This window comes from Notolabrus celidotus, chromosome 15 (assembly GCF_009762535.1).
Source record: "Notolabrus celidotus isolate fNotCel1 chromosome 15, fNotCel1.pri, whole genome shotgun sequence".
Taxonomy (NCBI): domain Eukaryota; kingdom Metazoa; phylum Chordata; class Actinopteri; order Labriformes; family Labridae; genus Notolabrus; species Notolabrus celidotus.
This window is the reverse complement of record NC_048286.1, coordinates 13,058,975-13,121,342: the sequence shown is the minus strand read 5'-3', so window position 1 is coordinate 13,121,342 and position 62,368 is coordinate 13,058,975. Positions and strand designations below refer to the sequence as shown.

Here is a 62,368-nt window from a genome sequence, read left to right as displayed (position 1 = left end):
GATTACCATAACACATAACAACATGGATGCATTGTAAGCCTATCAGGACAGCTCACGCACTTCAAGACGAAAATATTCCTCATCTGAAGAGTGCAATGAAACAGAACGATGCTCATTTTATTGCACTGCGGGTCCATGAGCTGAGCTGAGCCAGCCCACTGATCCCAAATGTGCAACCTAGAATTGATTGGGCTATTTTAGCAAAGATGCCCCACAGCGTGGTGTTTTGACTGTGAGATTCAGTTTTGTGACAGGCCACCACAAATTCAGACGTGATTTGGCAGCATCGTAGTGTCTGAGGGGATTATAAACATTTACAGGCACAAGTTGCATAATAGGATTTGTTTTTTGTACCTTATTAATTGATGTCATTTTCATCCTCACCTCTGGCTCCCCTCCCACCACTCTGAAGAAATTAAATGCTGAGGCTCACAGTCTCTCTCCCTCACTTTCACACACACACACACACACACACGCATACACACACACAGACATCATTATTCAATTTTTATGGCTCACTGGAATGTGCCTGATATCTCTCCGAGATCTGTGCCTTTGAACAAGCACAACACACGCAGGAAACACACCCACAGGAGAGAGCGAGAGAGGGAGAGAGGGAGTGGATGAAAAAAGGGATAAACAAGGCGTTTAGCTCAGCAGAAAGAGGGATACAAGCAGAAGGGGGAGGGATGGACGGAAGAGACAGCTAGTCAGATTAGCTAGCTGGAGCATTTCTCATAGGCTGAGCAGTGATGGGTGGGCAGCTGGTTGGCGTGCAGACAGCTGTGGATATTGTGGGCACCTCATGGCCCTCTGCTTCAGGATTGAGTCTGCCTGGCAGTGACCCTTACATGATGCTCGCTCTCACCTCTTGTCCTCTGTATGAGCTGACCTCTCGCTTTGTAGGACAAGAGGAGGCAGGGCCACAGTCCTGCACATGTACACTGACCGGCAGCCGCAAGACACAACAACTGACTAAGGTCACTAAAGGGGTTTCCATTGCAAAGAGTTGCACTGTTGTCCAGAGAGCCTCTGAGCAAGCAAACACAGGCACATTTTAACCTTAACCCTGCTGGAGCAATTAGAGCAAAGATTGCACGCTGATTCTACTTCATTTTAGCTGCCAAACAGGTGACAGTGCACATAAATGCAACCACTGTGGCTCACTTTAGTATCATTTTATTTTCTTGCTCCAATAAAAACAAACAATTTCGCAAATGTTAGTCACTTAATTGCCTCTTGTGAGATGCAGAATAATGGATGCACAGCCATATTGATTTTTAGAATGGGATTGGCGTGAGTAAGACATCTCAACAGGCAATACATTTTCAGAATTTAACAGCTTCTGTTGTGGTGCCCTTGAGCAATTCCGAAACAGTAAAATGCAATGAAGGAATTTCTTTGCTTGTAGATAGTCTTGTGGCATAAAGCGGATAATGGATGAGGGAAATGAGGATGTATTATAACAGATCAAATCAAACTGATGGAGACTGAGGTTGCTGATTGCAAAAAATTGAAAGTTTGGATACACAGCAAATCACAACTTCCTTGTTAAATGAGTCTGTGCTTGATTTTTTTGTTGTTGCAAAAACTGCCTGAATCGTGATGACAGACGAACTATCATACACATGTCCTGCTATCACACACAGCATGCAAACATGCTTAGATAATAAACCGTGTAGTTATAGAGCACGATGGCGAAGAAAGCAAGAAGTGGTAAAAAAAATACAGGAACTGTTAAATACAATTATTACACTAATTTAGTGAATGTTAACTTTTTGAAAGTTTGTCATATTATGTAGGTTTAATCAGATGACTCAAAAAAAGGCAGTCTTCTAAACACACCCACTTTGACTGTATTGTACACACTGTTCGTACACGTGAATCGTTATAGGTGACTCACTCAAGAAACTTGCAAAATCCACATATACAACATCCGTCCTCTCTGCACGTCAGTTCCAACTCCATGTCACATTTTCTTCACACTTTCCAAGAAAGGCAGGCGTCCAAAACAGATCTTAAAATAGCCCCAGTATGAAGGCCACAATCTCTCTTCTTCTTCCTCCTCTTCCACCCCGCAGGAATGGCTACAGAGGTATGGCTACCTTCCCCGCACAGAACCGGGAATGTCTGTCCTGCGCTCGGCCCAAACCATGCACTCAGCCATCGCCGCCATGCAGCGCATCTATGGCCTCAATGTCACAGGGACACTGGATGAGAGAACCAAGGAGTGAGTACACACATGAAAACACAAGCTGCGGTCGCACGAGACTGTTAATGAACACACTAATGCAAATTCTCTGCTCATTCATTTAAAATGCAGCAGGAATGGTTATCAATATTTCAATGAATTAGCACGAGACAGAAATAGAGATGCTCTTTTCACCCCCACCATCACCTCGCCTGACTCAACCTCAGGCGCAGGTTTTAACACTTCTCCTTCTTCTCATTTTGCATGATGATGCAGTGATATCACGCTGAGGTGAGAATAAATGTTTTGCCTACGTATTACTTGTTTTTTTGTACTTGTGTTAATCCGATGTGGTATGAATGAGAAACTCTTGAATTTCTTTTCAGCCCTCATTGGGATTTTTGATCTCACTCTTGTATTAGTGGCTGTAGTTTGGAGTAGTTTAGTTACAGTTTGTACAATTTTTGCTGCTCTGATTATATGTCACCTGTCAGGAAGAGAACTACTGAGTTCACTTCAGTGCTTCATGTTGTCTTGTGATGGTGTTTGCTTATAAATGTTTGTTCAGCAAACTTAATTCACATCTTTTCCACTCCTTTCTTTTCTTTTCTTTTCAAGTTGGATGCAAAAGCCTCGCTGTGGAGTTCCGGACAAATTTAAAAGTGCTTCAAGGACACGGAAGCGGAGATACGCACTGACAGGCCAGAGGTGGCAGCGTGTACACATCACCTACAGGTGAGAGATAGTGGAGGCAGTTGTCATAGCTACCATTGAGTTTTTCTTGGTTTGTTTTTTTTCCGGCGCTTATTGTGAAGTTCAGATGTGCCATTGTTAATTTTCACAGCTCTTCTCTGTCTCTCATCTCCTCTGGTATCACATGCTCTGTATTGTCATAGAGACCAAGGAAGTACGTCAAGTATGTGGGAGCACTCGCACAACTAAAGTCAGATTCACACATCCAAAGCAACACTTTCTGTACATACACCCATGTGTTGCTGTGAGTGTGTGTACTTCCAGTGTATAAATAGCATGCTTGCCGAATAGACAACAGGATCAGGCAGCTTCTCTTTTTTTAAACCCACTTCCATTTATTCTTTTCATAAAACAAAACAAACAATTTGAGCTGAGGAGCATGAAGATTGGAGGCTTTTCCCTCCCTCATTTAAAACTGTTTAAATTGTGCGTAATCTCAACAGAAATGTTCAAACTCTCATCTTATCTCGCCTGATTAAGCTCCAGCTTTTAATGGGTTCTGAGGAGGACTGATAAACGCGTCTCCAGCACAACTGCAAATTGACAGGTTACAGCAGTAATAGACGATAACGCTGTCAATTTATTCAAATCCTTCCTTCCTCCACGAATTTGAATTGATGAGCCACCTCTCCTAATGGAATGTCAATCAGTGCTGAGCCAGTGCTGCTGCTGCTGCTGACTGCACTTTATTCATGAAAATGAGTCGGGAGAGAGAGGGAGGGAGAAGATTTCCCATTCCTCTCTGCCTGTCAGGGACTGATAACGACTGCTGTGTTAAAAGTTCACTAAAAAGCTGCCGGGCTTGAAATAGTTGTGTCAAGTACAACTTTTCTTTTTACTGTCTCCTCATTTTGAAAATTTAAAATTATTCTCTTGAAATTAATGGAACAACGATGCAGTGTGTACTTTATTTGTGGTTCCCTTGTAGTTTAGTTTAGTTTAGTTTTATTCATCGTGCCATGCACCGGAAAGGTGCCCAGACCGTATGGACTTACAAGACACTGCAAAAACAAAACAAGATAAGGACAGCAACATAAGAAGATAAAGAAAAGAACAGTTACATTACTGCACATGCCCAGCAATGACCAAAAGTAAGTAAAAAACACAGTGTTACACTTCAGGCATTGGCAGTAACCACAACTAAATCAAACATAAAGTGTCCTCCTACGCTGCTGAACGGCATTTAACACAAACTGAGCAAACTGAAACACTTTGTGTGTAAACAGATACTGAAGTCTATCTTCGTCAGACATGGAAAACAAATCAGGATAATGTTATAACATTTTATGGAAAAGATGACATCTAAAATCATGACATGATGGACAATAGAACAAAAAGTGCATTTCATTTCACAACACTTTCTCCCCTCATCGGGGTACATAGTGGAACCCAGACTCCGTATGTCGCATGGTTCCCATCAAATCTCCCAGAAAACACTGCATAGCTCTGTTCTGAATTGCTTCACACTTGGATAGCTTACAAAAACTCCCCGTATGTTTTGTTCCCCAGCAGTTTCAAATATTGTCAACTCTTTCACCACTGTGAACTAGGGTTGCGCAATGAATTGCAATTTTATCATTGTTACAATTTCAGCATTTGCAATAAACACATAGCAAAAGTCTGAATGTATCAATAAAGTAGGACTGGGTCTAGTGAAGCTCAATCTAGCTATTAGCAAACCTCAGATTATTTGGTAACTGTAAAAATCAAACTTCAAGGGATATGATTATTGTGTACTCTTTAATATTTGTTTATTTATTGCACTTCATATTGTTATCGCAATATTGATCAATGTAAATGCATATTTTGTCCATACCCTGCAGGCCTCCTATGATCCCAGTATGTGAACAACGGCCTGCAGATTTCTTCTTATCTATACAGCCCTTGTTGTAATAAATTCTATCTTTCACTCACAGCATTAAAAACGTCACGCCAAAAGTGGGCGCCCGGGAGACCCATGATGCCATTCGGCGGGCATTTGACGTGTGGCAGGGTGTGACCCCCCTCCGCTTTGAGGCCGTTCCATACAGCGCCCTGGAGACTGGCAGGCGCGACGTGGACATCACCATCATCTTCGCTTCAGGATTTCACGGCGACAGCTCACCTTTCGATGGGGAGGGCGGGTTCCTCGCTCACGCCTATTTCCCAGGCCCGGGCATCGGAGGGGACACGCACTTTGATTCAGATGAGCCTTGGACCCTCGGGAACCCCAACCATGATGGTGAGTGAGAGAAAAAGTTGGTTTAAACTTAAATCTTTTCAGAGAGAAAGTGGTTGTTATAGGTAGGACAGAATGAAAAGAGCCTTCAACAAAAGAGAGAGAGGACAGCAAAAGCAAGAGAGGCTACAGCAAGAAAGTAGAAAGGAAATAACAACTGAAGAGATTATGATTATGGGGGAAAAAAAGCAAAGAATGGTTGTTAAATGCAGAGTTTTGGCAGGTAAGTAAACAAGTGTGGGCTGAGGAAGAAATGTAATAAAGATCAGTCATCAGGAGGGACAGATAAGGACTGATGGAAAGCATATATTGGAAATACAGATGGCTGGGCAGGAGGGCAGTATGACAGAGATGGTATCACAGAGTGTGAGGGCTGCAAAACCAAAACAAAGAATACAGAGACGTCTTTGATTGGGCTGTGCTCTGTGAAGACGCATCACCCCATCTGTCAGGATTTTGATGTTTTTTTCCTGCATAATAAGCTCTTCAGATGACAGGATAGAAAGCTCTGCTATTTTAAGACGTTTGTTGCTGGCACATGATTATGGCTACTCTGTTTGTTGTGAATTTGATGTATCTCAGTGGTATGCTTCAAGAGGGGTAACACAGAAATCTGACAACTGCCTAATGTATATCTATACCATTACAAAATGTAAGACTAATGTCAGGTTGTGTTATGTTACGTTACGTGACATTACCATACATAATTACAGTATCATCAGCATATTGAATGTAGTAAGGGCAACAGTGATGTTTTCTTTTTTAAATATGTTGGGTTGTGCCATGTAGCGCCATGCTCGATTTGTTGTTATTGGTATGTTTGCCATGTTGATTGTTGAGTAATTTTTTGGTTTAGCAGGCCAGGTATGGTTAACATAAGTCATTTTTCATCATAGAAGCACATTTTATGAGGGACTATATAATGGTACTGTGTGTAGTAGTGTGTCAGTAGTAGTGCTAAATAATATTAGCCTATTTCTGATAGAGGAAGTTAACAGACATTGTCTAAGCAGTTCTGTTGTAATCAAGCGGCAACCTCCGGTCTAAAAATATGAGTCCAATGCGGAAGTGATAAAAGCTGCAGTTCACCGAGGATCCGCTTGAGGCTGGCTCCAGAAGTACCGGAAGTCACATACACATGAATGGGGAAAAGACGATCTTTGCAGCATTAATAAACATGTTTACAGCCTGGTACAAAAGATGAGTGTAGTCTGAATAGCTAATTTCTAGATGTCCTCTCACTGTGAGGGGGGTGAATTTTTTTCTAATTCGGTAATTTAGAAGATATTGAGATTACTAGTCTTCCAATGAGAGGCACAGCTGCCTGCAGGAACACTGCAGCTGTTGGCTAGGAGGCTCAAAGCCCGCCTCTTTACGTCACACTGGCTCGACAGAAGCAATATGGCTGCCGCAGCCGATTGGTCTCAAAACAGCTCTTCAGAAACAGATGGGTGACGTCACGGATCCTACGTCCATATTTTTTACAGTCTATGGTTGTAATACATTATTTCATGTTGTTTCTGTGATATGCTTTACTAATCTGTTACATAACGTTAGGTTATTTTAGTCTGCATTACATTATACTGCATCGTGTTATGTTACATTACACTTCACTCTGTTAAATAACAGTATGCTATATAATGCAAAAGTGCATTATTTTACATTGTGTTACTTTAAGTAATGTAATGTTATGTTACATTACATTAGGCTATAGTATGTTATGCATTGTTGTGTGACATCATGTAATGTTGACTCATAATGTTAAGTCGCAATGTTAAGTTGTAATGTTACATCATGTTATGTTAAGTCATGTTAATTTCTGTTACGTTGTGGTCTATTAGGTCATGTCATGATAAGTCATCTTATGTTATGTCATGTGATGTCATGTAATGTGATGACATGTTCATTTCAGTTACGTTATTTTATGTCAAGTTTTGTTTAGTCATGTTATACTGCGACATTTTATCATAACTTACGTTACGTCAAACAATTTTACGTCATGTAATGTTCTGATAAGTCATGTTGTTTTATTTTATGTTACGTTACGTCATGTTATGTTTTGTGATGTTATTTTTATTTTATATTATGTCATGTGGTATAATGTTGCTAGTTTCTAGGTCAGCTAAAATGAGTTAGAGGGGGCTTTATTGTTATGTCATGGTGGATTGAAATATTCATTGTAGTCTTATGCAATATTATTTTTCGCTTTGTCATACTTGACTAGTGCGATTTATTTAGCTATCCTATGTTTAAGTATGGGTTCTATTGTTATGCTGTTTATTATATTTTGTCAGAGGTAATAGGTGGGTAGGATAGTACATGGATGGATGGATGGATGGATGGATGGATGGATGGATGGATGGATGGATGGATGGATGGATGGATGGATGGATGGATGGATAAATAGATAGATAGATAGATAGATAGATAGATGGATGGATGGATGGATGGATGGATGGATGGATGGATGGATAAATAGATAGATAGATAGATAGATAGATAGATAGATAGATAGATGGATGGATGGATGGATGGATGGATGGATGGATAGATGGATAGATAGATAGATAGATAGATAGATAGATAGATAGATAGATAGATAGATAGATAGATAGATAGATAGATGCTATAGCAGGCTATGACACCATCCTGTTATGTGATACCTTTACAAGCTTATCACCATCATAACAGGTACTCAGGTTTCTTAAAATGGGATGTGTTATGCTGTTATCATGTCATGTGGTGTTTGGTTTTGTTTTTTTGCATTTGTTGTGGTATTAAGGGCATATTAGGTTATTTTTTTTATTGCTATATTAGGTTGGTTAATAACGAGTTATGTTGTGTTGTGCAATTTCATATAATGTTATGCTATATCACAATATTTTGGATAATGTGATTGCCAATTCATTTAGGTCATGCTCTTATGGATCATATTATACACTTAACATGTGGACCAACAGCAGGCAGGGAGAAACAGCCCAGAGAGGGAGATAAGATGCCTTTTCTTAGCCCTCCATCCACACACACTCTCTAATTACCCTAGCTACAGGGCGCCAGGCTTGTCAGAGCACCACTAGGCTACTTTGCTAATACCCATTGTGCAGTACACTTAAATTTTATCCTCCCATTAGTGGAAGAGGAGGGAAACAGCTCACATTGTGTTTGTTCTGGGAAACTGCTTGCCACCCATCAGCTGCCCTCCCTCTTTCTCTCTCTCTCTCTTTTCTTTTGTTCTTAAACTCCAATGGTAATTGTCTCAGACTCCCAAGTCAAATTCGTGTTCACCCTTGCACAGTGTCCTACGGTTATCTGCATGGAGTGCTGCTGAGGCTGAAAAGCTCCTGTCTCTGTTCATGTGTCTGGAAAGCTGTGCAACCTTTAATGGGCTTTCACAGCAGTGTAATTGTAAATGTTGCATGTTGACATGTGCACTAATGGTAGTTGCGGCCTGTCTCCTGGGAGCCCTTATGGGATATTTTTTGGTTAGGTGGAAGAGGCTGGTTGTGTGAGATTAATGGGGGAGGGGGAGGTGTAACCTTTTAGCTGCTGGCTAAGGGTCAGTGGTTGTTCGTTGCAGCGCTCCTGGCAGGAGTGCATATCATGTTTTAAAGGGCAACAATCTCCCGGGGACAGCTTCAGTCACAAGCTGTACGTAAACGGTGTGCTTCTCTCTAAATCAGGTTGACACCACAAGCTGAGTGCTAACCACAGACAGTGCCTGTGACATTTTTCTTATCTCATTTATCTGTGTGTTTCAACATGCTACGACCCACAATGTTTTCACTGAATTCCAACATGTGCATGTGTTCAGGTGCATTGTATGAATGTGTGCTTGTATTTTCAGTGTTTTTTTTGCTCTGGGCATGGAACGTGAGTGTGTGTCCCTCTGCCTCCCTGTGAGCGGTGGTGCACATGTGGCTAATCTGCTCTTACTGAGAAAAAGAGGGAAAGTGGTCATGCTTTGCAATTTACCTCCAGTAATCTTTCCCTGCACTGTTGAACCGCATCAGCTCAGTGGAAGTTACTGCTGGACTGGAGGGCCTGGAGTAATGATTATTTCCATTGTTGATTAATCAACCAGTTATCTGTCAATTTGAAAGTGAATTGTCTGTGGGTAAAATGTCAGCAAACGATGACATTGTGAGGTCTGACAGGGCAATGCAATATCTTAAAAACGCTGACTTCTCTTTATCAGGGACATAAAGATAAGTGAATCAGATTCACTTGGAGAAGCAGTTGACATTTCTGCTTTCATAAACAACTTAAATGGTTCACAAATGATCAAAATAGTTCTTTATTGTGTAATCAAGAAAATGCCAGAGGACTAGTGAGTAGGCAGTTTTTATGTAATATGCTTACGAATGCTCCCACATATCTTATTGTCCAATCTCTTGGATTGATTCCTTTAACACATTTAAGATAGCCACTTCTCTTCTGTTGCTCTGTAGTGGCTGTATAGATACTGAAAAGTGTTTGATACCCTTATCAAATGTATTCGTTAGAGTTCATGATGTGTTTCCATGTTTTTTACAGGCAGTAAAGAGCACATCATATCCTTACATGTATTTTTCTCTACTTCAGACTCAGTATTTACACTCTGCTGGATATAGCAGTGTTTTTAATTTTACACTGTTTCCTCCCCCCTCTCCAGGTAATGACCTCTTCTTGGTTGCGGTGCACGAGCTTGGCCATGCCCTCGGCCTGGAACACTCTAACGACCCGACTGCTATTATGGCTCCTTTCTACCAATACATGGACACGGAGAACTTCAAACTACCTCACGATGACCTGCAGGGCATCCAGAAAATCTATGGTAACCCTTCAGAAAAATACTGCACTCTTTTGTTAGCTTGTCTTACAGAGTGGATATAGAAGTTGAACAAAAGTATTTTGTTAGCTTGCATTTTTTTTGCCAATGTTACCAACAGTATGTTTTTTGTTATTCCAAAACTTTGTTAAAGTTATGTAATAAAGCCCTAAAAATACTGGAGCTGTAACTTTGTTTCTAGTGTATATTACAAATGACAATGTAACAATGAGTAATGTTGGTTTAAATGCCAATAAACAGCATTTGTCTTGTCAGCTGTGAGAGAGGAGAGCAAACAGGTGTTTTAACAGCAAAGTGAGTCAGCTAACAGAGCTCCAAAGAGGCCGAAATCTGTGCCAAAACTGAAGACACATTGGTCAAAAAACTGTGAAGTTATGTAATATTTCACTGGGCAAAGTCCCAAATGTAGCTCAATCTGACAAACACTGAAAATCCACCGAACACACACACACACACACACACACACACACACACACACACACACACACACACACACACACACACACACACACACACACACACACACACACACACACACACACAGACACAAACACACACACAAAGAACAGTGCCACTAAAAGGAAGGGCAAGAGAAGAGGATAAAAAAGTTGCTGTCTTTTCAGGTCCACCGGATAGAGCTCCCCAGCCCACCAGGCCCCCACCCACAGCCCCTCCACCTCGCTTCCACCCTCCCTCAGACCCCCGTAAGAATGACCGCCAAGCCAGACCCCCTCGCCCTCCTCAGGGGGCCAAGCCTTCCAACCCAAACTCCAAACCTGACATCTGTGATGGAGGCTTCAACACCCTGGCCATCCTCCGACAGGAGCTCTTTGTGTTCAAGGTAGAGGAGATCATCAGCTTGAGCTGTTTTTTTAAGCTGTTGAGACAGGGAGCAGGAATGGTTTTGATAATGATGATTCTACCTTTGTCATCTCCACAGGACCAGTGGTTCTGGAGGGTACGAGACAACTCAGTAGTCCCTGGCTACCCAATGCAGATCAACTACTTCTGGAAAGGCTTGCCTCCCAAAATTGACGCTGTGTATGAGAACAGCGAAGGGAAGTTCGTCTTTTTCAAAGGTATTAAATCCAACAGTATTTGCCATTTTGGAACATTTTTCAGACTTTTTTAAAGAGTACCTTTGGGAGTTTCTGACCACTGGTGCTATAGAGCAATGCTTGAATGAGTGAATTAATGTTTTTTTGCCCACAGAAACACTGAAAAGTAGAGGTTGACAAAAGACTAATTTATGTCACTTTTTTCTAGCTATTTTGTTGATTTAAAGTGACTTTAAAGATAATGAAAAATGTTAATGAAATACCAAGTTCTTGCTGTTTTGCTGTTTGAAAAGAGTTAGTTCAAAATGCATTACCGTCAGCAACAATACACAGACAGTACATTGATATGGAAATTAAAGCTCCAGTAAGAAACTTTCCATTTCTGTCAATTTTGGCGCCACCCTGTGGACAAAGTGTCTTTGCTGACTTTGTCCTGTACATGTGCACATTGTGTGTCTTGGAAAAAAGTCTCATCCTGCTCTCTGTTAACAGTCAAATGTATCACTCACTGAGAATTTTTGCTGCGGAACATTTGACAAAGAGATGTATTAAATGTGTAAATTAGTCACATACGATGACACCTATCCCCCCCACCCCCACCCCCCCAGTGATGGACCCATACATAAAAGATGACTTCATAGAAATAGTCACTTCTCTTGTTGATGGTCTTGTTTGCTTTTTTAGATCATTAAGAGATGTCAATATTAATTTCAGTATGTTTCGTTATCAGAAACAAAGTCCTCACAGGATCTTTATAGGATAAGCTCTGCAAATGTTTACCAGGAAGGAAAGTCGTCGTTCAAAAGAAACTGAAGTGGGGTTTAAAAAACTTCACGTAAACATCAATTGTTTGTTTACAAGAAAATTTCATAGAGCACCTTCATTTATTTATTTTTTCAAATTAGATGTTTTTTCTTAGGTTTAATCATAAAATACACCAATTTAAGCTACAAAACATGGAAAACAGGGCTATACAAATAACCCTGTATGTCCTCTATCCCTCATACAAATATAAAGTATTCATGATATTTTTCTACTAGACTCCAAATATGTGTCAACTGACTGATCTACCAATGAAAATCAGTAATATTATATTGCATGTTACCATTTTAATCAGATATGTACGTGTGAGCCCCTTTGACATACAGTAATCTTTCATCATATATCACCGATTGGTTGACTCTGAGGTTGTTTTGCATCCTCTCCGCCAACAGAGTGGGTGCAGGTCCGGTACAGCCATCCGTCCATCAGGCAGATTAACATGACATCTGTCACCCAGTGGGATCAGAGTGCCTCATGCTTTATTTATTCACTCAGGGGGACTTAGCTGCTTTCTGTGTGTGTGAGAGAGTGTGAGAGAGTGTCTTGCTACTTACTGCAAGCACACACCACATCACAGCAGCTCTCCTCACTCTGCCTGAGGCACTTATGATCAAACCGAATTAAATGCAACAATAGCGTCAATAAAAATGAAAACAACAAGTCTCGGCGGAGTAGCGTTCAGAGCGTCATCTTGTTGTCTATTGTATTAAAGATAACGGCGCATAGATTTTCTGCTGTGCAATGTTTTGTTAACTCGGTGATGCTTCTTACATTTGAAATCATGTGAATGGAAATTGAAAACAGTGATGACTAACAGAACACACACACACACACACACACACACATATACAGGAGGCTTGAATGAGCAACCAGCGTGCAGAGTTTTGAGGTCATCTTTATTATAATGTCTTTTTTTTTTTTCCGAGAGCCTCCTAACTCTGTGTGTGTATTTTAGGAAACCGTTTCTGGGTCTTCAAGGACACAACTCTCCAGCCTTCGTACCCTCAGGACATCTCACTGTTTGGGAGCGGCATGCCCACTCAGAGTATCGAGACAGCTGTCTGGTGGGAGGATGTCGCCAAAACCTACTTCTTCAAAGGCGACAGGTTGGTGTGGAATCATTATGAGCGCTGTTATGAAGTTACAGGCTGACTGGATTCAATTGGAGGAGTACTATGAAGACTGATGGCTTGGTTATCTTTCTACAGTGGCCCTTCGAAACACTCTTGCAGAAAATGTTTGCCTTCTGGTGAAAATCAATTGGTACACTGAAACATTTTCAGGGAAAACTCAGGAAATAATGTGGTTAGTAGTAAATGTGTTTACTACTGTGCATACTGGTAACCATAGAGTGGACAGGGGTATGATAACATACACAGCATTGACTCCATGAGCAAAAAGGGGACTAATTATGTCCTCACAGGTTTAAAAACAGCAAAGACTGAGCCATATTTTCATTACATGGTGCATCAGGTTAGCATAGCTAGCACAACAATGACTTAATTTTGGGGCTTCAAATCGTTTGCTTCTGACGATGGTTTTAAATCTGGCGTTGTAATTATAGCTCAGTTATTTTTCTTTCTTTGTTTGATCCATTTTGTCTGCTTGTGGGGCGTTTAAATGAATTTAAGGGCTGTTTTGCTCAAGGTATTGAATTATTTTTCAGGTTTGTGGATCAATACATCTTTGGTGTTGTCATAGATTAGCTGGCACCATTAAATATTTTGAAGCTGCTTCATGTTGCTTTTGAAAGCTGACAACTCAACAGCTGATATATTATCCAATCCATAATGAACCAATGGCAGAGCAGAAGTTATAATTGAGAATACATATCTCCAGAGTTTAAGCTTTTTTTATATACAAGAGCTGAATAATTTATATCCATGGTGGTAGTTTGTTACATGTGGACTGAAACAGGACACTCTTTCCAAATCTGAGAATCTGTTGTTTATTTATTGTAATGGTCTTAACATTTGAGTGTGTGCCAGTGTGACTCACATGTTTGTTCAGCTGTCATGATAAATCATATCCTAAGAGGTCAAGAGACCCTGTGGTGAAAGCTGACAAAATGCTTTGTCATGATACTGTCATCCCTCAACCTTCTGCTGCACATCATGGCAAACAGGACGTTCTGTCGATCGTCTCAAACAAGATTTTATCACTCTCTAACTCTCGCTCTTTCTCTCTTTCTCTCTCTCTCTGAAATGTGATGGGGTGTTTGTTCTAATTCCAAGAAATGACACTGTGCAGCGAGATTAATGTGTGTGAGCGCCAGGGTATGAGAGGCAGATCAATCACAATAATGCCTGAAACAGATTTGTCTGGCAGATAAACACAGTATGGATGATTGATTGGATGCTTTCTCTGGTTATGTGAATTAAGTCAGTAGGCTATTAGCAAAGAAATATGAACCAAGGAAGCCCCAGACTAGTTATCATATTCACAGAACCAGAATAGACTTTGTGGAATAAACTGGCAGAGCCCCTAAGACTACCTTTTTTAACATTTTTGACTTAAAAATTGAAGCTGTCGCCATATTGATATTTGGAGCCAGAAGTGACTGTAGGGGCTAAGAAGATAGAGTTTGGGATGTGACAGCCACTTGCAACAATCATGAAGCTTTTTTTTATCACATGGTAGCCATGCACTAAAGCATACCCTGCTTTATCATCTGTTATCCTCTGAATAAAATCATTAAACTACAACATAGACATCAACATACTGAGGAGAGGTATGAAAGAGAACATTAAATCATGAAACAAATGGTGACTGGAGTCAAAGATCATATGAAGGATGGATCATCTTCTAATAGACTTCTGTTTAAACTGACTTCTTGAAGTGACCAATACAGTCGTCCCCTGCTGACCACGAGAAAGAATGCATGTTTAAGGCACTCTGTACGGTGGCCAAGAAGGGCAGACGAACTGCAACGGCCTGGATGATCTTCATCAGAAGAAACGACTCATCTTTAAAAATGCTCACAGAGTCAAAAGCTCTTTTTTCTTTTGTAGTGTTTCATGATTTAGTGTGTTTTTTGCTTTTCATCATTTGTGTATTTGGAGCGTGTTCGGTGTTGATGCCGTTGTATCTTCTTTTTGCAGCACATTTTCTCACTGCGTTTGCTTTTTACTTTTGCGTGTGTTTTTAAAGATGCATCGTTTCTATATTTGCAGCTCATTTCTCCTGATGAAGATCGTTTCAGCCAACATAACTTTGGCACTGGCTTTACTTTTGAGACCCCAAGGCAACTGCCACTTGTTTTATACAGCCAACGATCAGTCTTCTGATTAAGTTCTGTAAAAGCATTAGTATTACGACCGAATATCATAACTTTGTTATTATGAAAGAAAGGATAAGGCAACATTGTTTTATTTTGTAAGTGAGGCTTATTTTCAGTTTTTTAGATTGACACAGTAACTCAAAGCAAACGTCCTTGGACAGTTTTTGTTTTACTTATCAAGGTCCCCTCCTATTTTCTATGTGGACAATTCTTTCCTCTGCAACAGGAATACAGTCTTGGCTGCACAAACTGTACACCTGGCACTACTTTTTAAAAAGCCTGGATTCAAGAGTGTGAAATCCTTTCACACTCCTTTGTCTTGATGTTTGCTTTTGTCTCTCATTTGAGGTCCTGTTAAAGGAAAGACCAAGCTGGGCACATTTGGATACTTGCTACAGCTGATAGGAGAAGAACATAAAATATAGAATCTGTTGTTTTCTACATTAGACTGACAAATGCATGTTGTGTGATGATTTTGGTATGTACTGTATGTCCAGGTATTGGATTGATTAAATTAACACTGTCCAGTTTTGTGTGTACTCAAAAAATACTGTCTTCTTCCTGTAATTGCTCTGTGTTCCATCAGACCTTTATGCATGTCTCTTATGTGACCAAAGTACTTATGTCTGTTCTGACATAGATACTGGAGGTACAATGAGGACATGAGAACCATGGATCCAGGTTATCCCAAACCCATTACCATCTGGAAGGGCATCCCTGACTCTCCTCAGGGGGCTTTTGTGGACAAGGCCAACGGTATGGGAGCTTCATTTATGGACCGCATTACAAGTCAGTGACAACTATAAGAGAATTTTTCACATACTGGCATTACATAACATCTGTTAATAAGACACTGTGACATTCATAAAAGATAGAATTTAGATAGAATGTTTAGATTTTACGTACTCTAGAGAGACTTAGGGCCCCTATGATGTTTGTTCAGTGTGTTTCCATTGTTTCGATCCATAAACATGACATAGTGAAGCTGACTGTCATATTAGAATATCTGAAAAACATAAAGGTGAACACTGCTTTTGCAATACAGTACGCCATTAGTAGATTGGCGTCCATTACAAGAGACAACACGATATTTTTAAAAATGTTTTTATATTTCATTATTTTAAGTTATGTTTTTTTAGAAGAAGTGCCAAATATAAGCTGTTAATTGTCCTTAAATAGGGTTTCTTGTGTTTTGTGTAATACTAAAACATACGGTACTTTCTGACATTTTTGTGGATCATCAAGAAAATACAGTTGTCAGTCCTTATACTAGTCGGTAGTGCAGCCTTCAATCAAGCACACTGAATGGGCAGGGGTCTTTTTTTAGCGCCATGGGACCCACTTTAGTAAATAGACCATGTAATTGAACGTTAAAAACAAAACAATGCAATAGTACAGTTGAAATGATTTTAATTAAATAAGTCAAAGGGTTGAGGTAGGGAGGGATGAGAAAGGGTTGAAGTAAGAAGGGATGAGTAGGGGTCGAGGCAAGGAGAGTTGAGCAGGGGTCGAGGATGAGGGATGTATAGCAGTCAAGGCTTGAAATCGTCAGGAACAGAGGGATTGGGTCACCCATCTGTTTCTGAAGCGCTGTTTGAGGCAAATCGTCGGCAGCAGCCATATTGCTGCTGTCGAGCCAGTCTGATGTAAAGAGGCGGAGTTTGAGCCTCCTAGCCAACAGCTGAAGTGTTCCCACAGGCAGCTGTGCCTCTCATTGGAAGACTCGTAATCTCAATAACCTCGAAATTGCAGTGTTAGAAAAAAATTCACCCCCCTCACAGTGAGAGTAGATTGAGAAATTAACTATCCAGAATACACTCGTCTTTTGTACCAGGCTGTAAATATGTTATATATTTTATATAACGGATCCTCGATGAACTGCAGCTTTTAGCACTTCCGCATTGGACTCGTATTTTTAGACCGGAGGTTCCCGCTTGCACCTGACCCAGCATGCTGCAGAACAGATCCAACAGAACAGTCATACTATATACTATCAAACAGAGGATAAGATAAGATAAGATAAGATAAGATAAGATGAGATAAGAGATTCCTTTACTCGTCCCACACGGGGAAATTGAAGTGTTACAGTAACAGAGTAGACAAAGTGCAAAAGAAATATATAAAGCAACCAAGAGCCTATAAATGAACAATTATTAAAAAGTTATTAGCTATTAGAATTAAAATCAAAATTAAGGAGAGGAGAGGAGAGGAGAGGAGAGGAGAGGAGAGGAGAGGAGAGGAGAGGAGAGAGTAATGGTGTTTGTGGGGTGGGGGGGTAGTGAGTGCTGAGACGAGTAACAGAGAATGGGTTAGGCAGGCTTATATGCACAGGTGCAGGTAATTACACAGGTGAAAGAGATAGCGAGCTGCAGGTGATGGAGTTAATTTAGAAGTGGGGTCATATCAGGACTTGTGCTATACTGACTTCATTAGTCGTTCATTGTTGTTACTCATCTACACAATCAACTCATATGTGTCTACACAATACTGGCTAATCTCTCTGAAAGTGTCTGAGTGAACATGTTTCCCCCCCCCCTCCAGGCTTTACCTACTTCTACAAGGGGAAGGAGTACTGGAAGTTCAATAACCAGCTGCTTCGTGTGGAGCCAGGCTACCCAAGGTCGATCCTGAGAGACTTCATGGGCTGCGACGGCTTACCTGCTGACCCCGACTGGGACTGGAGTCCTCCGGTGGCAGAAGAGCGTCACTACGACAACGGCGACGTGGACGTAGTCATCAAACTGGACAGCACGGGGGGCACGGAGAAAGCAGTGGCCATCGCTATCCCTTGTGTCCTGGCGCTGTGCATGATGGTCCTCCTCTACACCGTTTTCCAGTTCAGGAGGAAGAGCACACAGCGCCACATACTGTACTGCAAGCGCTCCATGCAGGAGTGGGTGTGAGGGACTGTTACTGCTCTGTGTAAAGGGGTGTGAAGCTCTGATAAAGGTCTAGTCATTACTTGAAGCCCTGAGTACAGTAATTGGAATCACTGTAAAGGTGTGCGCGAGGATTGCCATGTTGGCAGATTTGAAAACTGCTTGAATTCGTTACGAACAAGCTGCGAGAGAGCGAAACGATCAGCAGAACTCAAATGAAGACAGTGAGGGAGCCACATCCCCTATGTCCAACTAATATGTATGTATCTGCTTCGACTTCTTTCTGTATCTTGGAATGAACTCAATTAAGTGAGACAGTTAAGCTACTGTAAGTGGGACCTTTGTCTGTCCTCGTCTCTGCACGCCGCTTAAAAGCCCCTAGCACTAACTTCAGTGGACAAATTAGATATAGGCTTCTACTTTACTTTCATTCCTTAATTAAATTGCTCTGAGCTGTGCTTTTTTTCATTTAGGGTCCCTGTAAAAGATAATTCATTGTGTGGAGGACTGATACACAAACCAAATATGACCTTTTCTTCCAAAGAGGATTACTGCTCGATGTTGTTTTTGATGGGATCATTTTCCTCCATGGATCGAAACATAGTGGCATCATAACTCTGATTTTTTTCTTTTGTTCCCGCCATCGGTATTCACATCCACCCATCTGCTCTGTTATCTTTGGGGATGGGAAGCAGCCGTTAGGAAGAGCTAGGAACTCAAGACTGTGGTGGCGGTCTATCTCCAAAACAGGGGCCAAAAACCTCTCTGCAATATTTACGAGACTGCCTTAATCACGGATTGCTTAAACTCCCTTCTCTTTCTCTCTGTTCCTCTGGTCTGGATGGTGGAAGCTGGGGGACGCAGTAGGAATACTAACAGGCATTAATTTCAACCCATAATGCAATTTCAAAAACCAGTAATTAAGGACAGTTTGATCCACAAAGGGTTCATTGCTCTTGAAAACGTGCAAAGCAGCGCTAAATACCTGATGGCACGAAGGCTTTTAGCTTTCATTTGCTGCCTCACTAGAGTGTGTGAGAGAGAAAGGGAAGGTTAGATGTGTGTGTGGAGGAGACAGTAATTACCCACACTATATATGTACTGTATCATACTGTAGTGTCTGCTTCATTTAAAGAGCTTACATCATGTTCCCCCTCTTTTTCCTGCCATGTTTGGACTCTGGTGTCCCAAACGGTGTCATTCCATACATTTTTAACATCTGAACTAATCCACAGTTTGTTTTTGTTTTCAACTTTTATACAAGGTTTGTAAGTTTAGATAATATTTCTCATCAAACTGGACACAAAGAGGGGGGAAAGGCAATGGAAAGGATGTAAAATGAGACACGTACAGTATTTCTCATGTAAAAAAGAAAGTCATCTCTGCATACCTGTTTTATATCAGCTGACATTATTTCTGCCCACAATGCTCCATCTTCTCACCAAGTTAGTGCAAAAGTTTTGAGGAAATGCAAAGTTAAATCACAGCTGTTAAGAAAAAAAAACACAAAGAAACCCGCCAAAATAAAGGAAAGTTATTATTTGGATTCTTGATGACTTTAAAATAAAAGGGAAACCTGGTTGTGCCATCAATGCAGCCAGGTTGATTTATCCACAGAGTTATAAAAAACTATACTTATGTAATATTAACAAACTACTAACAAGTTCTTGTAAAAGTAATCTAACAATGTTTGAATTAACAAGCATATAAAAAAACCCAATATCAGCTAAATTAAGTCTGATGATGAATATTCAACGCGTGTATCCCAATCTATGATGTACGAATATTTATGACATCATACATGAACCATAAAAAGTTGAATCAGTAAGTATGACAAACATTAAGAGTTAACGTAACAAAAGGCAGACTCTCTGAGGTGAGATGGAGCGAAAACCGTGCAGGGGCTTTTCCTCCTGCTGTGTGTTGTATTCAGAATGCAACACACAGCCTGGATCCAAGTGAAATATAATGTCTCGCAATTGCCTTTGATTGCTGCCATATATGTGACAATGTGGTTGTGTGGTGTAGCGTTTCTAAGAGTTTGCCAGATGACCAGTCTGTGAGCATTCATGATGTGATTTTTTATTTTATATTTGTGCTCTCTGATTTTGTTACTCTTTTACTAGAAACGGTCATCAACATTTACTGTACAGGATATCTGCATATCTTCCATTGATATTAAGGCAATGCCATTTTTATAACATACCACAGCAGGAAATTGAGGTTTAAAATGTACCTATGTATGGATTATCAAAAGGATGAATCTTGAAAGATGTTATTGAATCTGTCATGGAAGGGATAATAACTTTGAATCTCCATAAGGGCAATGCATGCCGTTGTTGAATTAAGATGTCATTCTGTTGACTGTGGATCATTTGGACACTCATGTTCGACTCAGTCTTTGCCATTCTGGTTAAATAAGGTTGCTGGTTTCTGTTGGATGCATAGACACACCAGAGCTGTCATGTTTTTCAAACCATGTGAAATGACTATCTTCCAGTCTGTCCTCCCCGTTCCAATCTCCAGGTGACAGTCAGAGCGCTGAAAAGAAAATGTACACATTTCAAAGAGAGGAACATCTTTGCTTTCCCAGAGCGATGCAGAATTGCTGCGTGCACCAGTCCATGTTGATTCATGACCACTGTAATTTAAAGGAGGAAGCAACAGCCTGTGGCTCAGTGTTGTGTGTGATGTCTTATCAGTTTGTGTGTTTGTGGTGAGGGTCTGACGGCTCCGGAGAGTGTGAATTAATGATGACCAGTGAGGCGAGTCGGTACTATATATTATTGCCGTATTTATTCCTCTGTGCTCAGCACCTCAAATCTTGCATTGCATTGTACTGAGGGCGAGAACCTGTCAATAAAGTGGGTTTGAAATGCATTTCTTCTCTCCTAAAGTAATCTTCTTCCTCTGATATTGCTTCAGTAACAAACACTTCATTCGGTGTGGATGTTTTCTCTCCTCTTAAAGACATAGACCACAAACTTGCAAAGATACCAAAAGTACAAAGGTCTCCCTGACACTTAATCCACTTAAAATGCCTGACATTTTAGAGAGAATAAACAGGAATTGTAAGTGCTCTGACCTGTCCCTGTTTATCTCCAGACTCCTCAGTGTTTTTTTCTCCATGCCTTGACACTCACTGCCAGGCATAAGTCATTAAAGGAAGTAGAAGAGGCCGATTAGACGGCAGTCGATAGCAGAGAGGCAGGGTGCAGAGGAGACGGAGAGCATTTTGCAATAATTGCAATCAAGATCATCTACACACACACAGACACACACACACAGACACACACAGACACACACACACACACACAGACACACACACACACACATACACACACACACACAGACACACACAGACACACACAGACACACACAGAGAATATATACCCCGAGGCGTTTGAGGAGAATACATAGCATGAATACAAAGACCAACTGTTTACTGTCTGCTTGGGAAAATTGTGTTTTATTACACCACTCTAGGATGACTGACAGATTTGCATGGATTCTTCGACCCCAGACGCCCGCTGCCCCCAACACACACACATAGACACCCCACACAAAGACACGAGACATTCTTTTTCACAATTTCTGTCACAGATTTTTTTTTTTTTTTAACCATGTTTGTTTCTTCAGTCAGTCTTTAAAATGTAAATATGTGTAACAGATTTTGGTTGTGTTACATGTGCCATGTCATGAAACTACCCACAACCAATTTCCAAAACCAATCTGCTGCTCTGACGCCACGTGATGTCTCCCTTCCTCGCTCTGGCCGGGCCACAATCCCTGCCCACATCGCTGTCACAGTCTCTCTTCCTGTGACCGACGCTGGTGGCTGCAGACCTCGTGCCCTATGCTTATCTGTACACCTGTTCTCTCCTCCTCTCGACCTTGCATGTTTGCCAGCCTGTCGTCTACTATCAGAAAGGAACTGAAGTTTTGTACAAGCTTATAGATGTAAACATAAATGCTAGGTTGAAATCTGAGCATCAGTGGTTGCACTGTGTTCACTTGACCTTGATGTAGATTGTGCTCATTCACTTCTTCTTCTTTTTTGTCACCACATCTGCTAAAATGTGTCCATGAATTTCCTAACACTTCTTATTTCATTCTCTCTCTTTTTTTGCTGTCTTTTTAGCAACATTAACAGTTTACAGTAACAGGAGGAGGGCGGGGTTAGCCGACAGAACTTGTGTATTTATGAAAACACTTTTGCCATTCTAGAAAGTAACATTTTGGACCACTATTTCAAAAAATTAGGAAGACAAAAGAGGACAAGCTATATATTTATCTTTTTTACAAAAGCCAAATATTACAGATGTTTTAAATGGTCATGGGGCCCAGGTTTCCCCTCCTGTCGGCACACCTGTGTATTGCAAATAAGTATGCGCATATTGTGTGTGTGTACTTATATCATGCTCTCACACGCCAACACTGAAATCAAACTTTTTATAGGTCATGGTCTCTTGTAATCTCCTCCCTCAAAGTGAAAGCCATGACATGCATACAATAATCCAACTATTTTTACCCAGGAAACTTGGATTAAGTCTTGCAGAAATTGTATTAAATGTATTCCCCTTGACAAAGCAAGAACAGTTGAGAAATTGTTGTTAGAGCTTTCTACGGAAAGTACATTTTTTACCAATTAGACATGAAATCAACAGGTACAAACAAAATGATAATATATTTGTAAAACTTGGTTTAATGAAGACAGAACACATCACATGTTTCTACAGCTAGGAAAGTGGAAATACATCTTCCATATTGCACAATAGACACCTCAGCAAGCAGGGTTTATTATACTTTATTGTCCAGATTGCATAATTGTTGCTTCCTAGCTTTGCTGTTGAAATTTTGTCACAAAATAACATAATACTTTTGTGACATTTGAAATACAATTTGCAGTTTTCCTTCCAGGCTAAGATACAATAATAAATGCAAGTCAGTAGATAATTTAGTATAGCAGCTTTAGTTGTTGTATTTTTACTAATTGTTTTATTCTTTATTTACCCTTTTTTGGCAAAATGTGACACAATGATTTTTCTCTGGCTGCAATTTATTCACCCACTCCGGCAGTTTCCAATCCTGTGACTTACAATATGTAAGGATTTTTAATGTCAGACAGTCACACACTTATAAATCATTGATGAATCCAAATGAAGGAATTCTGAATTGGGATTGAAATGTGGAAATGTATGTCTGCCTAACAGAGGCAAACATTATTGATAGTCACACTTGAATTGATTTATCTCTTCACATGCACCCCTCTTTGTGTTTTTCACACAACCATCAAATACAGTTGTGAATGAATGCGATCTTTTGTTCACAGTATTTTTAAGCTTGTTCACAATTTTAAAAAAAGTGTTTTTATTTTGTAACACAAAATGTGGGTTTAGCAAGCTTATAAATGTTTAGCTCAGCAGTCAGAATGAAGGAGAATAGTGTTGCATTTACAGTTGTTACAAACACGGTGTGAATGACAAAGAGCACAACACCCTCTCCCTCTCTAGTACCCATTTTAAGACTGCATGACCTCAGATACTCTAGTTGGCTGTTCGGTGTGAAGGCCTGGATAATGTGACCAGATTGGGGCCGTAATGCTCCCAAGCTGCACCATACTCACTTTTAATCTAGGGCTGCACCTGTGAAAAGTTTTACCTGTTAAAATATTTGCCATTGGCTGATAAGGCTGCCATAAGTTCATTGCTGCGTTTTCCAATTTCAAGGTTAGCAACATAAAAGAGTATCAAAAATCAATGGACTTCTGCCAGCTGTACATCTCTTGATTCAGAAGTCTGGGTGGATTTACACAAATACAAATACTAATTTGTTCAACTTTCAAGTAATCAGACTATTGGAGGTTTAAACTGATAAATGAACCCCTTCTTCTTTATTACGTGTGTCTCTTCTTGGCCTTAAAATAATACAACTGCATGTATTAGATCAGTTCAGTTTGTTTTTAAGTCATCTGGTATATGTAATCGTATAACACTTCAAAAAGTATTCTGACAAACATGTAAGAGATAATGTAGAGTGAAAGAGTGTTTATGCAATAATCTCAACAGGGTGAGCAGGGTGCCCGTGCACCCAAATTGACAACTTTGACAACAAATTCAAATGTTCCCATAGCATTTCTGGAGAATGTGCTTCTTAACCTAACTTCACAGTAGTGACAAAAATTAGTTATTTTTTCTTACATGTTTTTTTCTGCACAGATTACAAGATACCTTGCTGTGTACCAGTTGTGGAAAATGAACACATATCTGGGCTTCTGGATGCATTTGCAGTTTTGCTTTCGTATACCATGCATTGTTATAGTAGTTTGATGATCCCTATCTTTTTAGGGTGTCACATAAAAGTGATAGTTCCTTAAAGCCTTTCATTAATACAATAGATGTGATTAAGTTGTGTTGGTGGAACCGAATGTGGCTATCCCAGAATTTGTGGTGACACTCTTGCCTACTGACATCTCAATATGAATTTTAATACTTAGAATCATTAAAACATGTTAGCAAAAAATAACAGCTTTAATCACCTGAATGAGTTGTTTGATTTGACACTGCAACAAAGTTTGTGGTGCAAACAAGGGGCAACCTCCGGTCTAAAAATATGAGTCCAAAGCGGAAGTGTTAAAAACTTCAGTTCATCGAGGATCTGCTTGGGGCTGGCCCCGAAAGTACCGGAAACCACATACACACCAATTCAAAAAAGCCGATCTTTACAGCAGAAATAAACATGTTTACAGCCTGGTACAAAAGACGAGGTGTAGTCTGGATAGCTCATTCTCGATTGGCACACACTGTACGGGGTGGATTTTTTTCTAACATGGCAATTTCTTAGATATTGAGATTACAAGTCTTCCAATGAGAGGCCCAGCTGACTTGATTGACAGGCGGGAACACTGTAGCTGTTGGCTAGGAGGCTCAAAGCCCGCCTCTTTACGTCACAACGCTCGACAGCAGCAATATGGCTCCCGCCGACGATTAGCCTCAAAACAGTCCTTCAGAAACAGATGCGGGACTGCACAGATACTAAGTCCAGATTTTATACAGTCTATGGGTGCAACCGGTATGAACGAAGATAGGAGCCAAAAAAACAGCAAAATAATAATATCAGAACAAAAAAACCAAGATGATGTGACGACCTGTTCATGGCTTTCTAAATAACAGTTGTAATCTTGAAAAAAATCTGTCTCTTTTGTCTTTTCCTTAATACCACGGTAAAGGCCCTACATTTATTTCATAAAACAGGTAACTGTTTAGTTCATTCCAACATTAGAGGGTCATTGAAACTAAAAGGTCTGGCCACCTAAAGTCGTTTATTAAGGATTTCCAGGCATAAACAAATCTTAAACTTTTTTAATGAGAAACAGCAAGTTGATTGTGAGGGACACGATTCTGTAAGAAACAAGTCATATGGTTCTATTTGTGAGGTTTTACACAGTTTGTGGTTTCCCTAACAAAAAATATCTCAACTATAAATGAGCAAAGATAATTGACCAACCAAACACGAGAAACAAATGAGCAATTTCTTCTCTTTGTGTTCATCCCCTGACGGTCTGATCACATTTTAAACAGGCATGAAGAAATAAGGGATTTTATCATGTCTTGATTGTTTGATTGATGGTAATTTCTGTTTCCCAGCATTATCTGTATCTGGGCCATGATGCAGACAGTAGTTGTACAACTGCCTTCCTTTAATTTCCATCCTAATTAAGAGGAGACTTTCTCACTTAGCAGAAACCAGTAAACATCCATCCATGCATTTTTTATTTTTAAATTACCCTGTTTTGATAAGTGATGTCCAAGTTCCTCTCCCTCCAAATACAGTTGTGTTGTATTTTAGGTATAGGTCATATAGCTGTTTGGTATTTGTGTTATCTGACAATCCATGCCTTGTTCCTGCTTCTATAGTAATGGGCAAATAAAAAGACAACTGAAAGTTAAAATGAGAAGGGTCATCAGGACATATTTCAAAATAAAACAACACATTTCACAACCTGTGAGCTGCAATTTGACAGCAGCTGTCATTGTAATATTTGTATATATCTCAATTTGTATTCTATCTTTATTTATTTATTCTATTTTTACTTCTTTATTTTACTAATTGAAAATTATTCTTGATTGTTCTTATGTCTGGGTTGCTGCAACAACCGAATTTCACCCCGGGATCAATTAAGTAATATCTTATCTTATCCAATGTTAGCATCCAACCACTGCCTAACTAACATTTGTTAGTTATGCAGCAAATTCTGAGCTATTATTATTATTCAGAAATACATGTATGGTATGGTTTATTTTGTAACACTATACCTAGAAACATTCATCCACTTTCAAACTAAAAGAAACATGAACTTATGAATGACTGAGTGCTAACATTCGCTTTTTTCTGATCACTTTAGAAAACTTGTTTTACCTAAAGTGCCAATGAGATGGCATTTCTGTATTTTCATCCAGCAATATCTCTGGCACTCTGATTGAAAGTCAAAAAAGACTCCATGAAAAACTTAGCCGTTTTGGAAATACCATAAAGCCATCAGCTACTGGAGACCCCAAAAGTAGAAAAAGATGTACATTTTTTCAGAATATAGTATAACATTAGGCCATCCCTGTAAGCTTCTCTTCTAAATTTGATTAATACTGTCTTTAAATGGAATTAGTGAAGTAGGCTTAAAGCATGTACTGTAAAAATTGGCATTCAAGTGGAAACTGAATACAAACACCACTGCTAGACAATGGCAACATGGGCGTCATGTTGTCTTTTCACATTAGCCACCAGTTTAAGCTAACATCAGGAAAGGTCGACCACTGAAAAAATATGATCTTAACATTACACCTGCATGACCAAAAAGAAGTTATTTTATACAGCTTTTACACTTGCAGTTTAGCCAATGTATTAACCAATTATACTTCAAACTAATAGAAGATGACTAGAACATTTTGACTTACGATGTTGTGAATACCTTAAAGGCCTAATTTCACCAGCTACACTTTGAAAACGTAGCTTTTGAGTGTTGACGGATGAGAGAGCACGGAGCCAGAGCTGAGTTGGACATGGATCTGGTGGAAGGGGGACGTTCAATGGGGAAACGCGTCCCCATTTAAAGCTACCATAAGATTCAAGGTGTTTATTGTCATCCAGGGTATACAAGTATGTAATTCTCTTGTTGGAAGGCTCCCTTTCTATTGGGTAAATATTAATGACATATAAGTAAATGTGATACAGCCAAAGGAAACAGAATGACCACCCAAATTGCAGGAATCCACAGAGTCAGAGTTTAATGTCCAGTCTAAAACTAGTACACAGTTCATCAGTTAATAATAAGAGCAAACAAATCCAGAAGGAGCAGACATAAGGCAGGGTAAATATTATAAGCCCATGGTCAAACCCTTGGAAAACTCACAAGAAAGACCAAGGAGACTGTAGGGGACACACAGCTGACTAGCAACAAGAGAGAAAGACACACAGGAAGTATAAACAAAAAACAATAAAGGGTAAAGAGACACAGGTGGGTCTCGTTAGAGCGAGCTTGAAACATGAGGAGCAGGATCTAGGAGACAGACAGACAGGCAGGAAGTGATAATAAATGAATGAGGAATACAAAACATGACCAAGGTCACTTGATGGAGTGTGTCAAACACTGCATCTGAAATATCCTACCTTCTGCCATATCAAATCATCTCCTGCAAACTTCTGCAATAATGTCAGTTGTTTTTTTTATGATTGTATGTCTGTGAATGTGTGTGTGTGTGTGTGCGTGTTTGGTTGTGTGTGTGGTGTGTGTGTGTGTGTGTGTGTGTGTGTGTGTGTGTGTGTGTGTGCGTGTGTGTGTGTGCGTGTGCGTGGGTGTGGGTGTGCGTGTGCATGTGTGTGTGTGTGTGCTTTTTGACCAAAGCTGATTTGATCCTTCCTCTATGAAATCACAAGATTCTACAATTATACAGCAGTAAAGTGTGCCCAATGGTCATTATAGTCACTGACATCTCTGAGGACAGCAGACTTAATAGATGCATTATGAAAAAGGAAAAAAAAAGGTATCTGAATGAAATCAAGCCTTTTGATGAATTTATTGCCCTGGTTTGAAGATATATCTTCACCTGACTTCAGTGGACTGGCCACACACACACACACACAATCAGGGTTTATGTAATGGTAGCTGCTTGATAAAATAATTTATACTTGAGGATATTAAAGGACATCTTTCTTTACATGCAGAAAATCTTGACTGCTCAGGATAATCCTTAAACCTTACTTTGAACAGTTGAACTACTCTTATTTAAAGTGATTAACTGTTCTTACAGTGTGTTCTTCCTTATCAAATGAATAGAGACACGGCTGCTAATTTCTAAATAGTTTTCAGTCCAGATACGGAAAGCTAGAAGGGCCACAAAAAGTAATTGTTTTAAAGGAGGTGTATGCGATATTAAAATCACAGCAAGACCAACCATTTTAGTCTTGGCTGTTATCTGAGCTTATATTTTATTTTAGGTATTTTCAATATACTTGTTGAAAATGTATTTTAAATCTAGGTCTGTATAGTGGTCACAGATTTATTGTATTTGCTCTTATTATTCTGAATTATATTTTAATGTTCTGTTTATTTTTATGAACAATCTCTTAGTGCTTCAATTTCTTATTCCTTTGAATTTTTTATTGTTTATCATCTCATTCATAACCTCCATTCAGTTTTGTACTTGTTTCGCTCTCTTGTCTTTTAACATTTTAATCTTACCTCCATCGTTTCCTCATCATCACAACTCATGATAGTGTGTCCTTGGTTCATCATTTCCTGTTTCTTTGAGCCCTTTGTTGCTTAACATTCGCTTAACCTTGCTCATGAATTGGAGTTTTGATAGATTTTTTGTCTGTGTGAAACGCTTTGTGCTACATTTGGTTGTATGAAAAGTGCAATACAAATAAATTCAGATTAATTGATTGCTCTATTAATCGATTGTTTTAATTGTTTAATAGGCTTGATACAAGTAACCTTAATTTTGTATGTACAGTATATGTAGATGTCCTCTTAATCCTTTTTTTCTTTAACATTAAAATTGGTTAGCCGAGCAGTTTAAGAACATGCCCGGTGTACAGATGCTACAGTTTCTCATTGCAGCGGTCACTGGTTTAACTCCCCTTGCTGATGTCCCCAAAAATTATTTCAAAGAAACATATTTTCTTCAGAAGTTGAATGATGTCATTTCAAAGATGTTAATGCTTTAAAAATGCACTATGCTCATGTATTTGTTGCAAATGAAATGAGGCCTATTTTATTGTGGTCAGTGAAGACAATCAGCACAAGACCACTGTGTCAGCCAATCACCATAAGACACACCAGTCCTTCACCCATTTCAATTCTAAGCATATTAACTGGGTCTCATGACCAATCTGATATTCTATAAATTGGCCTTTCGAAGGAGCATTCATTTAGACAATCCGCTCATCACTCCTTCTCTATCCACAGACTGAGAGAACCTGTTTTTGTCAACCATGAGGACTCTGCTGCTGGCATCTGTTCTCTTTGCAGGACTGCTGGGATCTTCAGCCGCCTCAGTTCTATTCCTATTCCCTATCATGCCTTCTGCAGAGTCATGTGGTGAGTCACTTAACATGTCTTTGCAACTGAATTTGAGTGCAAGAAATTAGTTTTTATCAGACATAATGTATGTACTACTACTGAAAGGAAATGTTTGGATATTTTACTCTGTAGTGTGGTTGTTTTTATGCGCCAGTCTTGAGTGTGCCCCAATCTTTGTGATATCTGCTATAGGCTCTTTGCAAAACCCTGTGATGAAGTCAGTACCAGGGTCGTTCAACAGATTCAGGCTTTCTACCCTCGGTATAAGGTAAGACGGACTAATCTGTTAATGTAAATTATGTAAAATAAGAGAAGAAATGTAAGAAAATAAATCGGAAACTATATCCAAGCTAACAGCATGTTGCTTCTGTTCCAGCTGGTGTCAGCCTCCCCTATGTCAATCAAAGCCAACCATACTTCCTTGGACTGCCTCCAGTCTGAGAACGTCACCTTTACACTCAGCTCTACTGTGGAGACAGGCGGCTGTCGTGCAAGTGTAAGTGCTGGTCTTAACTGCAATTAGTACAGTGATACCTAACAGTCTGATCCAGTCTGATCCAGCCATTACCTTCCTTCTGACCGGGGAAAGGGTGTCATAAATGAAAAATAACCTTGTACAGTGGATTGACAGATATGTTCAAAAATTACATTTTGAGAGAGAAACTTCTCCTGGATAAAAATATTTTTCAAATCTGAGAATTTAAGATGCCATGTGCAATATTTTTTTCTACCCATCTTCTCAGTTCTGTACGTTGTTTTTAATCTACACTACAAGTCTGTGCACACTTTTCACCCCATCAACTGGTTTTGTAAATATTTGTAAATGTACTTATTTAGTTGGGTATATACGTTTTTATGATATGCTTATTTTACTTCTTTATTTTTAATTGCTAATAACTTCTAATAATTGCTATTTCATAGGCTCTTGTTTACTTTATACTGGTTTTGCACTATCTACTCTGCTGCTGTAACATTTTAAATTTCCCCGTTGTGGGACGAATAAAGGAATACCTTATCTTATCTTGAAATTCCAAAATAGGTTAAAAATGAAAGAAAATATTCCTTAATTTTGTATTCTTCTGCTTGCCTTTCTATCAGGGTCAGTCCATGTCTCAGGGGTTCACCAGCCTTCTTGATAACGGACTCAACTACTGCAACCTGTACGACCTGCTGTCAGGTGAGCTCAGATATCAGGATCCTAAAAGTATGATTTAATGTATCCATGCCTCAAATAATTCTAACATCGGGCTACTGGTTTGGCCTAGTGGTTAAGTTATGCGCCCCATGTACAGGGGCTGTTGTCCTCAAGTGGCCAGCCCAGGTTCAATTCCAACCTGCAGCCCCTATCCTCCATGCTACTTCTTACTATCTCTCCCAGTTTCCTGCTCTATCCACAGTCCTTTCCTTTCAAAATAACGGCGGGAAAGCACGAAAATATAACTTTAAAAAATATATTATAATAATCAATCGGTCAATTCATAATTTCAAAGATGAAGATAAACAATTCCCTGGCTTTTACATTGTTGTATTTCAAATTAAAACATCTGAAAGTGGAGTATCATCATGAATGTGGAAATGTCTAAATAACATCCTTTTGAGTTTGTGTCTGATTGTTTTGATTCCAGCGAGTGGACTCACTTCATCACCAGGTTTCTTGGAGATCACTAATGAGTGGGCCTGCCTGGGTTATGGACTCGCAACCTGTAAACCTTAACTAGCTTTGATTTCAAAATAATGTAACCAAACAATACACATTATTTTTCTCTGAATGACAGACTCATGTATTCATCCTTAATAATACCAATAAAAAGTTGCAGTTCTGTTGTATTCCCTGCATGCTTGCATTAATCTCTGAGATGTTTAGCTGATCTATAAGACTGTGGCTGCACTGGTACCTGCTGTAACATGTACATTCACAGTGTGAAAAAAGCAGTAAAATACAGACTGATAGATCTGTTGTGTTATCTTTTCAGGGTAAATTCACTCTTTGGGCTGCTTATATTGAAGCACTGGTTTCACTGATTTCCACAGCTAAGGGCAGGATCAGAAGATATGTGTCCACTCAGTCATTTGACTGACATTAAGAGACACTTGATAGACCAGCATGTCATTGTGTTAAAGTGAAGTAATTCAGAAGAAGCTCTGCAAACTCCTCCCTGTCTGCTTCCTGACGTGTGGTCAGATTTTTAAGAGATTAAGCGGTCAGATGACATTTCAACAAGCAAAACTTTTTAATTCTATTATTTAGAGTGATGAGTTTTTAAGGTCAGAGGCCACTTAAGGGGACATTAAGTAGATGAAGAAGAAGTAAACCCTAATAGAAATAAAATGTCCCTTTTTATGGGAACTGGAGACAGAACACTTGTCTTGACTTAAAAACGTGTTTGCATTTGTGTTGTGCTTTTTTGTCACCAGGCAGGGCTCAGTTCCTTTTATAAATTTCTCTCAGTTATAATATATTTTTTTTACCCTTCTTTCTCTTACACGGCTGTATTAAATACTTGATTCTTATTGGTCACATAAGAATGGTTATTAATTCTGTATAGCGAGAGTAACGCCAGGGACAATCTGCAGAAAAGAGTTTGACATTTTACCAAGTTTATGATTACCTCTTACTGTTGACAATGTGGCAAAAACGCTAGTTCCCAAAAGTATCAGTAACCATCGTTGTCCATCTACAACATGGAGGATATTCTTAATATTACTCCAGTTCATTCGGAGAGCACAAAACTTTAGATTTGCGGAGATAACTCCTGACCAGTCAACAGCAAAGTTAAAACACACAAGGAACTGAGTGAAGGAGACTTCAACTAAACTGAAGAAAACAGACACAAAACATCTTCTAATCACAACAAGGTATGGGCTTTGGCAGTGTTAGGGGAGTGGGAGAAGAAATGACACAATAAAGTTCCAGGATGTTACACAGGTGCTGCTGTTAATTTATGCATCTGTTTAGAATGCCAGTGGAAACATGCTAATGTTTGACTTTACTGTCGCCTGTTTTTCCCACTGAGACTTAAACCTGGAGCATTGTTTAATTTCTCATGGTGTATAGACTGTACTGTACACCCTGTGAACACATCCAGTATGTATGACCATGAACTCATTACTCTGCATCATGCCTAATTGCTATAAGGGCTTTAGACATGAGGGGAGTCTAATGGCCTTGACCAATAGCTCAAATCTTTGATCTTGCCATTTCCAACCCTCCTCGCTGGCCCTCGTGACACCTTTTACATCTGACTCTTTTCATATAATTCAGTCACTTGCTCAGTCACAAGCTAGGATTTCGTTGAGATACATCACTATTCTAACAACAAGCCACCTGAAATCAACTTCTTTGTCAACATGAGGGCTCTGCAGCTGGCCGCTGTGCTCATAATAGGATTGTTTAGCTCTCCTGATGCTGGCCCTGCACCTGTTCCATACCACGCCTTCTGCAGAACTCTCTGGTAATAACCTTTTTTTTATATCTTCGTATTGAAACTGGGAAAAGAATTCTGTCAACGTCATACATCAGGCTGTGAAAACATCAGCTGGAGGCAAATTGTAGCCTCCCGCTGTCATTTCAAGAATAGTGTGTCCATACTGTGATAATTGCTCTTTTCCTGTAGGCTGTTGGACTGCCGTGTGCTGATGTCTGTACCAAGCTGCTGCAACAGATTCAAGCCTTCAGTCCTTTCAATGGTTGTGAAAAATGTCATTATGTAGTGAGTCTTGATTTTTTTTCCTTTGATTTTATATTGGCTGATGTTCTTGATATTTTCTTTACTATAAAGAGGTAAACATGCTTCTGTCCTCCATCACTGTCAGAACATTAATCTTATTTGTTAACAACACACCTTTTTAAAAAGTTTCTAAACAGTTCCTGAATTTGCTTCAAAAAAGTGTACATAAACAAAACCCTGTACCCTTACCATTCAATCTGATTAAAAATTATGTTAATGGATGCTTTTGTGCTCCAACAAGCTTTTAGAGATAAAAGTTGTTTATTACTAATCACAGGGTCTCCTTAATTGTATGGTTTTATGATGCTTCTATGCATGCTATGATTCTTCTAATACAGAGCCATGCTGTTGTAATGCGTATACAGAATGTGGTTTGGCATTATCTTGCAGAACTATGCAAGTCTTTGCTGAAATAAGCATTGTCTGGATGGCAGCGCATGTTACTCAAAAACTTTAATATGTTGTTTAGCATTAATGGAGTCATCCCAGATATGAAAGCTATCCATGCCATGGGCACTTATTCCTCCATATGACTTATGAACTGTGCACTGATTACAGGCCGGGTTGTCCCTCTTCCTCTCTACAGCGATGTCCATCATTTCCAAAAAGACTGTCCAATTTTAATTACTAAGTACACTGGACAGTTTTCCTCTTCACCTCAGTGCTTCTCAAATGGGCTTGGGCCCAAGGAAGTTGCTGGCTTTTCTGGATCCTGTTGATTTATGGTGTCCCCCTTGCATGGTACAGTTTTAACTGCATATGTGGATGCAGAAAACACATTTTTAACCTGTTTTTGCAGGGCAGTGATTTCCACTACAGAATCATGTCTGTTTTTAATGCAGATCATAGTAAAGTTTTTTTTGGCTTTGTCCCTATTGTAGAGATTTCTCCAGACTCTCTAAATCTTTCATTGATATTATGCACCGTGGATGAAGAAATCCCCAAACTCTTTGACATTTGTTATTCAGGAACATTATTGTTATCTCTCATAGAGTGGTGAACCTCTTTCCGTCTTTACCTCTGAGAAACTCAGCCTCTCTGGATTGCCCTCTTTATACCCAGTCATTTTACTGACCGGTTACAAATCAACCTAATTAGTTATGTCATATTATTGTTCCAGAGAACACTCTTACTGCATCAGTAAGCCCCCATTTGCAGAGTAAGGACCAAGGATGTTTTTCTGAGCACCTCACTGTCTAACCTGATGTGGTTGAGCTCCAGCCTGAAAAGGCCTCTCACCCTGGCTCTGCTTTTGCTGTAGCCCCCTCCTACACCTTTGTACAGAAATCTCTCTCAGCTTTTCTTTTTCCTTTCGTGTGAGGGTATGATGGGGTGAGAGCTAGCATTGAAGAGGGATGGTTCTGGGACACCGGAGCTAACTGTCAAACCTTCCTGAGGTGTCATGAGCCTAACTTGACAAAACACATGTGAAAGGAGGTGTCTACTTGATAACCCTGTTGATGTGTTGGCTCTCACTGACCATCTGTCTTCACATTTTGGTTGTGGGGGTCATTAGGGGCCATGTAGTAGGGACAGTAGTATCAGCATTGTCACAACCCGGTGCTTGCATAAACGGAGCCTGGGTCTGTTGAAGGTGACAGTGCTGTTTGGGCTGTAATTGCCATGTGGCAGAGATGGCATTGTAAGGAGATTGTGCATGTGGACATCAGGAGGTTGGGGCTGGCAAAGAGAAGAATGGCTTTGGGACACAGGAGCTAACTGTCAAGCCTCTGTGAGGTGCCTTGGGGCTAACTTGACAAAACACTGGTGAAAACAGGTGTCCACTTGATAACTCTGGTGATGTACTGGCTCTTGCTGCCCATCTATCTCCATGTATTTTCATGCTTGGGTTGTGGAGGACATAAGGGGCCATGTGGTCGATCACTTATCAGTACAGCTTAAATATTGGGATGAAAGTTTTTCTTTACTGAGCACTTATCTTTTTGGTTAGGGCACAAGCATTTGTGTTTTCTTCCATAACTGGATGGTTCAGCTCTTGCCTCAACCTGAACATTTTATTTGAACACTCACCTCAGAGACTGGCCTTATAACCAATCACACAGCCCGGCAGATCTCTGCTGGCAGCCTTAATGAATCTTGTGGTAAGTTTTCAAAAAGGAGTGAAGTCTGTTAAAGCAGCATGTTGCTGTGGATGGATGAGATACAACCATCAGAGGTGGCCCAAATGGACACTGACTTATGCAGGGATGGATAATTTCATAGTTGTGGATCATAGTTTGGGGATGGCCAATCAGATCCATGCAACTCCTCAGGATCTACACCCAGCACTATTCTCATATGCATGTAAAATGTACATGTCTATGTATTTTTTTAAACTGTCTCTAAAGTGACTCTGAGGTCCATTTCCCCGCCCCAGCTTATATCAGCCACTAATGAATCGATCCAGGCTCACCACACATCATCAGATAACCTGCATGTGGAGAGCATGGAGTTCACCTTACATACCACCATACTGACCGGCAGCTGCCGTGTGTCTGTAAGTCACAATATTATTCAGTCTACTATGAATGGCCTACCCTAAATAAAGAGGATAACACACAAGGGCTTAATCATGTTGTTTGTTTGCAACAGGCTCAGTCTGCTTCCCTCACATTCACCAGCCTTCTTGACAACAGCCTCAATTACTGCAATCTCCATGACCTGCTGACAGGTGAGTGTTTCAGTGTTTCAGTCTTTCTACACTTTCGCTTCATATGAACCCAAATATCATACATATATGTGGAAATAAACTATTTTCATTTCTATGTGCATGCATCTTTTGTTCCTAGCGAGTGGCCTCAACTTAGCCCCAGGCTTCACGGAGATGACCAGTGAATGGGCCTGCCTCGGCTATGGATCTGCTCCATGTAGAGCCTAACATATAAAACTATGACACTGTTATATATACCCTGCTTTATTGTGCTCTGTAGTTTTGAAAATGTATGTAAATGCACTAATGGGTTATTCTGTAGCTGATACATACAATGTATCTTTTGATGCATTCTTCATTTCATGTAATTCAAGAATTGAATTCATATTTTCTATCATGAACAAAAGCGTAATAAAGTGAATAAAGGAAAGTGTGCCTGTGTTTTAAGATCTATTAACATTGCATGTCCTGTTTCATGCTGTTTTCATGGAGCAACACATTTATCTCTTTCTTCATCATGACGCAGACACAACACGTCAACTCTCTGAACATTTCCACACGCTTTTATTACCCCTATTCTCACTACGTTTTTGATTTACATGGTGGAATGCATTATGGTCACCCAGCAGTCAGATGACATGTTTCAGTCATCCAGACAAACTCAAAGTGGAACATCCGGAGAATCAGGAGGTCAGTGGATGACAGCAGAGGACGTCTGATTTAAAAGAAAAATGCTCTGCAGCAGAATGAAGCATGTGACCTCTACATTCAATGCTGTTATCATTTGAACCACATTTGCAACAGACGCCTGAGCAGCTGGACATAATAGCTGGAGAAATTAAACCAGCCATCAACCATGTGGAATTTCCCTTTACTGCAACATACTGTCACTAAACATAGTTATAAAGTTAAACTAACCTCTGTCTATTAAAACCTAACTATTTGATCAAAAATGTAATACACCTGCTTTTATCACGGACCATCAGGATATGTTGACTTCTATGTAATGCGCCAATCAGTCATCTTCCCCTGATTTAAGAGCCAGACTGCTAAGGCCACAAGGTGACAGGACGTCATCTTTTGCGAGGAAAACAATAAAAACAGCATGAGTAATGGTTTTAATGTTTGAGAGTCTTGTGGTTAGCAAGTCTAAATCAGAGTGTTATGTATTGTGTCTGAGGATGTGTCTAAAGGATGAATACTCCCTTTGCGATCATATGAGGGCAGCCTATGTCTAACCCTGTTTAACACAGGAAGAAAAAAAACACAGCGTCCACCAATGAAATCATGAAAACATATTCTTATCATTATTTAAGAATCATTTATTTATCAACAATTTATTATATAAGTATATTTTTATGTTGCTTATTTTAAATCAGTGTACTGGTATCTCCATCAGTAAAAAGAAAAACTCATCATGCAAGCTTTATTTCTTATGTTTGGTATCATGATTTTTAATTTAGCTTTTGTAGCCTGACAACATGTAAGCTATGTATAAAAGCCATCGGAAAATGTATGCAAAATATCATTATGACCACATTTAGATTATACTGTATGACAGTTCTGGCAATGTTTTCTATCATATTCATATGAGGCTCTCATAAAAATGCATATCCATTAAAAGAATCATACCTGTAAAACATTATGTTTCTAGTCAACATGTTTTATATTTCCCATCAACTTTTTTGAGCTGAATTTAAAACAGTTTCTGTTGGTCACTTTGCAGCGAAGTTTGTCAAATTTGAGATTTATAAAATGATGAGAAGTTAGTTTTATCATAAGAGTTTGTCTGTATAAATCTGATTTTGCAATTAAGTCAATTTTTTTACAATGACACATCAATAAGTCAGCTCTTCATGTCATTAAAATTATAACTCATGTTTCTGCAAAAACAACTTTTAATTTTAGACCGAAATAAAGGAAATAATTCAGAGTGTTCTGGTGGGCTCCTCTGCTATAGAAAAAGAAAACATTATTCATTATACAAATGTTTTTTATTTATTAAACTCATCCTCTGAATCTGTTTGACCAGACAGAAAGTTCATCCATCACAAACCACGTGTTTCAGATTTCACATCTATTTGCAGGCAGAAACTTCCATCCCGAGGCAGAGCCACTCGTTGGTGTACTCTATGAACCTGGAGCTTTGGTGAGTCCACTTCCTGTACAGACAGAGACACAGAAACATGATCACGCAGCCAGTGGTCTTTTTTCACTTTACAAATTTAATGACGGGCTCATATAAAGAGGAGATTTCTGCCGACTTTTAGATTGAATTAAGTTTCATGAATCTGAAATGACATCTTAAGTAACATCACTGATTGTTGTGTGAAGCTGCTGACCTTGAACAACGTTGCGAAGGTTGCAGTAGTTTGTGCCGTTATCAAACAGGCTGAACCAGAATGCAGACACAGAAGAACCCTATAATTACATGTTAATGACCTTATTAATAAAAGAGCAACATTAAATCACTGTTTATTACTTCACCAGTGTTACTAAGATGTATAAGAATCAAAAGTATGTGACTAACCTCTACATGGCAGCCCATGCCCAAAGCCGTGCCCATCATAGTGAAGTTCACACTCTCAATCTGTCCGACTGCAGAGGTGTGATTGGCCTGAATAAGGGCTGCAGTCACTGAACCGAGCTAAACCACAATCATAGAAAGAGTGTTTCGAAAATAAGTATTAATTTACACAAACGTATTGAAATATGAAAAAGGTGAGAGTAAAGTCTTCTTCAAGTTTCTTACCTTGAAAGAGCCCATGGCTTTAATCTGAGTCAGGAGGGCCATGCTAACTTGATCACACGGTAATCCAAGCAGCCTTTCAGAAAGAGTAAAACATGTCATTAAATGTATTTATTTTTCGTACACTTGATGACAAATAGATGAAGTCTCACCAGACAATCCTGCAGTAAGCGTGTGTTGTTTCAGTCGGAGAGCCATTTGTGATGATGCATATTCCCATGAAGAGAGCACAGGCCACAAACAAAGTCTTCGCTGCCATGATGAAGTTTGTAGTTTCTGGTTCTCACCGGTCTGAGCAGATGTTTGCGCAGTTTGGGTTTATATAGGACACGTTATGGCAACAACAACTTGAGGTCCGTTGGCCTGTCATGTGGACCCGTGAAAAAACTGATTTGCATGACACGTTGTAGGGACTGCACGGCATATTTCACACCAGCTGGACTCAGTGGCCTGAATTCAGAGCTCTGGGGATTAAAAGACACACTTCTACTTTATAAACCTGCATACCTAAGAACAACAGATTAACAACAAAACATATTTTTTTGTCATTATTTTGTTTCAATATCCTGCAACAAACATATTAACAAACAATCGGCTGATTGTTCAAAATTTGGATTGAACTGATTTGAAAAAACTGTCCCCTACATTTACCCATGAGAAAAAGATGATGTGTTCAAATTAACAAAATACTTTTTTAACAAGATAATTGTCCAAATCCAAAATAATCAACGACCTTCCACAACCGAAAAAAAAGCAATTCAGAACAGCTTAACTTTGCTTTAAGGAAATTTACTTTAAAAAACATTAAAAAAGAAAAGAAGCAGTAACCCTGTTTATATAACTGCTGCCTAAACTTTGAAATATTTATTTTACCTTTTTCGGGAATGCAGAAGCACACAGACTTCAAGAAGGGCCTTTACACGAACATCAGTGGTACGGTACGCTACGATACGATACATACAATACGATACGATACAATACGATACAGTGCCGTGCAACATGATTTGATGCGATTCAATATGGCACGATTCAATAATGGTAAGATAAAATCAGACACAATATGATATGATTAAAACAGATATGATAACATAAAATAAGATACAATATAATGCGATGCAATATGATGCGACAGGATACAATTGTTCCATAGGGGAAATGTTCCTTGGATTCAAGTGCTGCACATGCTCAAATGTCTCCACAGCCTGAAGAAGTATTATCTAAAATGTTGGATGCTTTTGTGGCTTTTCGAGTGCTAATCCCTGCCACAGTCCAGAATCTTTCATTTAACATTTGCAGAGTGAAGAACTTTATACCTGCAGATTAATGCCTATGGTTTGAGGATGAGATGATCACTGTTATATATATGAGTTTAATGTTGAGTAAAAGAAAATAATCGGTTTCTTCTCCTGGGATTTTGGTGTATGTTTGATATCATTATACATTATACAATGTCTCTGTTTGTCCTTTACAGGGTGTGGATAATAAAACGGAAGTTACACAAGGGCGACAACATTTTCCACACTCTCACTTTATGAAACTTAAATGGAAGTGTTTTGTTAATCTCATTTTCTATGCCAGAGACACATCTCTGAGAAATGTTTGCCTCTGTTGAACTGATAGTAGGGATACTGCTATATCTATGACGGGGGAGGTTTGCAATTTGTTGCAGTCTCATTCTTCTCATAATTCATAATCTCACTGTTATTTCTTCAAACAAACGGGCCTATTGATTCACAAATGCTCAAGGCTCCAGAGGGCCTAAGAAGCATGAAAATTCAATAAAAGACCCGAAACAACAGACAGCAAACCACAGACGGTCATCTATCGGCGTTTTCTATCACTTATGACATTTAAGATGTCTGAAAGGGCCCTAGTTTACCCTAAGGCAGGACCTCTGTGTGCATAATTCTGTTTCAAAGTAATATCTGAAGTTATAATTCAATGTTTTAACATGATGTTTGAAGGCTGGATCTTCAGGCCATGTCAAACTGCAAGAAATGTTCTCCCTTTCTATCTGCAGAGGGCGCCAGACCACAACAATTGGCTGAAACCTTGAAATCCTGCAGGTTTGTAGCAGCTTCAGTGGAATTCAGACAAGCCAAACATTTCTGTTTTGGTTAACGTAGAAAAAATGTTCAAATGCATAAATTCAGAGAGAAAACTACAACTTAGCACCTGGAGAGGGTTAAGTGGAGACTTTATACACAAGGCCATGCTTTTAATACATTTCTAAGCCATGTCTGATGGCTTTTAGCAGGCCTGGTAAACATTTTTCAATTTGCATTAAACTTAGATTTTGATAATCTTGAGTTCTATCTCAGGAAGTCTGTCCACTCAGAAAAGGTGGTTTTAGTCATCCCTCTCCTTTAAGAGTCTCCCCAGGGTCGAGTCCGTCTGAAAAATGTCAGCCGTACAGATGAATGGGAGTGACAATCCTCTCTAATGAGGAATCCTGCAGTGGGACGCTTCTGCAGGCTCATGAGTAACAGCTCTCTAAAAACCCATTTACCATCAAATCTCTGTATCATTTTTTAATGTTGATGAATTCATTTTGCTCCCCTGTTGTTTTCTTATTTACTGCTCTCCCAGTGGCTGGATGTTTAATTGTGCTCTTCTTATAGTTAATCTGACTCAAAATGTAGCTCTCGATGATCTGTTTTTCCTCTTTTATTCAATAAAGCCTTACCATGAGACCTTGCTTGGTGGAGGAGTCCATTTTCTGAATATAAACTTCACAGTGAAGGAGTTTTGAATAAAAAAGAGACATAAAGTTTATAAGAACAGAAACAAAAACACACAGGCCTTAATCTGCTTCTTATCAAAGGTATCCACATTTTAAGACACAATTTCAAAAGACATGGCTCGGTATTATTTAGCCAGCAACAACAAATTCTGATCAGAAGATACCTGTTCATGGAATCTAAAGGTTCCTGATGATACAGGGTCATAACTTGGACCTCAATCTGGGGACAGCCTTCCAACACAGGCAAAAAAAAAAAGTAAGTGAGTAAGTACCTCTTTGGGACCAAATAACTTGCTCCATCTCATCTCAAAGTCTCTGATCTGAAGATTTCTCATCTTGCAGACAAATGGACGGATGCTCAGTGTGATGGTGACTGTTCATAGGGCAGCTCCCTGCAACAGAAGACCAAATGCTGCTGGAGACCATCTGCTGAGAGAGGAGAGCAGAAACACCGAGAGTCACAGTCTGTCTCTCTCAAGCTCTGCATCATCCGCACATGTTCTGCAAAATAATGATGCCAGACAATTTTAAGGACAACTTATAATGGTGTAATGTTACCTGTTAGCCTAAGGTTTAAATTATGTAAACTTAGTTTTTGCCTATAGGCCTGAAAACTCTCTTTTATAAGGCTATCGGATATTGAAGCTTAATAAGCTAAATCAACACCAATTGTAATGCACTCATGATATAAAATGTATTTACCAATCACAATTAATTTAAAAAAACACATTAGGGTTTCCATGGAGTAGCTGTGGAACATGAGACCTTTTGACCTCTGACCTTCTGAAATGTGCCATAAAATAATTCTGTTAACATTTCATGGACATTTACATATTCAGTCATTATTGTTGAAGCAAAATGGTTGTTGATGAGATCGATTCACAGATAATTGACTTCTACTTTTTGGCTCCTTTAGAGTTAGAAACTTCTGGAAATCCTTAATTTACTAGCTTTATGAAGCTAGTTAATTCCATCAATGAACTGGGTCATTGAAAACACTAACAGCTTGGCAACTATTCAAAAAATCGGTCCTATTACTTGCTTTTGAGTCTTAAATAATCCCTTTAAAGCCGAAAGTATCAACTTTTAAGAACATTTCAATGGTAGGTCTTTGGGAAGTGGTTAACACTTGTCCTTGAATTGTTTCGAATTATTGTCAAAATTCACGTCTTAAAACAGATCCGAGGTCCATACTATCAATCAATCAATCAGACTTTATTTATAAAGTACTTTTCATACAATGACATCGTAAAAGAAAGTGCTGTCCATAAAAACAACCTAAAATAGAATACATTAATAAAAAGATCCCACCCCACAATCCTAAGGTTAAGAACACAATATATGGAATAATAGTAATAAAAACAATAAAGATAAAATAAATAAATAATAAAAAATAAGTTGCTGAACAAACTGAGGAAACCTTGTCATGATATCTTAATGAGGAAAAACTGGAGGAAACATAAAATGTTAAAATTCAACACAGGAAATTAAAATCACCAAAATAAAATACAATTCTAAGATAATAAAACACTAATATATTAAACCATTAAAAGAAAATAAGAGGCTATACTTAATAAAATAAAAGATAAAATAAAATAAATAAGTACATAAATAAATAAAATAGAATAAAGTTGACTAAAATTTGAACTAGATAAATAGATAAATAAATACAACTTTTGTAAGAATGAAACTCAGGTTACAACACTAGGTAGCTCGTTCAGTGACAGACTTCTTAACCCGCGAGATATCGCAGGTATTTTCTTCCTGCAGTGGTCAGACTCTATAACCAATAATATCTATATAGGCCTATAAGTTGTAAGATATGCTTATTTTTACCTCTGTAATTTTAATTGCTTATAACGCTGTAATAATTGATATTTTATAGACTCTTGTTTGCTTTATACTCTTTTGCTGCTGTGACACTTAAATATCCCCGTATGTGGGACGAATAAAGGACTATTTTATCTTATCTTAGTTAAAAGCGGAGAAGCGAGACTAAAAAGGTAGTACTACTAATACATATTTGCTTACAGGTACCATAAAGACAACTAATTCTGCTAAAATAAATGTCAAAGTTTCGAAATAGTAGCTCAATTGATAAAACATTGAAAAATAGCTGTAATATTTGAATTATCAACATTACTTTACTTACATGCTGTTTTAAGAGCTGTAATCCCGTGACTTCTCGCGATGAGTCAAACATAACTAACCCTGAGCTAATCCATAGACGGACTAGCTGAGACTATGGCTGAGACCTTATAAATATAGACTGCGCGAGACTGGCTGGCGGAGTTGCACCACAAGAAATAGAAACAAGGTCAGCACACTTTATTTCTGCAGTTTCGATTCATTTGATGACTGACATTGATGTTTTGAACCATTTACTCAGCTTGTGCTGCAGCTCTGAGTAAACTGCATGTTGTTTCGTTTTTATTTCGACGACATTCACTTTGTAAGAGTCTAAACAACGTTGCTATTAGTAAGTTAACGGGCACCATAGTGATTGTTTCCTACGTTTTGCAAACCGAGCAAGCAACTAGAAAGGTGTCGTCTGCTTGTCTTGTATGTCTTTATTTGTATTTATTTATTTATTTGTAAAGCGTCTTTGAGTTATTTAAAAGCGCTATATAAAGCTTAGGTATTATTAATAATCTTGTAAGCAGGTCTCACGGTTAACTCGAAAAAAGTTTCTTATTTCTGTAGTTCAAAGGTCGCTCCCTTTCTTAAGCTCTTTGTTTAACCTGTCAATCAGTGTTCAGAGTGCAAACACTCTCCTGTCGGATCAGTGTTAGTGCTGCACGAACTGGTGAGACTGTGTCTGATTTTGTCTCATGTATAAAGACACTTATATTATTCCTCCTCCCTGCAGCTTGTTGGAAACCCTGAGCACCAATCATGTCTCAGCTTAGTGGGAAGGTCCAGACTGTCCTCGGTGTGGTGGATCCAGATCAACTGGGCCGCACAATGACCCATGAGCACCTCACCATGACCTTCGAGTGCTGCTACTTCCCTCCCCCTCCAGGTGATGAGGCGGTGGCTGAGGACCCGTTCCACATGCAGCACATGCACTGGCTGAGGCAGAACCCATACAGCTGCCACGAGAACCTGCTCCTGCAGCAGGAGACCGGTGCCGTGAGGGATGAGCTGCTGGCGTACAGGAAGGCAGGAGGGGGCACCATAGTGGAAAATACCACCACAGGAATCGACAGGGACCTTCCCACCCTCAAACAGCTGGCCAAGGAGACGGGGGTGCACATCATTGCAGGGGCAGGGTACTATGTGGACAGCACCCATACTGAGGCCACCAAGAGGATGAGTGTGGAGAAGGTGTGAACCAGGCTGATAGGGAGCAGATGTTTTGATGCCGTTTTTCTTTATGATACTTCATCTACCAAAACTCCTCCAGTACTAGTATCATTTCAAAAATCATTCATTGTAATGATGGAAAAATACTGTCATTTTATAAGCTTTGACGACTATCAAACTCTCTGTGCGCTCTGTAGGTTTTGTTATTATCACCAAATTATTAACCTGATTTATCAGGGATGACAGTTTTTGGCATTGCATAGATGCATTGGCTAGAGTGGTCACTGACAACATTGTAGGTAGTATATAGCAGGGGTTCTCAAACTTTTTGGGGCCAGGGACCCCTTACAGGTGGGAACATTTTCCAAGGACCCCCTCATAATTGTAACATCAATTAAGCACGTTTGCTACCATTTGCACTCTTAGATGCATTTTGAACTATTTGTATTGTAAAACTTAGCAATCTAAACACTTCAGTCGCTTTAGCTTGGCCGGCATCATAGCTTCGTTCGCTAGCACCTGGAGACACATGACTCATTTTGGTCTCCCGTCACCATTCTCAATAAAACCAAACTCTATATATCTGTCATCATATTGTTTTAATTTAGCTAGCTTGGGCTTAGCATCACTTGACGATATGAACTGATTTAGAAGTGGCTCCATACTTGCGAGGTAGTAAGCAAAGCTAAGTAGTAGCTGGAACAGTTGGGACCGGAGTGAAGTGTGTATGAGTGATATAATTATTTCACGGACCCCCACGCTATGGTTCGCGGACACCCAGGGGTCCTAGGACCCCACTTTGAGAACCACTGGTATATAGACACTGATGCACGCCGATAAAGATAGTGATATTTGTATCCAGACAACCCTTCCTCTACTTGGACTTGTCAGAGATATCAAAGGGTTGCAATTGGTGCTAAATGTTAAAGACGAACTTAGAGATGTCTTATGACTGCCAGTTAGCTTGTAGGTCTTGTGCCAAAATAGCCCCCAGATATATCAGCTGGTTTCGGGAAATTGGGTGGTGCTAATGAACAACAACATTCTGTTGCTAGCAAGAGTGTAATGCTTCGCAAAGCTGACAAAAAGACAGCAATCAGTGATTTTCTATCATACTTTTTTTTGAGGGGTACTCTGAATGAGCCCACACAACTATTGGTATCAGTTTGCATTTTAACATGTATCCTCTAAAAGCAAGACGGTATCTGTGACGGACATTTATTGGCATTGACAGCAGGATTCAAACACAAACACAGTGATTCTAGGTCCTGTACGTCAGAGGAGAGGGAAATTGAATTCAAGAAAGCATTTCATTGAATGTAATGTAAGTAAAAGCTTTGAAGGGTAGGATAAGTCATCAGTTTTGTCTTTTTTTTCTTTTCAGGAAAAGACAAAATATAAATATCACCAAAAAGACCTACAGAAAGAGCTTTTGTTATTGTTAGGACAGATACTGCTAGGTGTAAGTCAGTGTGAGTCATATTTGATGGAACTTTGTCCACATAATTTAATGGCTGTTTGATTTCATGAGAACTTGATTCAGGATGTTTATAACTGAGACTCAGAGTTGAAATATCACCCTTTCTTTACAGTCTCTGTTTATGTATGCTTAAAATACATGCAGTCTTCATGGGTGTGTAAATTTCAACACTCAAGCCTGACATTAATTTTTTTCATGTCTCTCAGGTCTGTTTTAGAGACGGAACAAAAATATCAGTGAAGAGTCATTTCAGTGCGCTAACATGTGAGTAACTATTTTTAAAAGTGATGTCACCCTGCTTTATCCAACTCCTCATTTGTTGTCCGCCAGCTCACAGACATCATCGTCAGCGAGGTGCTTCATGGCGCTGACGGCACAGACATCCGCTGCGGTGTGATTGGAGAGATCGGCACTTGCTGGCCAATCACAGAGAGCGAGGCGAAGGTGCTGAGGGCGTCGGCTCACGCTCAGACCCAGCTCGGCTGCCCCGTCATCATCCATCCCGGGAGGAATCCGGCCGCTCCAGCTGAAGTTGTCAGAATACTTCAGGAGGCTGGAGGTGACATCAGCAAGACTGTCATGTCACACCTGGACAGGTGAGAAGTCTCAGAGATCATTATTTACCAGCCATCTGTGCTAACATAATATCTCCAATATCACCTGCTCTGGACCTAACACGACTGTACAAGAAAAGTGAAGCCAAAACAGTTTGCGCTCCCCCTTCTGACTGGTTGCAGTATAGATCATAAAGCACTCTCCTTCACCTGTTAACAAGTGGGACATGGGTCAAACTTAGTATTCAAAATACACATCAAATAAACATTTCTTCAACATGGCACTGTTTTGATAATTAGTTCTCATTGTGCTGTTAATGTCCAAATATTCTCTTTTTGTCTCAGAAGTTAGTGCTAAAAAATGGGGTTGTTGGCAGCTTTGTTTACAAATGCAGTTCCTGCAGCGGGTTATTAGAGAAAAGAACAGAACATATCCTAACACAAGAGTCATGGAACTTTCCATAACTGAAAGTTTGTTTCAAATTAACAAATGAAGCTATCACACTGTGGTCCACACTAACCTGAGTGATCTTTGCTACTAAATTGGTGAGTTTGATGTGTTTTGGTTAGCAGAAGAGGCAAGATCTCAGTGTTGAGGCTCTGCTGCACGGACTCTGGCTCCAAATACACAACATGAAATATAATACATTTTATTTATATAGTGCTTTTCAAAAAAATCACTTCACAAATAACACACATTAACAGATAGAAGAAACAAAATAGAAACACAGTGACTATAAACACCTTAACAGTTAAAAGCAGTTCTAAAGAAGTGAGTTTTGAGCTGGGATTTGAAAGTTTGTAGGTCAGTGGAGTTGCTTATGTGTTTGGGGAGGGAGTTCCAGAGGGCGGGTGCAGAAATGGAGTAAGTCCTGTCACCCCAGGTTGAGTGCTTGGTCCTAAAGGTTTGGGAGAGGAGGTTTTCATTGGAGGAGCGCAGACCACGGGAGGGGTTGTGACGGTAAAGCAGGTCAGTGAGATAGGAGGGGGCCAGGTGATGGAGGGCTTTGAAGGTCAGGAGGAGGAGTTTGAAGTGAATGCGTTGGGGGACAGGAAGCCAGTGGAGGTTTTGGAGGACAGGGGTGATGTGATCACGGGAATGGGAGTGAGTGAGTAGATGGGCAGCTGGGTTTTGGGTGTACTGGAGTTTATTGAGGACTTTGGATGATGAGCCATATAAGATGCTGTTACAGTAGTTGATTCTGGAGGTGATGAAAGCATGGGTACGGTTTTTTGCTACAGGGAAGGAGAGTAGTGGGCGGAGTCGGGCGATGTTTTTCAAGTGAAAGAAGGCGGTTTTGGTGATGCGGGTGATATGTTTTTCAAAGGTGAGGTTGGTGTCAAAAACTATACCGAGGTGTTGAATATGGGGTGATAGAGTCAGAGTGGTGTTATTAAGTGTGAGGGAGAAGTTTTGGGTGGTTTTGGTGAGGGATTTTGGGCTGATGATGATGATATCTGATTTGTCGCAGTTTAGTTGAAGAAAGTTTTTTTTGCATCCAGGTTTTAATTTCAGTGAGGCAGTCTGGAAGTAAAACCTCCCTCTTCCTGATTATTTTCACATGACAAACTGCAGATATTTTCATAATCAAAGGGTAGAAGTACTTACAGGCTGTTTATTTTCCTCAAAAACATCAATCGTTTACTTTAATCATAGTAATGTTTGCTGTTGTGCATTGTACTGCTTCAGTGAGGCTAAGAGTCTATCAATGAGGCTGGTGTTTTCTTGTTTGTAGATGGATACAAGTCAGTCTTACTTTCTTATTTTTTTAAATCATAGCTTATCACTGATGATATCAAACTCCAGCGATTAAAGGTAAGACTGGTTTACTTAATTTTCACCAGTCATCAGTTGTATCTTGGTGGAGTACCTTTTTCAAAACATGTGAAATTTAGTCAGTTAAGTCAAAAATTCAAAGGTGCAAAATTAAATAATTTAATTTTATTAAATCACTCCCGTGCAAACATAACACCCACACACTTTGGGGGGTTTTAAAGTATCACTGCACAACCCAGCACAGGAACTCATTTGAAGCTGTGCACATCCTGTTAACAGCAAATATCTGTGTGACATTACTTCTTTAAAAGTAAAAAGTTAGTTGAAACCAATGTGAATGTTGCAGTAAAGGAAAAGTGAAAAGGTTGTTCCTATTCATAATGTAGTTCAATGAGCTGATACTATAATGAAAACTGATGGTTTTAACGTAGTTCTTTTTGAGCCTGAAAACAGCTGCTCCAGACTTCTTAATTCATCATTTCAATTCACATGCTGCTTTAGCTGCTCTATCAAAGTCAAACTGACAGAAGAAAAGTGATGTCACGTACCTGTAAGACAGAGTTATCGCTCAGTTGATCAAAAACATCTTTGACTTGCTTTTCAGGACTTATTAGATAAGTCACTGCTGTGTTGGTCTTATGTAACATTAAACAACCCAATCTGGGTAATGGGTTAAACTGTCTCCTTTACAATGCAGCCACAATCCTTTAATTTAATTCTTTCATTTTCATTTCTCTACCCCCCTCACACAGGACCATATTTGATGATGGTGAACTGCTGGAGTTTGCAAAGCTGGGCAGTTATCTGGAGTACGATCTGTTTGGCGTAGAGATGCTGAACTACCCGTACAACCTGGAGGTGGACATGCCCAGTGACAGCCAGAGAGTGAAGACGTGAGTTAAACCGGACAGGGTTTAACTTGTTTCTGTGTGTGTGCCAAAAGTTGTTTCATTTGGAGCAAAATGTTGCTTTTGAAATAGAGTCTAAAACTGTGAGACTGATCCTCCTGTACACAGCGGGAGGGAGGAGTGTGTATCAGCGGGATAAGTGACAAATGAATGATGTTGCAGATGTTTTTCTGCACACACAAAAGAAAGATTTACAAACACACTAACACAGATCCGCGACTACAGGATGTCCTAAACCAAAATGTCACACTTTAATTATTTTTTTCTGCTTTTTTGGTCATACTTGTGCAGTTTGGCGTTCCTTGTGAAGGAGGGCTACGAGGACAAGATCGTGATCGCACACGACATCCACACCAAGAACCGTCTCACCAAGTACGGCGGCCACGGCTACTCTCACATCCTGAAAAACATCGTGCCTAAGATGCTAATGAGGGGGATCTCACAGCACCAGGTGGACAAGATCCTCATTGACAACCCCAAACGCTGGTTAACTTTCAAATAAATCACAAGAAGACGTTGATAATTTCATCCTATGTAGACGGATAAAAATGAAATCTTTGAGATTTTTTCAACAGTCACAGTCCAGAGTAGTTTTAAAATTTGCTTTTGAAGCTTCATTTTTGTGAAGGAATTAAGTCTTTAACGTAAACGTTGCCAAAGTTTTATGCAAAGCTAAATGTTTTTCTAACTCTTTCCAATGGAAGATCATTTGTATTAGTAGTTGAAAGAGTTTCTATTGATGCACTATTAATCAAAACTTTTATATCTGTGATTGAACATTATTCACTTTGTAAGCTAGTCATAGGAAGGACCTTTGCGCGATCACTCCGCCTCATAACCAGCATTTTCCTGTTTATGTCACAAAATATCCTCTTTTCTTTGTCCCCTAAACTCTGAATGCAATCTTTGACAAAAATCCTCTGTTATGGTGCTAAAAAAGCGTGGTGCTAATTGATTTTTCACCTTCAATGTTAATGTCACAGCTGCTTCCTTTGTATTTCTAAGTGACATCTCTGCCAACATGCTTTATGGGGCTGAAAATAACAAGTGTGTTGGTAATCAGTATGCTGCTCTGCTCTCGACACAATGCGGCTGTGTTAGATGAGTTGTCCTGTTGCCCCTCAGTGGGTGTCTGGGTGTCTCTGGGAGGCTGAGTGGCTGGCAGGGCCCAGATGAAGGACATGTTCTCCTCTCATCTGGGAACAGGTGGCCTCACAGGGTGACTCCTCGCCACATGATCAGCGGCACGATTGCAGCAGAAACCCAACAACTGTATAACTTTGATTAATCTTCTGAGAGGACTAAAAAAAAGGAGGCAGGGGATTTATTTTGTACATTATATTTTTACACATGAGCTGACAGTTTTATACAGAGGGACCCATGACTTACCACCAGACCTCCCTGTGCTCCAACCAGCTGTCACAAGAAGACAAGAAATTGAGTTACAGTGATCCTCTTGTGACAGTAACATCAGTTTGGCCCTTTACATCTTCTCTTGTAAATGTTTGAATCATGCATCACTTCAGCATTTACATGTCCACTCAAAAATGCAATAACTGTTAAATCTGTATGAAAAATAAAGCACATATAGGGACTAACTTTACTGTGACAGAGTGGTGATTATGTGGATATAATTTCAGCATCTTTATCAGTGTTAATGGTGAATACATTAATCTTTCATTCATTCAGCAGGTGTAAGAGCATGTTTGACATACCAGCAAACTTAATTTGTAAAGCTAAACAGTTCACATAGGGTTCAACAGCGACACTAATCAATCTGACAAGTACAATTCAGTGCTGTACACTTAAAAAATCCATGATTATACTCTGTAATTACACCGTAGTGCAGCTCTTTGTTACGCATGACGTCCTCCACATCTCCCTGGACTCTTTTTTTTTTTCTTTTTGCCATATGGTAATGTTGAGCTCTGTCTGTTATAATCCAACTGACATGGAACCGAGCATGAGCAGTGAAGCGAGCTGTGTATGTGGAGCAGATCTTTTCTCCCCCGTGTTTCAATCAGCGTACAACATGAAGCCGGAGAAGGTGCTGTACTTGTTGTTGTTGCCACCGTGCGCCTTCCCGCCGTCCAGCTTGATGTAAATCTCGTCCCCGGGCTCCAGGTGTAGGACTGCACTGTTGCTGGCGTAGTCGTAGTTCTGGTCGGCGTCTTGGGCGATGGCACTGGCTCTTACCTGGAAAGATAAGACGGCATTTTGGTGGTGAAGCGTGTTGAATTCAGAACCGTGGACAGCTCCTTAAGTGGCGACATAGCTGTTATTTTCCTTTCAAGCTTTGATAAATTATCAGACGTCTTCATTGTGTGAGGTTAGATTGTGCTATACAGGTTATAAAAAAGTTTAGTCTTTCAAGAAACAACCGTGCGTAAAAGTCGCGCGTACTGTGTGTGGTCAAATCAGTGTTAAAGGCCCATTATAAACAATAACGTGTAAAGCTTGAAAAATCGTAAGATTAGCTAATAATTATTTATTAAAGAGCCCTACCTGGTTGTTTTTGCAGAGATCAGCCCACATGCTTGTCCCATCTCCGCCCCGCATCAGCACATGGTAAACAAAGAAGTAAATCCCTGGTATCGAGCAGGTGAATTTCCCTGTCGCGGGGTCGTAGTGGTTGCCAAGATTTGTGACTACATCGTCGAATTTCAACACTTCATATCCCTCGTGCTGCTTCTTCAGTCCTGCGTAAAACGCGATCTTTGGTATCGTGTTGTAGGTAGCAGCGCTGATGGCACCGTTTGGCCCATTCAACCCGGGGGCTCCAGGTAAACCAGGAGGACCCGGCGACCCTCTATCTCCAGGGGGACCAGCAGGTCCAGGGGGCCCGGGATCGCCAACCGGACCCCTCGGACCCATCCTCCCCACGCGCCCCGGCTCTCCTTGGGGACCTTGGTTGGACGTCGGCAGCGACTGAACCAGACGGTTATCTTTGATCGGGTTGGTTGCCTTTGCCGTGGCCGTTGTCCCGTGGGAGTCACACACCATCTGACAGGAGCCGAGCATCTCGTAGCGGGAAGGAGTCCCGGCGGTGTTCACCACAACCGGGATCAGAACCACCAACACCAGCACCAGCGTGACTCCACAAACACCAGTTGCGATCATCTGCGCTCTGCGGATCCGCGGTGTTCTCCGGAGTGGATGGTCTTCCAGCCTGCTTGTTGGCGGGATTATTGCAGAGGGAAGAATTTCACCTGCTCTCTTATTATACTGCAACGTTTGGAGATAAAATAGTCCTTCGGGTGTTTATGCGTAAAAGTAACCATCCACAACTTTTACGCGCTGCGGTATCCGTCCGAATGATTCATCTCCGTTCTCTAAATGCAATAAAAACAAAAACAAAAGACTTTCCGAGGGAGGAAACCTCGGCTTAAGCGCCTTTTGATATTCAGCACAAAGTAAGCTGCATAAGTTTCTGCCCACCTCGGTGCCACCGGAGAGAATGGACGAGAAATTAACCCGCGTCTGTGTTTGGAAAGGGAGGGGAGGGGTGGGGGTGATGGATGGAGATGTGATAAAAGAATCTACGCGTTTGTTCAATCAAAAGAGAGAAAGTGAAAGACATCCAAACTCTGATGCAACATCGACTCTCTGAAACGTGACTACTTTATATTATGCATTTGTTGGTGTAATCATGGAGCAACTTTGCAATTTTAGCAGCTTCTCGACAGTACACATTACTTTTTCGATTGATTACCATAGCGATGCATCCCACGGCACGTCATTAGAACTTATCCAAACTGATCTAAAGGTCTTGAGCATAATTAGGCCCATTAAAGGGAAAAAGCTATACTCCTTTGGCACGTGGTCACACCTCAGCGGCTCCCTGTGACCAATTTATCATTGGGAGAAAATCTATAGAGCCACTGAGAGGAAGGGGGGAGTCACTGGGAGCTGGCAGTGAAGGATGGCTTCACATAAATATACTGATGAAATGACTAAATGTTGATGCATTTAAGAGGAAAAATAAGGTGAGATCACTTAATTAATTAACCATGAGAAATCAGTAAACGAAGTTGCAGGTTAAAAATCTAAAGTGTTGATTGTAATTTAACAATAAATTCCTAAAGGATCCACACATAATGGCTTCTAAGGTGAAAAAACTTGAGGTTCAATCTGGATAAAACTTCAGCACAGTGGCTTTGGTGAGCGATGAAGGGCTAATTGTTGGTGTGGAGGGCAGATGATGATGATGATGTGCTCATGGATGCAGAGGCTGACACTGTTCGATGCGTCCTGACACCTGCCAGGTGGAGAGATAGATGAACAGGGAGGAGGAACACAGTTGGCCTTGTTTGGCTGGGAGGAGCGAGGCTTTGATTGTGGCCTGGATGAGATTCTTGAGAAGCAATTGGCTGCTTTTGTTTGATCGTGATCTGGAAAAGTTTTACAAGGAACTGTTTTTTAAGTTGGAGTTAAAGGGCTCCGATAACATAACAATTCACTGTATGAGTATAAACTTTTAAAACTACTCTGATGTGTGTGTATGTCATTATATGAATATACTTGCTGTAAGTAAGCACTGCTTGTGCTGCTTTTCTCATCATAATTATTCAACAAATTTCTCTAATGCAATTTCTTTCATGGAATTTAAAAAATATATTTACCCTACTTAAAAAAAAAAAGCACTAATGAACAGCTGAGTACAACAAGGTAAAATTCATTAGGTTACACAAAATATAACATTCATACATTTCATTAACTGATTGAAATAGAGGGACTGAAGTTGTACAATGCAGAGAATTTCTGAAACAATGCAAATAAACCCCCAAAAGTTACGATTTGATCTCTCTGATCAAGTTGCGCTTTGGAAAAGCAGCAACAAGTTTTGAATAAGTTTTAGTTTCTCTTCCAAACTGAGGACGCTGTGGCCTTCTTGATCCATCATATATGAGAGGGGGACAGGACGCTTTTCAAGCTTACGATAATTGTTTTATAATCTACAGATTGAGGATACACCACTGAATGTAATCCTGAATCAATCTAAGTTTATGGTGGAGTGGATTATCACTCTCCTAAAGAGCTTGAGCACAAGCTTCTTGGATGTTCTGTTAGTTTAATATACTGCATGGAAAGCCAAATTTTGTTTCTGTTTTTTACCTGAAAAAATCTGCTAAAGGCAAAACACTAACACAGAAGTCAAGTTGAGTGGCTGAACAAGCTGAGTTGATAACCAGCAGACAGGCAGCAGCTTCCACCCGTCACTTAAACCAACAGCTCTTCTTGTTTTGCAGAACTCAAGTCTCAATATTATTTCAAAGACAAAACTGTATAAAAAGGTAGCCACCATAAAGTTGTCCTAAATAGCAAGATATTTGAGACTGAAACCAGTATTTGTACCTGGCTGTCAAAATGTTAACAAGTTCTCCCGGGACCATCTTCAAATAATCCAAAACGGCAACTGCTACCAGGGTCTGCCTGTAGTCCCTCGTGTCACAACCTAAATCAATGGTGATCATGTATTTGAATTTGTGGCTTTGACATGTGAGAATTTCCCTCCAATGCTACAGACACTTTAAAAGAGCAGCTTAGACACTTTCTTTCCAACTGACTTTTTATCATTTGATGTAAATTTTGCACAGTTGCAGTTTGTGTGTTGTTAGTTCATTTAATTGTTGCTTTTGTTGTTGTTTTTGTTATTATCGCAATATTCTTTTAAGCCCTTTGTGTCCTTGCTTTGTGAAAGGTACTAACGAAATACGTTTTACTCACTTACTTAATTTCTGCTGTAGAGTTGGGCTTTTTAATATCAAACCTTACAGGGGATTGACTCATTATCAAAGCTAGCCTCAAGTGGCCACCTGAAGAACTGCAGTTTTATTTTAGTTTTTTGGACTGACCTAGAGTGAAGTGAGAGATGACTTGACCACATGACATCGAATCAATCTGCAACAAATCAACTCTTCAATTTAAATGTTCCGTTTAGTGTGAATTAGATTAAATGAGCAGGCTAACAATTGTGACCTGATGTTTATCGAAATGTTAAATTTAGTGTTTCCTTTAACCTGCAAGTAGACTGATAAGAATCTGTAGCCATGGGAAGTGTTACCGACCATGGAATCAGAGGGACTAGTTTTTAAAGCTGCATACATAAATATATTTTAAATAATAAATAAAATCTTCTTATCTTTTTATCTTCAATAAAATCAATATTTTATATCAACTTTAACTGTAGCTGGTAGCTTTACGCCACAATACAGTTCACGCTTTCAGGATTCTAATATGCATAACCACCTGCTCACCATACATTAAACTGTTTTTGAAAGAATGGTTGCCAATAATTGAGACACAATTTTCAGAGTCAAACTTCACTCATGATTTCCTGAAAGGTCCTGTGAGAAATATTTTTTGTTGATTTTGTGCCCCCTGTAGACAAGGCGTTACTTCTTATTTCTTGCTGATTTTCCTGTACACGTGTGAGCTTTCTTTTAGCAATCAAATACACCACTCATTTGATTATCCATCCTTCAAAGTGTTAAAAAAAAAAAGCCTGTTTCATAAACGCCTCATTTGACACCAATCCCACAGCAACGTTTCAGACATTAAAATGATAAACAGAGAGAGTCTTTCCATCAGCTTTAAGTTTGGTTTGTTTCATAACATCTAAAGAAATCTCTGCAGGAGCTTTAAAGATGAAAAACATACTAATACGTTCTTATTGGTTGAGTTGATTCTTTAATTGTACTCTTACAGGTTTGTGGTTTCATTTAGCTTTATTTCATTCATGCTTCATTGTTACTGATGACAGTCACTTGGGTGGGCACTGCGTCTGATCTAAAATACATGATCTTTTCTAAAAGATCACACATTTTCTGTGGGATGGGTGCAAAGTGGGAAATAGACTAGTATATAAAAGAATAGTATATTGGGACACATGCACACTCACACACACTCACACACACAGTGGGACATACTGTGGTGGCTATGAGTCAGTGAGCACTTGTTAGTGGTCAGGCTCTTTCCCTCCAGTTGGCACGAGCCTCCGGTGACTCAGGGAGACTTGTCGACCGGGAGCCAGAGCGAACAGCCGTGTCAAAATCCACTGAAAGCTGTGGGAAGAAGACGCAACTTGTAATAGCAAGCTTCTCACAGTATCACACCAACTGAATCAGAATGCACCTTTTTTATATTTCTGATTGAATCCACCTTACATGTGTCAAAAGTTGACTTTCATCACTCTTTTCCCTGCACAAGATCTTCTCTACTCAGCTCACCTCCACGGCTGCACCGAAAGATTCCTTCGGTGGTGCCGAGATCTGACAGGTTGTTTTGAGTCTCGACTCTTGGAGTTCATTTACAAGCAGTCGGGCAGGAGTCCTGGGGGAGCCTGATGATTTTTGACACCCGGACAAGCAGATGTTCAGAGGACATGAATAAAACATACTGCCCCATCTGACCACAGACTGCAGGCTTTTTGCGAGTGTCTAATGAAAATATGAAGCGTGATTTCAATTCTCAAAGACAAAAAAATCTCTTTGTCAGATTTCTGAGGTGCAGCATGAAATATGCATGACACCTCAGTAACCTGAGCTGATTGGCTAAGCAGGGTTCAGCTGTGGTTATGACAATCAAAGCTGAGACAGGTTCGTCAAAGAATCCACGTGGTGAATGAGGAGGAAGCTGAATGGACCTCTCATTACCAGCCGGGAATATAAACAGAAATATTATGTGACCAATGACACTCAAGTGTTTATCAACTGATAAAACACCATGTGTGCCCGGCAGCAATAAGATGCATGTCCCTCAGTTCTTTTCACACCTTCTGCTCTTTCAGAATTTGAGTGTTTATTTCTCTTTTCCAGTGAAACGGCTGGGCTCGACGGTTCAGCTCAGCAGGGGGGCAGAGGGAGGGATAACAGAGCGCGTTACCACACCACCCACTCAAAGCTGCTCCTGTACTGTATTTAAGATGGAGAAGCAATCACAATCACACAGGGTGGGACTTTGGTTTCATGATGGGGAACATTTCTTTTCATTCAAGTGGAAATCAAGGTGTGATTTTAGTTTATTTTGTTTGATTTCATCTCTTACTTTTACTTTACAAGGAAACATTTTCTATAAAACTTGTATTTTTGCTTTGAGTACACATCCCTGTGACGATGTCTTGCTGTTCTTTTTTTTTCATTCAACATTTAAAGTGTGTTTTAAAGTGAGTACTCTGTACTCATGTGGAGTTCTGAATGGAGACACTTTTTGTAAATGGAAAAAAGGAATGAGTAAGAAGCTCTGCAATTACAGTTATAGCACTTCCCACATTAGAGAAAAAATAAGATAAGTGATAATTCAAATATGATACATTATTCAGAGCTACTAATACATTTTGGTTATTGTTGTGAAAAAAGAAGAGAATATACAGATTGCACAAAAGATTTTATAACAGTAACACAAATATGCAAATTGGGGATACTTCCAGCTGTGGATATTACAGACCCGCCTTGAGGCAAGTTTATACAGAAGCCCTAAGTTGACATTCATTAATACATTTTATTGACTCAGTTGTCTTGGGAGACTGATTTAGCTTCAGTTGTTTTCTCTGGATCTTGACTTGTTCAACTCCTTATGTCAAGATAGTAACATTTAAGAAACGTTCATGATGTCATCACCCACACGACTAAGGTAAGTTAAGCCGATGTCTAGCTTTGTTTTATTCTTTTGTTACAGTGTAGATACTACTTATGATCATCTGATTTCACGGGGAATCAAAACGTAGTAGTCTGAGATACTGAAATAAATAAGTCAGATCTCAGATAAAAACGTGCGGGAGCTTTAAACACAGAGTATTGAATTATAGGTTAGTTTTATTAGTAATTTGTATATTTTCATTTATTTCTGTAGCAGTGTTTTTTATGTCCTCTTATCCCCTTAACTATCTGTTTTAATGAAGTTAAAGTATGGAAGCCCTTAGCTTTCATTCCTTCAAATGCATCCATCCTTTTTAATAACTCCATGTTCCTGTTCCTGCAATAGCAATATTTATTTTAATACAACACTAAGAGAGGGATCAGTTGTTTTAAGTAATTTTACCTTTTTAAACTAATTTCTGTAACATTTGTGTCCATCTCTGAACTGAAATTAGACTTTCACTCAGCATAGATTACATTTATTGCAAATACTTTTCCTTCTTAAGCACAATTGAAGGATTGATACTGTGAATAATGTTTGCTAAGAGTTTGAGATCATTTCTTTATATTGTTAATGTAGATGTAATGTTTTGTCCCTTCCTCTTTTTATTTATTGCTTCCATTTTTATGTATTTCTTTACAGAACCACGCACATGAATGAGTCCCATGTTTGCACTGTTGCAAGACATAAAACTTTAAAAGAGAGAAGTTGTCTGCATCCGTGATGTGATAGACACCCCTGGAGCGAAGTGAGTTTAAGACAGGGGTGTCAAAGATGTGTCCCGCGGGCCAAAACCATCCCGCCAGAGGTTCCAATCCGGCCCGCGGAATGACTTTGCAAAGTGAAAAAATTACAAAGAAGACAATAACTGCAATTGTTCAATAAAAGTAACAACTATTTCAGATTTGTCCTCTGGGGGTCGCATACAGTCATAGTGCTGACATAGCGAACCTGAACGTTGCTTTTTTTCTGGGACTTTTTTCTCAAAGTGAGAAAATAGATGACTTGCTGTTTGCATAATCTGGTTGAGATTCATAAAGACTTTTTAGAGCACTATAAGATGATCCACTAACTAACACTAGCACTACACCCCTGCATACACTGTCCATCAAGCACACTGTTCATGCTGGGGCAGGGGGGTCCAAAATAATCAACTTTACCTTCTTTGTTATTATAATCTATCTGTTCTTTTGCAGTAAACATTACTCATCATCACAAAAAATACAACAGCTGTTTTTGTAGAAAGATGGTTAATAACATGTGAACATTTTCAGAATGTACTTGTACTTTTTTTGCAATACAAAAAATTGAAAAATGTAGAGTTGTCGTTATTTATAGGTTATTATGTTATCATTTTATAGGTCCGGCCAACTTCAGATCAACTTGGGCTGTATGTGGCCCCTGAACTGAAATGAGTTTGACACCCCTGGTTTAAGATATCCAGAAACCTATACAGTCCTTGGACCCTCCACAACAAGTAAATCCTCAAGTACGTTCACTGTTGGTTTATCAGTCTGAGGACCTGTTTAACCAAAAAATGTTTAAAGGGTCAATGCTAATGATTATGTTGGAAGTGCATCAAAAAGTTTCTTCTACCTATTTTTGTGAGTGAAACTATCTGAGTGAAACAGTGGGATGAAACGTATTCCCGGACTGTTTTGAGTGCTAACAATAAAACTTTATACATTACAACCTGCAATACAAGATTACAACAAAGGATTATCCCCTGTGCAACAAAAAAAAATAAGTAGATTGATTTCATCGAGATGTCAATCGATGCAGCGTTTCGTTGATGGCATCAGAGGGGTGGAGTGTCACATTTTCTGCCGATGAGATTGAGCGGCAGCGAGAGGCTTAGTGGCAAATACAATCGAGGAGTGTAAACATACCGAGGGCCACGAGAGGCCGATCAATGCCCCCAGTCTGGGATTGATTAATTACCTCAAGAAAGAGACTGAGGTGTGAGGGCACCAGAGAAACCTGATCAGAACAAGATTTATCACCCAATCTCTGTATCATCAAACCCCTCCCTCCCTCTGTTCTCTCTTGTCTTGTTTTTTTTTTCTACAAACCTGCCCTTCACTATTTTAAGACAAGAAAGTGTCATGTGAGAGTCTGAATGACCTCTGGACATGTCATACATAAAGGTGACAAAAATTGGAACAAATGGTAACCTTAAATTAATGTAGAACATCTAGAAACTGTTGAATCATACATCAGATTAACTTGAAACAAAATGTTGTAGTCTTGTTTTGTTCGTATTGGTGACAACTGTTTCAGATATTATGACTTAAATTATCTGCTTAACCTTGAAGGTGTGAAAATATAATCCTCATCAGAGTGTTTTTCCTTTTATGCATTGAGCTGAAGTAATCATATAGGAATAACTAATATTCTGGAAAATTGATTTTATTCCATCCTGTCAGAGTAAGATGGGAGGTTTGGGTCGAGGCTCATATTTGTCCTCCATACCAGTAAGGTTGCAGCATAGAGGTGAAGAAGAGGCCCCCTGTTTTCACCATGACAATAATGAACTTTTTTGTGAGTCTTGGGGTGTTTACTGTGCTCAAGGGGCTGTATTATTGAAAACTGATGGGCACTTTTGAGAATTGCTTTACATTGTAGCTTAGCTTGGCATAAATTCTAGGAACAAGGGGAAACAGTCTGAAGGTAGCGAAATTAGGATACCATTTACTCTAATGCTCACTAGTTAAAAGGTTTTATCCCATGTGAGTATTATCTAATCAATTTTTTACAGCGCCATGTGTCAGCCTATTTTGTTAAGGCAAACTTTGTATTGAAAACTATGTTTATAGCATACTTTGCTATTACTAAGACTGTGTATGTGCGTCTTAACATAAAGATACATTCAAAATAAACCAGGCTTTATGTGTTTAAAGGTCTGGCCAGGAGTGTTTTACAAGGTGTTCCTGCTGTTAGCTTTGTGTCACAATAGCAGTTGTGGACATGAAAAACAAGCTAGCTAACCACAGTTGAAAAACAGTCTGGCTAATATCAAACAGAGATTTCACAAATTGGCTTTTCTAACTTTACCTTAGAGCTGTGCTGGTTGAGGTTTAGGCTCTGGAGAAAAGGTGATTGTTCTCCTCTCTCTGCGTTGTAAAAAGAGCAGTGCACTGATCCCCTCCTAAAACAAAGAAATGTTAGAACTGCTTCTCGGCATGAAACAAAAGCAGCTTTAGGACTGAGTTCAGGTTAGCTGTGTCATACATTTTAGGTTGAACAGGTTTATTGTTAGCAAAATTGTTAAGATAAAACCCAACACTCACTGTTCAAACTTAGTCCTCAGTTTCTGGTGAGACTGTCATAGTTAGGGAATGCTAAGTAGACTGAAAGGATCCATCAGATGGATTCTTCAGAACCAGAAAAAGAAGCTTGTCGGTCTGGTCACATTTGATGCTTGTACAAATTCTGTCTCCTGAAATGTAAACTTAAAGGGCTATGCTCTGAATTAGGATATGATTTTATATTTGAGAGCAGAAACTAGCTGGTTCCTTTGTTAGTCATTAGCTTCAAACATACTAGTTGGTGATTTCTTTTAAAACTTCGAACAAAGCCAGACTGTTTCCTGCTGTTTTACAGTCTTTATACGAAGCTAAGCTAAATAGCCTATGTGGGTGTGCCCATTTTCTCAATGTACAGATATAAAGTGTTTTATCTAAAAAGACAAGAAAAGCTGACTAGCATATGTCGTATCTTGACCACCCGTGATGTGTAGATGCAGAAGGAATCTTCGTGACACTGGCTTGCTTGCATAGTAATACGTTTATTACAAGAATCAAAACCAGTATCGAACAAGCATCGCGGAGTGCTTGGGAGAACAGCTCTGCAAATCTGCTGACTCCCAGAAGGCTGTTGACCAACATCCTTTATAGGTCTGAGAGCCAGTGACATAGTCTACTACAGAGCACAAACTTATCTTAACATCTGGTCTTTTATTGTACTGTCCTTCAGCTCTGTTGACTTAAGGGTCGCAAAAACTTGTCCCAGCAAGTCACAAAACAAGAAAGGGGTCTCTATCTAAATGTCCCTGTGGGTCTGAAACAACATTGTTGTTGTAGCTTTCAACCCAATCTTTTTGTTTCAAACAGGAAATACAGAACAAAAATGAGAATGATATCATACGGTAAAATCAAATATGGTAGGGACACAAATCAGTCGCATTCAGGGACAACAAACAACACAATGGGGAAGAAAAAGTTTTTCTT

The 62,368-nt window shown here is 39.6% G+C and overlaps 3 protein-coding genes and 2 long non-coding RNA genes across 11 annotated transcripts in view; 3 read left to right on the top strand and 2 right to left on the bottom strand.

The window, feature by feature from the left end:
• The window catches only part of mmp16b (matrix metallopeptidase 16b (membrane-inserted)), a 21,605-nt gene extending 695 nt beyond the window's left edge, over positions 1-20,910 (top strand). The window contains exons 2-11 of one of the 4 annotated variants that reach the window (XM_034702173.1): positions 2,082-2,230; positions 2,468-2,482; positions 2,810-2,926; positions 4,861-5,165; positions 9,814-9,975; positions 10,614-10,831; positions 10,931-11,069; positions 12,826-12,976; positions 15,791-15,939; positions 17,692-20,909. In XM_034702173.1, the coding sequence (XP_034558064.1) occupies positions 2,082-2,230; positions 2,468-2,482; positions 2,810-2,926; positions 4,861-5,165; positions 9,814-9,975; positions 10,614-10,831; positions 10,931-11,069; positions 12,826-12,976; positions 15,791-15,939; positions 17,692-18,053 (1,767 nt within the window). In that variant the 3' untranslated portion in view covers positions 18,054-20,909. Of the gene's footprint in view, positions 1-2,081; positions 2,231-2,467; positions 2,483-2,809; positions 2,927-4,860; positions 5,166-9,813; positions 9,976-10,613; positions 10,832-10,930; positions 11,070-12,825; positions 12,977-15,790; positions 15,940-17,691 lie in introns of all 4 variants that reach the window. The other 3 variants (XM_034702175.1, XM_034702174.1, XM_034702176.1) reach the window with 3 other exon arrangements.
• Positions 20,911-35,730: 14,820 nt separating this feature from the next.
• Positions 35,731-36,283, top strand: LOC117826190. Its single transcript, XR_004633992.1, has 3 exons — positions 35,731-35,832; positions 35,928-36,006; positions 36,125-36,283. It is a non-coding gene; the product is annotated as an uncharacterized LOC117826190 (long non-coding RNA).
• Positions 36,284-43,664: 7,381 nt separating this feature from the next.
• Positions 43,665-51,100, top strand: pter (phosphotriesterase related). Of its 4 annotated transcripts, none has more exons than XM_034703738.1 (5): positions 43,665-43,794; positions 44,347-44,804; positions 46,594-46,859; positions 49,347-49,487; positions 49,794-51,100. In XM_034703738.1, exons 2-5 carry the CDS (start codon positions 44,373-44,375, stop codon positions 50,002-50,004), a joined length of 1,050 nt encoding a protein of 349 aa, XP_034559629.1. In that variant the 5' UTR covers positions 43,665-43,794; positions 44,347-44,372; the 3' UTR covers positions 50,005-51,100. The 4 variants fall into 4 exon arrangements, with proteins under 4 accessions (XP_034559629.1, XP_034559633.1, XP_034559631.1 ...); XM_034703742.1 differs by lacking the exon at positions 43,665-43,794 and adding an exon at positions 43,877-43,956; XM_034703740.1 differs by lacking the exon at positions 43,665-43,794 and adding an exon at positions 43,976-44,021.
• Positions 50,811-53,524, bottom strand: LOC117827215 (complement C1q-like protein 3). The gene is made up of 2 exons (XM_034703743.1): positions 52,008-53,524; positions 50,811-51,698 (listed from the first exon to the last, which is right to left on the bottom strand). The coding sequence occupies exons 1-2, from the start codon at positions 52,620-52,622 to the stop codon at positions 51,519-51,521; spliced, it is 795 nt and encodes a 264-aa protein (XP_034559634.1). The 5' UTR covers positions 52,623-53,524; the 3' UTR covers positions 50,811-51,518.
• A 2,691-nt stretch (positions 53,525-56,215) lies between these two features.
• Positions 56,216-61,619, bottom strand: LOC117827216. The gene is made up of 4 exons (XR_004634163.1): positions 61,430-61,619; positions 61,194-61,287; positions 56,669-56,844; positions 56,216-56,566 (listed from the first exon to the last, which is right to left on the bottom strand). It is a non-coding gene; the product is annotated as an uncharacterized LOC117827216 (long non-coding RNA).
• Positions 61,620-62,368: the final 749 nt, after the last annotated feature.

What these genes read in the sequence shown, in the direction of transcription:
- LOC117827215 (XM_034703743.1), bottom strand. Translation starts at nt 52,622, where the DNA reads ATGATCGCAACTGGTGTTTGTGGAGTCACGCTGGTGCTGGTGTTGGTG. An exon ending in ATCTCTGCAAAAACAACCAG is followed by an intron (nt 51,699 to 52,007) that starts GTAGGGCTCTTT and finishes TTATCTTTCCAG; the next exon opens with GTAAGAGCCAGTGCCATCGC.
- pter (XM_034703738.1), top strand. Translation starts at nt 44,373, where the DNA reads ATGTCTCAGCTTAGTGGGAAGGTCCAGACTGTCCTCGGTGTGGTGGAT. An exon ending in GTCATGTCACACCTGGACAG is followed by an intron (nt 46,860 to 49,346) that starts GTGAGAAGTCTC and finishes CCCCTCACACAG; the next exon opens with GACCATATTTGATGATGGTG. An exon ending in GACAGCCAGAGAGTGAAGAC is followed by an intron (nt 49,488 to 49,793) that starts GTGAGTTAAACC and finishes ATACTTGTGCAG; the next exon opens with TTTGGCGTTCCTTGTGAAGG.